The sequence below is a fragment of the Coturnix japonica genome, chromosome 2, assembly GCF_001577835.2.
Source record: "Coturnix japonica isolate 7356 chromosome 2, Coturnix japonica 2.1, whole genome shotgun sequence".
NCBI lineage: Eukaryota > Metazoa > Chordata > Aves > Galliformes > Phasianidae > Coturnix > Coturnix japonica.
This window is the reverse complement of record NC_029517.1, coordinates 111,122,625-111,183,778: the sequence shown is the minus strand read 5'-3', so window position 1 is coordinate 111,183,778 and position 61,154 is coordinate 111,122,625. Positions and strand designations below refer to the sequence as shown.

General features: G+C 40.1%; 2 protein-coding genes across 5 annotated transcripts; both read right to left on the bottom strand.

Annotated features, from left to right (window-relative positions):
• Nucleotides 1-1,708: 1,708 nt before the first annotated feature.
• CA3 (carbonic anhydrase 3) lies at nucleotides 1,709-42,886 on the bottom strand. Of its 3 annotated transcripts, none has more exons than XM_015855895.2 (7): nucleotides 42,759-42,886; nucleotides 13,585-13,782; nucleotides 9,814-9,932; nucleotides 8,599-8,691; nucleotides 7,440-7,505; nucleotides 5,607-5,762; nucleotides 1,709-4,529 (listed from the first exon to the last, which is right to left on the bottom strand). In XM_015855895.2, the coding sequence occupies exons 2-7, from the start codon at nucleotides 13,751-13,753 to the stop codon at nucleotides 4,410-4,412; spliced, it is 723 nt and encodes a 240-aa protein (XP_015711381.1). In that variant the 5' UTR covers nucleotides 13,754-13,782; nucleotides 42,759-42,886; the 3' UTR covers nucleotides 1,709-4,409. The 3 variants fall into 3 exon arrangements, with proteins under 3 accessions (XP_015711381.1, XP_015711380.1, XP_015711382.1); XM_015855894.2 differs by lacking the exon at nucleotides 42,759-42,886 and adding an exon at nucleotides 13,954-14,142; XM_015855896.2 differs by lacking the exons at nucleotides 9,814-9,932; nucleotides 42,759-42,886 and having other exon boundaries at nucleotides 13,585-13,707.
• Nucleotides 42,887-46,359: 3,473 nt separating this feature from the next.
• On the bottom strand, nucleotides 46,360-60,865 carry LOC107310307 (carbonic anhydrase 13-like). 2 transcript variants are annotated; one of them, XR_001553554.1, is made up of 8 exons: nucleotides 60,734-60,865; nucleotides 56,149-56,346; nucleotides 52,834-52,952; nucleotides 49,703-49,798; nucleotides 49,347-49,409; nucleotides 48,903-49,058; nucleotides 48,104-48,304; nucleotides 46,360-46,860 (listed from the first exon to the last, which is right to left on the bottom strand). XR_001553554.1 is itself a non-coding variant. In XM_015855819.1 (7 exons), the coding sequence occupies exons 1-7, from the start codon at nucleotides 60,762-60,764 to the stop codon at nucleotides 48,191-48,193; spliced, it is 777 nt and encodes a 258-aa protein (XP_015711305.1). In that variant the 5' UTR covers nucleotides 60,765-60,865; the 3' UTR covers nucleotides 46,360-48,190. The 2 variants fall into 2 exon arrangements, 1 of the variants encoding a protein (XP_015711305.1); XM_015855819.1 differs by having other exon boundaries at nucleotides 46,360-48,304.
• Between the last annotated feature and the right edge of the window lie 289 nt (nucleotides 60,866-61,154).

Below are 61,154 nucleotides of genomic sequence, written 5' to 3'. Positions count from 1 at the left end.
AAAGAAGAGTAACACGTGAAGCATGAAGCCTGGGCCTAGGATGAAACACGAGAAAGAAGGACTGAAGATGTATTGATTAATCACGAGAAATGAATAACATAAATGATGTAATGTTTACCTAATCATATAAATATAGGACGTTTGTAAAGCTTAAGGGTCATTCACTAGGAGTGACCCAAGCTCTGTATGCATGTTTCACCTGAGCACTGAGCTTGTTAATAAAATCAACCCTGGAGTACCCACGAGTTCGAGTCTCGACCTGGTTCCTTTCTGCAACAACAATAAGTACCAAGATTCCCAGAGTCCTCCCACAGCATTGGTATTCACTTCTGAGTTTCTCAGCACTGTTGTAATGACTCTTTTCACATAACTTCTGGATCTTCTCTGGTGGGTTGTTTGCAGGCAGAAAGACTGTGTGTTTCACTTGCTCCAGCTGATCTACGATGTCTGCAGGTGGAAGAGACAATACTGCTCTACCTGACAGCAAGTTCTGTCCTAGGAAACATTCAAAGGACCTGCAGCATCCAGGTGGCCTGCTCTGCAGAAGGCATCAGGCATGACAAAGGGAAGGAGCTTCCAGGGGAGTAGCATGGGGCTGTGTAACATTTATGGCAACTTACTGTATAACACAGACATTCCTGGTGAACCTGAAGGAAAATACCTTCCTAACAGAACAGGGACACTGTTTTAATTTGATATACTTGCATTTCTGTTCTGCCTTTAGTAATAGAGTATCATTTTGTAAATTTTAAGACTTTTTAATTTTTTCTAACTTATAAGCCTCACTTTGGGGGTTCAGAGTTTTTCAGTGGTGATTATAATGGAAAAGAGAGAGAGGAGACCTTCCTTTTTCCAGTTTCCAGCATCTTGGTTGCTCACCTCCAAGGTAGGTCCTGTAGTGCTGAGCATGCAGTAAAAAAGTATCAGAAGCTGGAGGCTTCACAAGAACGTTCCTATGAACTGGTTACAGCAGACAGGCTTTCCTGTTCTGCAATGATTTTATAACTCAATTCTTTTTCATAGGAAATGTAAGCATGCAAATTACTGTGCTAAGGAATAAACCTGTATATAAGTGCTCATTGCAGAGTGGCTTATATTAAATAGATGGTTACCCAAACCTGTGTGCAACCTCTCTCCTCATGGAAGGTAGTTTACCTGCTTTCATGTGCACTACAGGGATCTGAATAAACGCAGAAGAAAGGCAGACACATGAAGTGGAACACACACTGCATGGCTTCACTTGTTGGGGACAAAAGGCCTCAGGAAGAAACAGATTTTATTTTGCTAATACTGACAAAATTAACGTTTTTAAGCTCTAATTACTCAAATGACAAACAGCAGCAAGAATGTGTAGGAATCTCTTCTTGAGATTCAGTAAAAACAATCCATATTTTTTTAATTTTGTAGTGGAAACATATAACCATAACTGCCTGTACACCGAGGGTCACAGCAGGAATTTACAGCTCACTTATGAACAACTGACTAAAAAAAACAATCGCAGCTAGTGGGAAATTACTTCAGTCTATAACAAAAAGCTCTGAAATGGTAGGAATAAGCTTCTAATTCTCTAGTATTCGCTTATGTGAGGTGTGAGAAGGGTTTCATCTGTCAAAACCTGAGATGGTAATTTATTTAAATAATTTCACTTCCCTGCTGAAACTAATATATGCGTTACATGCAATGGAGGATTTAGTGCACCACACTGATCAGAAGAATTTTTACAATTTATTTAACTCATCAGTGCCAAGGGGTGTTTTTCCTCTGTTTAAGATAGGTGAGGTAGCAGCACCAGAGTCCACAAAACACAGTACTAATTTGTTACCAAGGTTATCAGTACCAATACTGGATATCAAAGCAAGAAATGCAATGGAACAAAACTACGAATGCTTTACACTACAAAGTCTAAAGCACATTTGCAATGATGTTGACAGTCTTCAGTAGTAACAGATAGAAGCCAGAATGGAATAAGAACAGATCTATGGGAGAATAATATAAATTTCAGGTGATTTTCCTTTTTGTTGATATACAAAGTACGTGTTTGCCATTTGAACCACAGTTGCTGTGTCAATAGTTGACGCATCTCTATCCTGTCAGTCAAAAAGCAGCAGAGGCAACATGCAAATAAAGGGCATCCAACATGTGGGTTAGCAACTGCATGGTATCAGGGCAATTAAGACATCATTTCATCTTAGAAGTTTTACTTTGCATACTTAAGAAAGTACTTAAGAAAATACAGATGAATCGGGAAATTCCAAGATGATATAAATATTCAGCTCATTCATTAACGTATTTGCAAGAATGTACAGTTAAAATTCAAGCTAGTGATATTCTTACATTGATTTATGATCCTGGGGAAGATATGACAATATTCGTGTACAGGCAAGAAAAATAACTCTTTTTTGTACCTGAAAACATAGAACGAGTGATTTTGCTCTGAGGTAAAATGCATTTTACTTCATGTCTCATGTTTTTGAGAATCTGATTGATTGGGTCTACAGAAGTCATGTGGAGAAATTAAAACTAATTGCAACAGATGAAAAGGCAGTCGCTAGGATGTCTGTTCGTCCTTATAATGCAAGCATATGTTTCAAAGAAAAGAGTAGCAGGGCTTTCTAATAAGTTTTTGTTACTTTCCGTCATCATTCACCATTAGAAATAAAGCAAAAAAAAATAAAAATATCAGTTTCTTGTGTAAGTCAGTTTATTGGTTCTCTGAAGACACAAAAGCTATTATTTGGAGTGTGGACAATCAGTCCTGTCTTACTGCTCCAATAACAAGAAATCAAAACATCACAGTTAACAGCTTTTAAGGTAGAAAGGCTCAAATTCTCATCTCTGTTATTTGCGTAGAAATTTTCTGAACACTAAGATCAGCTGCATATGGATATGAGAAAAAAGATTTACATGTAAGACACAGCGCAGTAGAAAATAAAGTTTCTTATGAGCTTTCTGTAGAAACCTTTTGCATTGAGATGTACAGTTCAAAGACCTAAGATTCTCTTAAAATTAATGCTGTTCCAAGTGTTGCACACCTAAAATCAAAAACTGACCTGACAAATGGCAGAACATTTGTAAACCGGATTCAATCAATATGTTAGTTCTGCTAGCTTGGCTTTTAACATAAAAATGCTTTATACTAAGCAAAGTAAGATTCTAATAAACTGAAATATTAGTTCTCAATGGGAATTCAGCAATTCCTTGAAAAATTCTAAATACAAAGGATCAAACTCCACATCCAGTTTCATTCCTGAATTCTTACCGAATTGTGCTGGTAATAATTGAATTTGGCCTATGTTGCCTATTCATTACTTCACTGTTGGAGAACCTTTTTTTCTAGCAAACATGAAAAGTAAAATAGTGAAGGATAATTGGGAAATTCTCACTTTAGCCACTTGTATCCCTGCTTCATTTCAAAGATAGACATATTCCTTATGTAAACGTATTCCTTATGTGAACATGTTTATTACAGGATCTCCAGAAGAACTCCCTCTGCTACCTATTGATGAGTTAGAGGAAAACAAAGAATCCAGAAGCTTCATACGTGCCAGCTGAACTGTCTCCCCAGAAAGCGAGCAATCTAAAGCAAAGGTACAGTAAACTAACATTTAGGTGATGTTTCAGTAGTAGGGAAGACAAATGACACGAGTCATCAGCAAAGACTCTCACCATATGCAATAAAACCCCTAAAAGGTAAAATCATTAATACGTAAACTAAGGTGCCAAAAAACAAAAAAACAGGCAGAGCATCAAAGGCAATACTGCATCATCTGGACATGTACCAGCAAAGCAGCAGCAGTAAGGCTCTTTCCTCTTAGCAAACCTAATGTTGCTATACTAGTTGCATTCCTGGAATATTAATCCTGGATAACACACTATGAACAAGAGAGGGAAGGAAAAAATGTTGTATGTTAAAGAGAAATTTATTCTTTGGATGTTCACACTGGAGATGGGATATCTGAGAAAGATCTCTACAGTGGATGTCGTAGGTAGTGGGCATTTTACCACCTGTCCATGTACTGTTTGACCCAGCCGCTACTTCTGCTTTCCTAAACTGCTGGTTCATTTTTTTTATTATTTATTTATTTATTTATTGCCTCTGTGACATTTCCTTGGAAATTCATTTTAAATACTGATACTGAGCCCATGTTTTTCCAAGACCACATGGCAGAGAAGTGACGCTATCACAAATGCTAAAGCACTTGTGGTCATGGAACACGTGCATCTCACATTTCCTCCACAAGGTTAGTAATTGCATTTGCCTTGAATATTTTTTCTGATTTAAGAGACAGATTCAGTTTTACCACTCGGAATTTTAAGCTGAGAATTACAGATCTTTATCCAGTAGAGGACAAAAACTAACTATGCTGCTTTAGGATGAAGGGATTTTCTCACTCAGGTTCCACAGAGCTTTACTTGAACGAGGCTCTCACTATCCTGCCCTTCACAGGCTGAACTGGGCGCCAGTTATCAACCAGTGGGCATAAGGGCTCGTTCTCACCATTCTTGGAAAGGCTACGGAGCCTCGCCATCTGCAAGAAAGAAAAGTTACAGCAGCCATGTAAATTCATCTGGAAACTGCACCTCGATGCCTAGAACAAAGTGAAGCAGAAGATGATTTGTTTTAATACAGTCATTCAAATTAGTGGTAAAGATTATTGACAGAGATCTCTGCAGCCCAACAGCTAGCATGGTTTCTGTGGATCTTTACAGTCTTCACTCACAGATCTGCAGAACAATGGATCATTTGATCCTTACATGGGCTTCTTTGGATTTCCCTGAGTCACACAGTGTAAAACAAGAGTAGGGGCTTCCTGTAGCCCTACTGGAGCTGAACTTCAGTCAAGATCACTTCTGGAAATACAGCCATCCATGAAGGAGGATGCAATAGCTGTCCTGTAGAAGTTGTTTTTTGGGGGGAAGGGCAGAGAAATGTATGCCATATGGATTATTAATCTGAAATTTCAGGCTTACTACATATTTTATTCACAAAATAGGAAAGTGTAGAACATGTTGCATCTGTGTGAGGAAATCAGAATGCTTTAAATATTTTGTTATTTGTATTCTCAGCAGACAAACTCTCTCACAGTAGCACCTAGAGGAATCTGAGTCTTACTACCTTAACAGTCACACCAACTCCTGAGGCCAATCTAGAATCCAGATAGCAGGGTTCTTGAATAACAAATAGTCTTAAACATCATCAGTTTTCACAACTGTTGAATCAAACAAATAGCTAGACTGAATATATCTGACAGATCAGTACAAGAGCTACCTTTTCATTATTCCACCTTTACAAACAAAATATTCCAAAATACAAACAAATAATTCAGCCTGCAAATCTGAATGGCCTCAAATTAAAGGATAAGATGCTTGCAGAAGAGTAATCTTTTAAATGTTTACTTATTTTTTTTTAGCATGCCCTTCTTATTCTCAAGGTCAGCTTCACAGTTTGATTCAGCTCAACTCTTTTAGCAGGAAATTCCTTACAGCCTTCAGCTAAAGCCTACTTGTCAAAAAAATGTAAGGTAACATATGGCTTGCAAACCATCACACTGACATGGTTTGAGACTACTGAGAAAAAGGGGTTAGCAGAACTAGATGGAATTTACCTGGTCTGGGCTGACTTCAATGGGCTCCCTCAAGAGAATCCAGGTGATGCACTCCTCACAGGGGGGCGTCGTGAATGAACCATGATACGTCCAGTAATCCCGAGATTTAGGGAAAAGAATTGATGGATCAAAGTGCTGAAAAGGAGCCTCTTTCCCCTTACAGAAAGGAAAAAGAAATCTTTGCAGTAACTTTGGGGATATACATACTAAAAAAACAAAACACACCTGCAGTGATGTTATTCAGGAGGTAATTAAATATCAAGATTAATGAAAGAGACCAACCTTTTCTTCTTGTCAAATATCTGTAGTGAAATTAGTAACAACTGTTTTTTTTGTTTGTTTGTTTGTTTTGGTTGTTTTTTTTACTTCATTAATAAATTAAGAGAAATTACAATCTGAATTGTGCAGGACCAAAATATATCCAGTCTTCTCTGGATAAACACGAAGAGTTATCAAACAAAATACAGTAAAATGAGCTGAAATCTTTTCCACACATCCTTGCACAAGATACTGGCAGAAGGAATAGTATCAAGACTCCAAATGTGTCTTCCTGACAAATTCAATATGAGTTTGCAAATAACTTCACAATATATATTGTGCATTTCAGTAAATATAGCACAGTGTCCAAGAAACTCCTCTGCCTGTAATGTATTGTAGCAATTGAGACTCCATGCAAGATAAATACACCGATGATACCATCTGCTAATCCATCCTGAAAAATAGCAGTCTTGGTAAAATATGTTACAACAGGGAAAGAACATTAAGAAATAAAATGCAAGATGTGAGTGATTGTAGGTGCACCCGTCTTCCTCTGCTATTCTTGGAGTGCTGCTTTTTCCAGAACATATAATATCTGTAGGATACATGTTTTTCTTTTAGAAGTCATAAATCCTTCCTGATTGGCAGTCTTGGATAAAATGTAAGGGAGTATTTATCACTACGACCGTGTTATAACTACATGATACAGGGCTTCAAAGGGTAGTTTATGAACTTCTTATCACCTGTGGCATATAAGTCTTCTGCATGTAAATGGCCAAAAAATGACACAGGAGTTGTATGAGGAAGCTGAAACTATAATAAGACTGATCTTGTAGACAAAGTAGGAGGAGCAAAGGGTAGGATAAAAGGGTCACCTTCTATTCTCCAGGAGAAATAAATGAACTGTATATGAAGACTAAGAAAAGATTGAAAAATTAAAACTAATAAGCCTGAGTTGGTAAATAACAGATTTCAGACTCAGATCCTCACATGTTTTCCACACATCCATACCATGTACATGCTTAAAGTAAATGTAAGAAATTATTCTAAATTTGGAAGAAAATGCATGAAATTTTTATAAAATTGAGTCCTAGTGAACTGGTGCTATATTCAGCATCAGATAAAATAAGAGTTTGGTTTTTAGCACCGCTGGAATCATGAAGGTCATCATGAAGGACAACGCTAACGTGTACTGAAGAGTTAGGTTTATAGCATATAATAATGTTAAATAACAATAGAAATAGTAATGATCTTTCTCTGCGAAGAACTCTCTTCTGCAGTTTTACATATGTAATAGGTATGGACTGCTGTCCTTAGGTATGCATCTATTTATGCTGGATCAGCAGTGCCTGCAAAGACTGAAAACCATCCTCTACAATAACAGGAATAATAACAGAAGAAAAAAATTACATGATTACTGAAGTAAAAGAAAGTGCCTTACTTCCCAGTCCAGTCTATCGCCTCTAGTGCTAATGTTAGGTACCAGAACAATGCAAAAAAGAGTAAATATCAATTTCTAATTTCTGCTTCTGCTGCTTTCCAATTGCATTATAATACAACATATTATTTTGATACCTTGGTCTTTATATTATCAATTTCTTCAAGAATTCTCTTCATTTCTGGTTTGGGAGTTTTTCCAACCTGCAATGCAAAGCAGAAGTACTGTATTTTTTCATCACATTCCACAGTATTTAAAAGAAGTTCATTACAACACATCTTTTAAGTTAGCTAAAGCGACAGAGCACCAGGTAAAGGCAGACAGAGGTACAAAGTCACGTATTTTAAAAGGACATCCAGAAGAGCAGACTCGAGTAACTGGCCTTGTAATTCAAAAACATGCTGTAAGACTCTACTGGGCATATTTTGCTGTCTAAGCAATAAACTGTGCACCCAAACAGTGTCAGCCAGAACCCACTGGGCTCAGCTCCAGGCTCCTGATTTGAAAGCAAGCAACCATTGTGAGATGTATGGTGTTCAGTGAAGTGGTGGTAGTCTGAAGAGTAGACTGTTTTTACAGACACAATATTCCATAGCACATCTGCAGTCACATCAGACTTAATGTAAGACTAATCTTGGGGTCAGTATTGCTTATGCTCATAACATTCCACACCTCCAAAAGAATTGATGTGGCTCTGCATCTAAGAAGAATGAAGATGGTATGCAAAAGACATGATTTTATTTCCACGTCTTGTTCCAAAAGCAGATAAAATTTGGTTGTTCAGGAGATAATTTCCTTCCTTCCTCTATCTTCCTTCCAAGTTTATAAATAAAGTCAATTATAAAACATCTGTATTATATTAGTTTTATTAACCTGCTGAATTTCATGGTTAAAATACTCAATGAGCTCCTTTTACCATCACTTCTTTCAATTACCTGGTCTTCTGGATCACTCCCAACTCATGCAGGGACCAGCAGGAGACCAAGGAAGTGTCAACATAATCTTGCTCACTTGTGCTCCTCACCCAGTACAAATCAGAGCACAGAGCTGAGCAGCTATCAGGGACAAAGTCAGCAAGTGCCCAAAGAAGTTGTGCATACCTCAGTCTGAATGCTACCTGAAGTTTGCTCTGAATGTAAGAGGGCATAGAATCTGAAGGGCCCAAGGGCATTTCATGACTTCAGTCTGTGCATCACTTAGAATGTTTTCCTCTTAAAATAATATAGTCCAAGGAAAAAGAATAGTAAAAGATAAAAAATACAGAAAATATACAGAAACTTAACATTTGTCACTTACTTTCAGAAAAACACCCACAACGGCCACTCCATCAGGTTGTTTCAAAGCTCCAGCAAAATTACCATGTTTTGGATTCCAGTGTACCAGATGTAACTAAAAATCAATAACACGTTAGTTGTAAATGCAAAAAAATTGCTAACAAAGTAGTCTTGCATTAATTAACCTTACATTATATTAAGAAAAGTTTCCAATACATGGTATGTAAAGGAAGGGATATGAAGTATGCTCCTATTCTTCCATATGCTCACACTTCCTATAAACATTTGAAGCATAAAGAAAAGGAAATACCTTTAGAAAACTCATCAGACAAACAGTTCAATCCAAGCAGCATGTGACATGCACACATGCAGTGTATAAAACACCTACTGACGAGCACTTTGCACAGGCAGCTTTTTAGACCTTCAGGTTATGCAGATATCACCTCAAGGATTTACACTGAGCTTTATCCAGTACATTTGCTATTGCTTTGCATCTCTTACTACTCTCCACACATCATACTGAAGAGCAGTAGAGATTCTAACTTGGCATTTCTTTCTCATTTCTACTTTCAGCAATGCTGTATTTTCATCATTCACCTCATGTTTTATCACAAAAAGCAGTGTCTGGAACATAACGTCATACAAACCAGTCAGAATTTGCTGCATATCCTGAATGCAAATCTCATCTCTTTTTGAGGAACTTTTTAAAGAGTTTTCAGCAAACAGAAGGTACTTTACCAGTCCAAATCACCTTTAAAGTAGATCTCATTTTAAACATCGTCTTATCAAATGCACTTTTAGCCAGTTTTTCTGGTCATCAGTAATGCCTCCTGAAACTAACTAAGTAGTTTGAATTATGCTAGAAGTTACTAACAGCCAAAACAACATCAGTAGAAAACAGAGCTTTTTATTTGGAAATAATGTATCATTTTGCCTCAGATACTTTTGAAACCTCCTACAGAAAGAAAAAAATATAAACACAAAACCTCTTTTTGGGGGAATCAAATGTCATGTTAGTATGTATTTGCAAAGATGTATTTGTTGGTAGATACAACATATCCCACTGCACAGTGATGAATATTCATGAGTTTCATGGACAAATTATAAGTAAAGCTGATGTTAGAGAAAAAAGTTAAAGGTTAGTTGTGTAAGGGAGAATGGTTAACCTGTAAATTCATTCAGGTGCACAATTGAATTCCAGTTAGTGCTGAACACTACTATTAAAAGTAACTCCTACCTCTGCTGCATATTTTACCCCATCTATAACATGCTCAGAGCCGTGGTCATCAGCAGAACCCCAGTGCAAGTGCAGCTGTCGCAGCCTGTAGGCTCCTGTGAGCGGCCCGCCTCTCAGCACTGCAAGTGATAACCTGCATCAGTGCTTGCCTATAACACGGGGACACGCACATTTACCAAATGGGGACCTGTACCTTATGCGTTTGTAGCACCTCTTGTAAATCCAGCTGGTTGCAGCAGAAGCCACCATACTCACCACCTGAGTTCTGTATAACTCAAAATGAGTACTATTTGTATTGAGAACTGTACAAGCTGCCTTTCAACAAGCACAGAACCAAATCTCAGCTGCCCAACAACCCCCTTTCCCCTTACAAGTGGACATCTTACAGTTCTTGCTGTGGAGAGAGAAGGATGATATTCACAGCTGCTTATAGGATAAACTCTCAAATGTATTTTTCCTTCATTACCTAAGACAGGAATGTAATGTGTTTCCTTGCATAGAAAGCTGATAATGATGCCACTCACACCAGCGATGCCAGAAGACCTTGTTTAAATTGCATTCAAGTTTGAACTTCTAACAATAGCTCTGAAGTTCAAAGTTAACATATTTTAAACTCCTGTATCCAATGGTGCCAAATTTATCTTTGATATCATATGTGTTGGAACACCTACAGATGTGCTAAGCACAAAGCTAAAGGTTTAACTTCACAGTTTCTCTTTGTAGTTGGCATGTGTCACAGCTACTGACAGGGTGTGGAGGACAGAAACAACTGCCTCGAGTTCCAGGCACTCGCTCCTCTTATATTTTGAGTTTGTTAATACATAAATTATTGTAATTTAGAAATTATTGTAAAGAACCTTCAGTGGAAGATTGTAATATATCACGAGATATTCTTCTTGCTTTGCTTTTGAATGTAGGAAAAAACATTTAGGCTTAGACTCCACAGGCTAAATTCTTAAAAGTAGTTGCTTGCCATTTTACACTGGAATCAATGCAAGGCAGGAATTCTCTTTGGGTGGTAGACCTACACTTACAAGCTAAACTAATACCAGAGTTAGAAACTCATTTAACTGTGGCTTCTTAGAAATGGCTCTTTCCAGAGCTTCGATACTGCGCAGCACATGGAAAAGGCACGTCATGATGGTCAGCAGATTATTCTGTCATAAATGTTTGCAACATGCAAGATTTTTCCATTAGATTAGACAAAAATAAAACTATTAAACTCGTGCCTGCTGAGCTCAGCTGTTGCCATCATGGAGTCAATAAAAGAGGATAATACGTGTTTGTGAAATCACTTTTCCTGCGGTTCTTTAGAGCTATCAAACACTGTATTCAATTCCAAATAGATAAACCTCCAGGAAACAGAAGCAGGAAGTGAACGTGTGCATTGAGTGTCCAGATTGAAACAAAGATAACTGGGAAGGAAGGGAATGGAGGGAAAAAGATTTACAGGACAGGCAGGAAGGACTATGCCAAGGGCTGGACCCTTCATGACCAAATAAGGATCTATCTCCAAAACAGAGTTCCCTGGGCAGACACTTTCTTGAACAGCCTCCTAAATATTTCAGCTTTTAGAAATCTACAAAGACAGAATGGAATCATCCATAAAGGTTCATAATCAATATACCTTATCACAGGCTTTGAGCTGTGGTATTGATTTTATACAATCATTGTGATAAAGTATTCTATTTTATAACAAAAGTGTATTTTATTATTTGCCTGAAGTCTCTGTATGGAAACATCAGTAATGGACATTAACACACTACAAAAATACACGACAAAGAGATGGTCCGTGTCCTAGATAGTTTGGATTCTATCCATCCGTGAGATGTGGTGCAATAACAGGTAGCTGTAATGGTAAACAGAGGAGTCCAGGAAACAATGAGCTCATCAGAACAAACAACAGTGATTGTAACCTTTCAAAATACTGCAGATGTATTTCATTAATTATATAGCTTACTAACAACGGGTTTCCAATACAAATGCAGTCAAAGCTGATGCTGAAAAAAATACAATGGAAAGTAACTCTGTTTTCCATTAGTATGATTGTTTTTCTTCTTGCTGGAGGCCTAATCAATACTGCATTCTCTTGAGATGTCTTCAAATTATATGGCACTATGCATTTATTTTTCACTTAGTTCTGAATACAAAACAGGCAGCAACAGTCTATGTATTGATATAGCTCTGGAATCTAGTCTAACTTAAGAGATGGAAGGCTGATCTCTCAATCAAATAACAATGCCACGTCATAGCTTTTCGGACTTCTGCAAAGTACAGGGAAAAGAATCAAATCAAATATCAGAGTTTCAGTTAAAAGAATCCGAACACTTCCAGAACTTGTTGAACAGTTTTGGAATTGCCATTCAAAGTAGATGATTGTGATCATTAAGCTATGTAGTTTACGTGCAGCATACTTGGGCTCTGTTCATCTGCTTTGTTCTATGAAAAAATAACACTGCTGTACCTACTTTCAGATTATATTATTCTCATTCATGCAGTTTACATATACTGCAAACACAGCATTCTATATAGTATATAGAAATATGCAATATTAAGCCTTCCCTGATGTTGTTACTGCATTAGATCCAAAACTTTTGCACTGAAGTTTCTTTACAGACTGAAAAGGCTGAATTTGAAGAGTTTAGCTTGAAGGTTTACAAGCACTCACTGTCTTGAAAAGTGTAAACTCTGAGCTCAGGACTTTTGATACAGGAAGAGGCAGCATAGAATGGCCTGGGTTGAAAAGGACCAGAAAGATCATCTGGTTTCAACCCCCTGCCACAGGCAGGGTCACCAGCCACAAGACCAGGCTGCCTAGAGCCACATCTAGCCTGGATGGACACATGAGACAGGGACAGAATTGTTTGCACACACTGTGCAACAACAATAAGTGATAGAAAGAGTAGACCAACGAGAAAAGGCTATAAACAGCAAGGGATGCTATAAGAAGTTGGTTCCTTCCTTTTGCATTCAAGCAAATACCTCTCTGCAGATTCTTATAGGTAATGGTAACTGCTTTTGTGATTTAGCCACACCCATTTCTCCTGTCTGGAATAGTCAGTAAAACTTCAGTTTTGGGTAGATGCTCAGACCAAAATGGTGTGGGTGACTTTTGCCAAGGTAAATTCCAGATTAAAAGTCTGACTTTTGTGATTTCATGGTAAAATAGTAGAGATGCAGAAAAGATAGCCAGAGGAAGCTGAAGATGAGGTCAGGCATGTAGAAGGACATGGATATAAATGGGATATTTTCCCAGGAAAGAATAAACAGTGTCCAAGTGCTCAGACACACTGGGATTCTGAAAATCTCAGAATATGAAATAACCACTTGGCTGAACAGAGCAATCATCAACCTGACTGCAAGGGTTTGAATCAAACAGAAGAAATCGAAGTCTATGGCAGTGTATGAGTTTTTTTGTTTACAAAGTGTCTAAGACAGTGCACAAAATGCTTCTGGATGAAATTCTCTCATTTTACACAACACCTGGGGACTTGGTGTCCATGCTGAAGGTTACATGAGGAAGTGCCAGCAGTACTGCTGGCTGCAGTTAAGAGTCTACCCCACTGGATCTGCTTAGAGTCTACAGCCTCCTGCCCAACCTGTTTTCAACATAAAAATGGCAGGTTGCACCAAAATAAGTGCTGGGTCCACCTCCCTTACCTACACAAAAGTCTTCATTTGTGTAGGCTAGCTGTTATGGGATGCTTTGATTCCGAGCACTTTGCAAGCCTTCATTCCTAATAACCCCCCAAAGGCAAAACAGAAGCTGACCTGATCTATCAAAAGTGTCATCAAAGACAACCCTGCAGGTCCGCCCGTTGTTCAGGATGGTTTTAGCCGCCCCGGGATCGTAACTGGCATGCCAAGCAGAAAGAGAAGAGTCGTGCTGCACATCTTTGCTGTTGATCTCAATGGGCGACTGTTTGTCTCCTTTGGCCATGGGGTAGTTCTCATGCCAGTGCTCAGGTCCTGGTGGAAACGCAAAGGATGGTCACCAACATCCCTCCGGCCGGGCTGTGAGCCCCCCCAGCCTTCCCCCCACTTCCACCCGGGCATTTCACTCTGAAGGATGACAGCAGACCCCGAGCCCTGCCCACCGCAAAGCCAGCCCGGGCTGCGCCGCCCCGCGCTTCCTCTCACCGTTCTCGCTGTCGTATCCCCACACGGACTGAGCCATGATGCCTCAGACCCCCGGGACTCCGGCGACACGACGCTGCAGACCCTCCCTCCCCAGAGCCTTTTTATAGCCCGTCGCCGCCCCACGTCCCGCCCTGAAGAGATGAGCCGGGGTGGGCGGAGGGCGGTGGGAAGCAGCCAGGAGGGCAGGGCTGGGGGCGGACAGGGGTGACTCGGCTCTCCCGGGGCTGTTCCCTTCCTCTCGCAGCTCCGGGCAGAAGGATGGATGTGGAACGCGGCCTTTTGTCCCTCTCCCTCACAGCGTGCCCTGCCATGAGGAATATTTTCCCCTGTTTGTGGGCAGCACCAGTGATTGGAAATGCACGTGGATGAGGCTGGGCAAGCTCCCAGCATGGACACACTTCAGAGTTCAGTCTCACGTGGTAATTGCAAATGCTTCTCTGTTAATGACTATAAAAGACTCTGTATCTGTCTGAAACGATATCTTGGAATGCAAAACCATGTTGCTATACAAAGTCAGCCTCTGTTGCCTACAAAGTCCTTTCCTTCCTGTTTGGTCAAACCCCAATTTGCTTTTGTCCACTTGCTTCCCATGTACAAAAGACAAAAAACCTTACTGCTTGCTGGCCACTCATCCTGCAGTGGTGAAGGCTTGTGGGTGTGTGGAGTCTGCCATGGGCTGCGGCCCACAACGTGGATCCACAACATGGTTGAGTCCACAAAGGCCACCTTTGCTACAATTTCCCATGAATTTGGCAGTCCATGTCATCACGACTGCAATCATTATCTACCTCAAGCTAAATGCTACCTCAAATTACGTTCCTCAAGCTAAATGTTTGAGGGTCTGCCAAGAGGTCTTGCAAACCATGGAGATTCCCAGCAATAACTGCAATTAGATTGATCATGTGCCCATCCGTACTGGAAAGTAGATTGAACTTAAAACTGCTCCTTAGAGACAGCACAAGTTGAAAACTACTTGTATTAATGGGAAAAGAAAGTTATTTGGAAACAATGGTGTGAAAAAAAAATTATATCTTTTCACTTCAAAAGGAAAGAAAAGAACTTTGGAGTTCTGGAAAATAGGATCTTTTACTCTGTCATCAGTCAAATGGGTAATGCCACATTGTTTGCAAGGACAGGCATGTAAAGTTGACACCTGTTGCAATTTTAATTCAGAAAGCTTAGGCTTTAATCCTTTTCAAATGGTTTATACTTTATCTTGGTAGAGAGAAACATTTGTGAGCTCATGAAATTCTAATTGGAGCAGCTTATTTTCTTTCTGTATAAAGAGGCTTTTTTAGTAGGCTTGATTATTACAGGCTCAGATATAATTTTGGTCAACTTCATGCACACACAAGGAGTGCTTATTAAAGCCATTTATAGAAGTATGACACAAAAAGGGGTATGTCAGTGCTTCCCTAGTGTTTCATTTCTTTGTCTTACATGAGATGTTACAAAATCTTCTCTGTTATAGAAACCTATGACAGCAGCAAAAGTCTTCACATTTAAGTTTTCCAGTGAGCTAGTCCTGTTGTGTCCACAAGAGCAGCTCTTCTGTCATCTTCAGCACACGTCAGATGCTGACTTAAATGTGTAATAGTAGGATCAGCAGTGTGGGTACTTTGAGTCAGCCCCAGATGCTGAGTTGTATCATAGTGTTTCATTGACTCTGTGCTGTTACTCTTTTCCTTTAACTTTCATAGTCAAAGGTAGAACAAAAAGAAACTGTAGTAGCTTTATCTCTGTTAAAAGGTAATCACAATAAAATGTTTTTTGCATCCCTTAGGGCCTACTTTTGTATTTATCCAATATCGACACAGAAATTCATTATCATCTAACTGGCTTAACATCATTTTCTCTGGGAAGTAAATGATTCTGTCACATAAGGCCCCTATAATTAAGAGAAGCCCACAATATTAAACATGCAAGAAGAGCTGTAGTTCCTAATGCATTCAAACCTACATTGAAGTAATTTGTTTCTTTCTTCGATCTTTTTGCTTTGATCAGTAGTTGTAGATGCTCTTGTTTGAAGCTGATACCCAGTCACGGGACCACGGTTTACATTGAAACTTGTCAGATTAAATAAACCATATTTGTCCTGTTTATATTTGAGAAAGCAGGCACTGTTCATCCAGAAGAAGATTTGCCTCCTAAATGAAATACTGAAGTAGAGGACCAGTACTAATTAACATGCTTTAGCAATAGGGCACTTTCTGAGGGATATGCGATTCGAATGTAGTGTCTGCTTCTGCCCAGCAAACAAAAACATAATCGAGTTCATTTCACATATGGAAATACCTGTCCTGAAGCCAAAGGCACTTTGAGTAAGGAAAGGAAGAATAAGCAGAGTCTGGAAAACAGCTCAGATTCTGGAACGCAGCTTTACTCAGGGCAAAGAAAGCATACATAGGAGAAAAGTTAATTACTTTCTTCAGCTCTGGATCTCACTAACTGTGGCTAGATTGGCCAATACTTTGACATAACTAGAACAACCAAAGTGCTGTCCCACCACACAATACCACCCACTTTCCAGCAGTATCCAGAGGCCAGACTGACAGCTAGAACTGGCTGACTGTAAGGTGTCGCACGCAAGTGAATATGCCAGCAGGATGTAATTCAAGTGTTCCCCTGCTAGAAGATAAGCTTTCCTGGTTCCACCATGCTTAGGGCTATTTCCTGTGGGTGATTTCATGCAAAGGGCTTTACCAGAAGGAGCACAGAGCGTGCCTGTGATGAGCACATTGTTAAATAAGCAAAAGCATTTACGAAGTCCCCGTGGCCAATCTAAATATAAAATATCTTCCATTATATTTAATAGCTTGTGGAAGAAAACAATACAACATAAAGGAATCTGGTAATACAAAATAGGGAAGGGGCAGCAGTATTTTTTGACATATTGCACATTGCATGCCCGGCAGCGCAAGAAAGGCATGTCACTCAGTGCTTTTGATTGAGGGATGCCATGCTGGCATGCTGCAGCCAGAAAGCCAAATTGTCATATGCCTTCTACTTCACTGAGATGCCATGCTATGGAAAACATTGTAAGCATGAATGGAAACCCCTATTAACAGCCAGACCTATGCAGGAAAATCTGCCAAAGGAAAAAGAGAAGGATATTGGGTCAATTTTGTTGTTTTTTTACATGAGCTATTTAGCTACATTTAGGTTATTTGATGAAAAGCAGGATCCAGCACATCTAGGCAAGCATATTTACATTTCAGGAGACATGGAGTTAGTTCTACAGTCTCCAGTTCAGACTCTTACGAGTTTGCTTGCAAAATCCCATCATTCTCCTTCTATGGTTCAGAACCTGTGTTACCATTTGTAGAACTTAGTGTTTAGTCCACGTGAGGCAATAAATGTGAAAGCAGCGAAACAGAATCCACACTTGGCAAAAGGAACTTAAACAAGTTTTCCTTGTGGCAGTCAATTAAAATGAATGGAGACTTCAAGCCTGTAGCAAGTAAATGAATACATAAATTGGTGAATTTATTAAATAATGCATACAGATCTGACACAAGAAAGATATACTGCCTTTTTAAGATATTTTCCAGGTTTGAAAAATTAAACTCTGCAGGGAGATGACTCTTCCATGTTGGTTTGTTGGTTTTTTTTTCCCTCATAGGAATTTACTTGTATGGTATTCACACTGAAATCCAAATCTGAGCTGGGCTGTCTACTTTTATACACACTGGCACAGTCTGACTTGAAATAATCCAAGTATGAGAATCTGACCTATACTGTTTGCTTTTATAAACTGTGGACGTGTCTGTTCAGAAATTCCATCAGATTGGCAACTCTTCTATGTCAAGGTAGAGTTTTATGCATGACCTTCATCTTGTATGATACTCTGGCAGTAACATCTACCTGAGAATAGTCTGAACCAGACCACAGAAATGCTAAAAGGAGGATGGAGGAGTTCAGAAGAGCTTTACAAAAGACATCTCGATGATATATGTCACATAGTTAATGATGTAGCAAAACAGAAATACTTCAGACATGTTTTCCAGTGAGACACATCTTCCTAAAAGAGAATTTTATAATGAAATATATGGTTGGATATGTTTTCAACCTTTGAAATAAGCATCTGCAGACTGCAGATTTCAACTCTTAATCATCTTCCATAAATCCCTTGATAGATCCATGTCTCCTAAGAGACCTAAGAAGGTTACTGCATAAGAAACCATATCATTTATGCACTTCTAAAGGTCAGAGCATAGCATCCCATTTCTGTTAACACCCATGCTTCACTTCAGTGGAGTCAAGATTTCACTCTGAGACCAGGAAACAACTTTGAAACTTTGAAAGCTATGTTAGTAGGTCTAAAAAAGATGGCTTAGTGCATAGGAGATATAAACATCTATATGCATACAGCAAGTGTAATTAACAGATAATTATAGAAAAGTCAGTTTAAGGAACGCCTTGCTTGTCAAGTACATGAATGTCAGAATCTGTACATTATGGATTTTGGAAAAAAAATCAATTATTTGTCTCCTGAATCAATGTCAAGACTTCATTCTTGGTTTTGATGATTGATGCTAGACATATTTTTTGCGATTCAATCAAGCTCTGTCATGATGATCCCATGTAGTCATTTTAATGACACTACTCACATACCCGCAAGTAGTGTGGAGTACAGAAATATGTTTGAGATACAGAGCCCAAGTACTCAGAACCTTTCAGAACTAAGACTTTACTCTTGACCTTAAAGATGCTTTAGTGCTACCGGTAGAAGCATTGACATTACCAGTATAATAGCTCTTCCATAGTCTAGTGGAGGATTTCTATTTATTTATTTATTTTTGTAAATATTTTATGTCATTGTGAAATTAACTTTTGGACAAGGACAGAGTATTTTATGACACAAACGCCCCCTATCTTCCTGGATTTTCTGCAAGTAATACTATTAAGGGCCTTGCTGTGTTAAACTGGATAGATTCAAATAGGGAAATAATGCTTCATGCTTACAATGAATACAGCGCTTCCTGTATTTTTGAGCCGCGCTTCACGCCTTTTGGAAGCAATAATATCATACCAAAAAGACACACTGAGAGATGCCCACTGGTATTTGCTGCCTCTGCCACAACAGTGATGGTTATGGCTTATCATCAACATATAGACAGCTCAGTAGTAGTGAGAACTGATGCTCTCACTGCTCTCCCATCTTGGGAGGTATGGAGCAGGCACAAGCTGTCCTGTAGGAGATGCATGAGCCATTTGGACCTAGAAACTTTGGGCTGACCAACAGCAGTGTTTGTGCGTCTTCCTCAGTCCTAATCACTGTCCTAATCACTGTCATCAGGAAAGATCGTCTTTTTGGCTGTAAAAAGCAAACCAGAACAGAAACAACTCTATTTGACTCTTCGTGTTTGCCAGGTGCTTGGTGTATTTCCCTCAGTATGAGGGATTTCAAGCTCTCAGATCCACAGAGCCAAACATTCTAGGCTCAAGGAATGCTTTTTGTTTGCTTGGCTGTGATCAGTGAAGCTTCTATATTCAGAATACATGCTGAGGTGCATGTTCTGAACATATGAATAGTGCATAGGTCCACTACTGTCTGCAAAATGTAACCTATTTAATTCTGTAGGAGATCTGATTTGCTGCTTTGAATAAATATATGGTGGACAAATATAGAAGTAAAGATTAAATATATGAAAATGCAGATAAGGATAACCATCAGAAATCCCAAACCATAACTATCAGAAATCCCAAACCAATCAATACTATCAGTTTACATAACCAGGAAATATATGTGGATTTCTCTAATATCCCATGGAGAGAAAGAAAAGATTTTCCAGCTATTCAGAATGGAAATTCATCCACTGCAGCACTAGTGTAGAGGAAGACGTGTCCACTGTAGTGGACAAGAAATGAGAATCCATTAAATCTGGCCCAATCTCTAACAGTAATATCATATGAGGATCTGTGCTGCAATTTGTGTTAGTATGTCCAGGTTTGCTTTCCTAAATATTAGTGTTTGTAGCTGTTTTCACTATTCATTCTGCTTCTTCTGTGTGCCTCTTGCTGGGCATTTTCCAGCTTAAACTACGTGCTCGTCACAAAGGTTCTCTATAGAAATTATAGCAAAGTATTTTAAGGCATTAGGCATGGAAAATATTTTTCTAACCTTGCATCACTATACCTTTCTTAACAAAGGCACTGAACCCAGTGTTTCAATTATAGGTCTTACACAAACAATTGGGCAACAAGCCAACAATTTTCATCTCTATATTCCAGGACCAGCAGCATTTGTTTAGCTATAAATTCAAAGGTGATGTATGTTATGATGTTCTGTTGTGACTAGGAGGGTAACTGCCATGATTAAACTCTTTCTCGTATTAGTTTAATTAAATTTATCACTTTCCAGAGACAAAACAAACAAACCAAACAAACAAACAAACAAAAAAAAAGCAACATGACCAAAAGAAATAAAATCAGATATTTCTCATGGGAGATGCTACTCTACTGACTTTTTTTCTTCCACTTCAGCATCATTGTCTCACATTTTACCTCTGTGCAAAATAAAAGGTACAGATTACATGAGGGTTGTGTCAGTCATGCAATGTCTGTCTTCTTCCTCTCTCACCTGGAGTGTTTAGTGGGGTTGTTCTTCTCCCTTTTCTGTTCTAATGTGGTCACAAAGCATGGAAAAATTAAGAGGGAAAAAATAACATTTCATAATACTCTTTCATTAATTCTGCATGTAATATCCCTGTCATTTTCTCTTTAGGCACATTGCATTTGATGGCTTGTCATCACATGGAAAAGTAACCTTAAGTTGCATTTTTAAAACTGTCTACTATCAAAATAATTTAAAAGCAGGTTTTCTTGGGAACTGTGCATCTTTATGGCTGGATAAAAGTCTCTCAGGAATTTGCCAGAATTCCAGTAATCTGGTTTTTGCAAGCTTCTTTCCAAAGAAACCTCACTTGAGGTAGACAGCTACTTGAGGTAGATTATTTGGCTAACAGTGGTCCAGAAATGCATGGTTAGCATTTATGCAGAGACAGATAAATAATCCTTTTTTAACTGCAAAATCCAGTGTCTTGTTTTCATTTGCATTCATCTATGGTGTTCTGGGAGGGAAAGACAAGTAAGATTTTTTTCTCTACCAGCCAGACAGTAATTACTTTCTCATTTTTTTACTGTTTCTAAGGATTTATTTATTTATTTATTTATTTCTAGGAGGTCATGTTTGAAAATGGGTCAAAAGGAATAAAATTTGATCTTCTCTTTCAGTCAGATGAAAGGAAACAGTACAGTCGGTACAACTTAAAGCTGGTATAACTGCAAACAGTCCCTGCACATGCTTTCATGGAGCGCTGCTGGTAGTTTCCTAAAAGCATGTCTCACAGAGGCTGAAGGAAAAGGAAATGGTAAACAAATGGTATCTTGGGTTCCATCAAGAGAGGGGTGGCCAGCAGGGATAGGGAGGTGATTGTCCATCTCTTCTCTGCTCTTGTGAAGTCCCATCTGGAGTACTGTGTCCAGGTGTGGAGCCCTCAGTACAAGAAAGATGGAGATCTGTTGGAAAGGGTCCAGAGGAGGGTCATGAAGATGATCAGGGGGATGGAGAACTTGCCCTACAAAGGCAGGCTGAGGGAGCTGGGCTTGTTCAGCCTGGAGAAAAGAAGACTGCGGGGTAAACTCATTGCAGCTTTTCAGCACCTGAAGGAAACCTATAATCAGGAGGGGAGCAAACTCTTTGAAAGGGCTGATAGTATCAGGACAAGTTCTGCTTTCTCTTCCTATGAAGTTTCCAGCAGGGCCCTTCCCTACTAGAAGGAAGCCGCACTCTTGACTGTGGGTGTCTTCTGTTATAACTATAAGGAATTAAGGAGACTTGAGAGCTACACTCTGCCACAGGGTTTTAAGTTGAAAGAGGGAAGATTTAGGTTGGATGTTAGGGGGAAGTTCTTTACTAGGAGAGTGGTGATGTCCTGGAACAGGCTGCCCACGGAGGTTGTAGATGGTCCTTGTCCTTGGAGGTGTCCAAGACCAGGTTGGACGGGGCCCTGGGCAACCTGATCTAGTAAATGTGTATGTTTGGTGGCCCTGCCAGGCAGGGGGGTTGGAACTACATGATCCTTGAGGTCCCTTCCAACCCGGGTCATTCTGTGATTCTGTGAAGAAAATTCACAGCCTGTAGCACTGCTCTTCTTTTCCAAAAGTTTATAAGTTTGCATAGAATGAGAGCCCAAGATAGAAAGAAGTGACAGCAAATGGTTTAATGCAATCAATAGAAAATTTGATGCCCAGATAAGGCTGCAGACTATTAAATAATGTTTTTTTTTTCAAAACAATAGACAGTTGTGATATATTTTAATGCTAATATTTTATTCATTAATTTCAACCAACTGAGCTCCCCATTATGAAAAGATAATACACCAGGAGTGATAAAAGTTATGTTGTCAGAAAGAAGTGAAATGATTAAACTCATCTCACATCTTTTCTTCAACAGCCCTGGACCTTGTGTTGATGACAAGAATTGAGGGACTGTAAACACGACTACCAAAAAATTGCCTGCTGCTGGGAGCAATGGGAAAGACCATGTTTTTCAGCTTTACTCAGCTGTTTGCTGTAATGCTCCAGATTACCCTGTGATAAATGGTGAAAAAGTTTAAGATAATGCTATCATCTGAGTCTTTATTTCTTTTCTGTAATCAAAGTCTATGTGTAACTACATCCTTCAGCATAACCAATTAAGAAATCATTATCAGGAGAAACTGTATTTATTATAGCAAAATTACAGTCAATCTATCCAAACCATACAAGAAATTATAAACAAATCCATGTAAATATGATAGACGAGAAAGAAAACAAGAGTTACATGTACCACTGAGACACTGTCATAAAAATAGGTTTGTGCTAAGGAGGACAAGATGCTTGCAAGATATTTTCAGCCATTTCTCTGCCCCCAAAGGATTGCTGCTGTGCACATAAGCCACCTAGCACACAGACTTAGCCTAGCAGAGAGTTTAAGCACATGCAAGCCTTGAAGTTTTTGACCAGTTCTTTTGATGCTCACACTTTAAAGGTGCTTACACAGATAAACACAGTTCAGGTGAGTAACAGTTGTTGTTGTTGTTGTCACAGATATTGGAGTTTTGTTCTAATTAACAGCACTTTTTTCCACATAAAATTTTAGTTTGGAGGGAGCTATGATTATGATTATTATTATTTCTTTAAATTAACATAGTTTGAATTTGTTACAGATGTAGCTTACCAGTTTGGGCAGGTGTGATGAGGTGCACTTGAGAGAATGAGACCTATGCTTCCATATTTAGTAAAAGCCTCAGCAAACCACTTTATTTTTCTTCCGTCATTCCAGCAGACAGTACAAACCACCTGCCTTCTGTAAGACAGTGTTTGCCACACACTCCTGAAATGCCTTCACGTTGCCAGTCATCCTGCTTCTTCTGTGATGCTTCCCGCCATTACCTACAAGTTTAGTGCAAAGGTCAAGCAGCATTTGCTGGTGCTTTATAAGAGCAGGGATCTTGGCTTATTCTCTGTCAGGATTTGAAGTGTTGCATATTTCTGTAATTTGAAAACTCCCTGGGGACAGAATGTGATCCATGCAGAGCAGACACAGCCATCCTTCATCAGGTTATTGTGTTAAATACCACGTATATTAAATAAAAAAGTAATGAGACCACTTCTGAGAAGAGTAAATTTGTTTTTATGAGACTGGGGATTCTATTCACTCCAGCAATCCATCGGCTTTCTTAATAATTTACAACACAGATTAGAGATTAAAGAAGAGTTATCTGTAGACATGTAAATAAAATCAGTGCAAATTGGTGACAATTAATGGTGATGTTCTTATTATGTTCCGATATAGTGAGTAAACACTTCAGAAATCACAGCATCATTAACAGAAAGTATCTGTTTCACAGAGCTTACAAGTCTGTCCTGAAATAATGCCAGATCTTATGTTCATAAGATCTGTTTTTCTGTCTGCACTTGCTATGTGACACTTGATCCCACTGTGGTATTGCACTTCGGAATGGAAAAAACCCAACAGTTTAGTTAGGCTTTTAGGAAGCATTAGCTAATTATAGTTTTTATAATCTTCATTTGGAACTGGTCTCCTTCTTGTAATAGCTGAGATCATCCCCCTCTTGAAGCATCCCACATGTTCATTAACTGGATACCCTGTTTTACCCACAGATGTGCATCTCTGATCTCTTAATTCTTTTAGTCTATCTTAAGTGAAGTAGTAGATTCTGAACTACTTGCTGTTTTATTTTTCCCATGATTGATTTCATTACAGCTTAAAAATTCAGAGACAAAAAAAAATCAACCATTTTTCCTCTCAGCTTTTCTGTGTACATCTTAATCCAAACGTTATGAGTTCTAAAAATCACTGCACAACAACGTTCAAAATTCCCTAAGTGATGCCCACATCTCTGACTCATTCTTCTTGTCTTTAACTCTGGATGTATTCTCCACACAGTAAGTTTCTGTATCTGATCATAAAAAAATAAAGAGAATAAACAAGTTTTGCTGAAACTCAATATAGTTCTTATCTAGTGTTCCAACATTTTTGATTCTGATTTACAGAGCCATAAGAACATTTGGGTTGGAAGGAAGCTCAGTCATCTAGGCTAGCTTCCATAACAAATATCAACCCCAAAATATCTCCTATATCCTTCAGAACATGTCTTAGAATGACATCACATATTAATTTCACCTAGATTATGATCTGTCAGGAAAGTTGATTCCTTAAGATGTCTCATTTCATTTGATTTACTGATACAAATGTTGGAAAGAAGTATAACCAGTGGTCTCAGTAGCCTCTGGATGGGATGAAAATGCTTCCTGCATGGTATGTCAATGTAGAAGAAATATCCAGCTGTATCATATGCTGATGGAGGATAATACTGAAACCATAAGGGAGAGTAAGACATTTGAAGTCCTAAATTTTACATTAGGTGAGATTAACATTTCTACAAGAAAGCTGGGTTTCAGTGCAAAGGCAACCACAGTGTTACATGACCAATTAAGGAAGCATCCAGATGACTATGTAATAAAAACAGCGAGTAGACTCTGTGGATGTTGTGACACAGACACAAAGATCAGAAAAAGAAAGACCTATCTTCAGTTGACATGAGTATCTTCACTGATGTACAGTATGGCTATTATGAAGGACATAATTATTTCATTGCTAATATCAAGCAGTACTAAGATAATGTTGTTATGTCTGATTTAGAGATAGTGGAGGAGTGGAGGTCAGGGAGCCACAGGCCACAACTCCTGCTCAGATAGTTTCTCCTGCACCTATTTCCTATTCATCTTCCAGTTTCAGTCTGCCCCCATTTTTCATTATGCACATCTCACAGTCCTTTTCTGCATCCCTTCCAGTGCAAACCATTCTGTGGTTCTGTGATTCTTCACATCCACGTCCTCCTTTTCCTGCTGGCATCTTACAGCCTCCTCTCCAGGCTCTTCACAATTTTTTGTTCAGATTCTAGAATACAGAACCCAAAATACCTTTATTTAGAACTGTTTTCTTGTCACCTCAGAAGCTGCCAGAGAATTCTGCTTATCAGTATCGCGTAAGGGGTTTTTATCTGTCACTGGAAAATACAGGAGACTATAGTCACGTTGAATAAAAGCAACCATTTTTTTAAGACGCTTCTACTGGGAAGTGTGAAATTAGGAACTGCAAAGAAACAGAATTTGAATTCTTACTAGAAGTGATAATTCAGATTTTTTATTGTCGTGCCAGGTAAAGATATTTTTCTACCCTTAAGTGACTCTTCTGGGGCCTCCTGTATCCCTGTTCTGTCCGCGTGCAGAGTGATGGGAAAGTCCAGAGAGGTGGTAAGGGATGTGGAGACCTTTTCAGGATTTCTTTTTGACTCCTCCAAGGAAGTCAGTGTAAATGTGCGAGTGAGCTGCCATTCACCTCTCCCTTCACTAACACCCCTTCTTTCTATCTGTTGTCAAGCTGAGATCACTTCGCTGGCAACTTTCTCTCAGTCTTTAAATCATTTCAGGTTTTCAAGGCCATCTCTGCACAGAAGGGGGCTGGAACACTTTTCTGTTTTTAAACTGTGAGGTGACCCACAGCTTGTTCTGTTGATTCGGTACTCACAGTTTTCTCTGATCTGTTGCCTGTACACTGGAGTTATTGGGCTTTGGTTTTTTTGGTACTTGAGAGGAGTAACTAGGCTGTACAGAATGTTATGGGAGACAGGTCTGGTAGAGACAGGGCCAGCACATCCTGATTTTGACATTTTGTATTGGAAGAGACCTTTAAGATCATTAGTTCCAACCTCTATGCATGATATTTTCAAGCACAGAAGACTTTTAGAGAAATTTGAGAAAGCTGATCCTCATTTCACAGTGGAAAATATGCAATGACTTCTCATTAAAAGAAAACCACTTCCCCTAAGCCCCAGTCAGCACCATGGAACTCATCTGCATCAGTGGAACTTCTGGTAGTGAAGGTGATTCTGGACTAACTATATGTATTTGCTTGCAGATATCTTGCTCAATTTCTGTATAATCTCTTGATTAAATCTTGATCATTAATCACATTCCTGTACTCCCAGTTTACATACTGACATGACACAATTGGGATGCTGTTTGCTTCACTTCAGAAAGAACTGTACACAGGGCTCAGGCAAATGCCAACATGCAATTTTCTGAAGTGCAAATGCACAAATGGAATGGCTGCAGGTGGCGGAGTTGGTCCAATGGTCATGGTGTACCCAAGAATATTGTGGAATTCCTGAAGATATTTCTGTTTAACTAATGAGATTCTTAGATTACAACAGTTATGTAGGTTTTGAACATGCCCTGAAAATAAGGACAATAAAGAAAAAATGAGATTTTGCAGCAGCCGTGCTTCTCAGCTGCCGTCAAACCTCTGAGTACGTTTGGGTACACCTACAAATTGCATTATGCTTGTGGAGTTTAACGGGGAGCAAAAAGAAAGAGAATGCCGCTAACAAAATAACATCTTTTCAGTGAAATTCAGTGAAACTTCATCAATGGTATGAATGTATACACAGGTACAGGTCTGCGTGTTACACTTGTAATGGCATTGCATTTGTTACTGTAGCGGTGCTTTTTCAGTATTTCAAATGGTTTCAAGCTGCAGCAGGGAAGATTCAGGCTGGACATTAGGAAATATTGCTTCTCAGAAAGGGTGGTCAGGCACTGGAATGGATTCACTGACCCTGGGTGTGCTCAAGGAATGACTGGATGTTGTGTTGAGGGACATGGTTTAGTGGGAGCTATTGGTAATAGGTGAACAGTCGGACTGGATGATCTTTTAGGTCTTTTCCAACCTTGGTGATTCTATGATTCAGTAGCACAGAAGAGAAATACTTGCATAGAAGTGCTGACACTGAAATTGTTTTCTTTCTCCTATCCACTTTTTTTTTTTTTTTTAATTAAAAGAGCACTTTATGTAAATTTGAGAAACTGTATTAGAGCCATTGCATCCCTCGCAGGCTCACAGAGATTGTTTTGCATGACTATTGACAATGTGAACAATAATATTAAATGACATGCCAAATCAAACTCAGAATATCCAGCCAGAAATACATCCAGATACAACCTTGAATGAAGTTTTAAGCAGTATTTAGTGAAAAAGATGTTTAATAATGATGAAAAGAAACAGCTTTCAGTCAGTATAAGCCAGGGCAGCTCACAGTAAAACATAAATTAACACTTTCAGTAGCACTTTTACAAACATTCTCGTGTCAGAAATTGTTCTCAGACAATAAGCTCACCCTCTAAAAACAACTATTCTAAAAGATGTCAGTGAATTGCCCCATGTATCAGGTCAAAGGTATACAGGATCACACATTTCCTACTGCTGTTTCTTCACTGTGCCCAAGCAAGCAGCAGAGGGCACAGCTCGCACAGAGCAGATCTGTGGCCATACCTCCTTCTGCGTCAAACGTCTTCTGAATGTAGGAAGTGATGTTTCATTGAAACACTAAAGATTCCACAGCTGGGAAGATCTCTGGAAGATGTTTATATTGCATCATTTATCCAACAGTAAATTGTGTACAAAGTTGCAGGCTTGAGTGTGCCTAATGTAATTCCCAGAATACAGGAAATATCATGGATCACTGGGGTATTTATTTACTTACCACACTGTGCAAACTCCAGAAAACAGAATACACTTGAAACATAAAAAACTCTTTGGACAAACATCCGCTCCATACATGCAGCTCAAATTTGTTCCCAAGCCATAGCAGTGGCATTAGGCAGAGCTATGTTGAAACTGATCAGCAGCTCCCACTGGGGTGTCTGAAGCCAGACAATTTATTGTACAGGTAACAATTTTCAGCATGTTTCTAGCACAGAAGTCTGTGGATTCTTCTCAAGGTGAAAGACAAAAGAGAAAAGCAAGCCTCATTGCAGTACGCTTTGATTTGGTGTGTGTTTCTTTATTTTTCTGGTAAATAGTTAAGTATTCAACAATCAAAAGTTTGAAAATATTCAATGTAGGGCATTTAAAATGTGCTATCATGACATATTATTTCATATATCTATAAGACAGATTAATTCTGTATGCTTTCTTTCCATATTAATGGACAAAGCTAAAAGGAACAAAAACAACCACAGCACTACTCCATCATTTCTAATGTAGCTTGTTTTGTGTATCAGTATAGCTATAGATAAAGTGTGTGTATTTACTACCAGCAAATCTCTGCTGTGTGAGGTTTTTTTGTTGTTTTTTTTCTCCCTACAATTTTTCCTCACATCAAGGGATTCACGATGGCTTGGAAGCGAACTCATTCTACTTAACTCCAAAGCCTTCATAACCTGCCAACTATCCTACCACGAGAGTGTGTACAATACCGATAAGGTAAGATCATCTAGGATGTCCTATTTAGTACTGACTGCAGCATTACAGAAACAATGGTATCTTAGTTGGACCTGATGATCTTCAGAGGTCCCTTCCAACCCCTACAGTTCTGTGATTCGTTGTGATTCTCTGCATACAATAACTAAAAATCAGTGCTGTAAAAGCCAGGAAAAACTTTTTGAAACTTTAATTATTTTGTAGGGCTTTTTTCACACCCATAAATAAGGTCAACAGGCATCTTGCTTGAAATAAGTTAAACACATATATATCCATTTGCAGATTCGGAGCTCTAGACATTAAAATTTGCCTGCATTGCTTTGAAAGCCAGGGATTCACTTCTATTTATACTGTAAAGGTTTTGCCAAGGAGATCACATTTCTTTAAACCCACTTTCCTGGAAAGGTGCTAACAGTCTCCCTGTGGAGTGTAGATAGCCTAAAATGTGAAGGCAATAATCAGTGCTTGATGGAATACAGGCTTGTGTTTTAAAAAGCTTGATACCATTCATGCTCGTTAGCTCAGCCTCCTTTATATCCTTTGCTTCTGTGACATTTTTTGTGGTTACTGCTACAGCATTTTATTCCCAGAGTTCTAATGCTTTAGTCTGATTTGACAGTGCCTAGACCACAAGTAATCTGGAGGATTGCACAAAAGCCACAAATAAACGATCAGATGGTTTAAATCATATTATTTTGTTTGCATTTGTAGGTATCGTACTTCAATCCCTATTGCAATTTGTAGAAGTGTTTTACTTTAGAAAAAAGTTTAGTGCTCTTTGAGTTCAGATGTCTTGCTGTCATTATATGATGGAAACCCTCACAATGGTTTTTTTTGTTAGAAGGAAAGGAGACTGCAAAGTGCTGTGCAACAACATGCAATGCCGTGACATCAGCCATCCTTCCTAAGATGTATCATTTTACCTCCTGAGATTTAGCTGCTTGTAGAAAAGCTAATTGTGCAGCCACATTGGAATGTCAGAAATTAAAACAAGCGGTAAGTATTTGTTCAAAGAGATACTTACTTCTTTTCCTTTACATTCTGATTCTGGAAAAGAGTTCATCATATTACTGCTTTATCAATATTCATACAGCAAAATATGATATTGTTTTTAATAGTTTTTAAGTTAAAATTGTAAGAACCAAGAGCTTACACTTTAATTAAAGAACACAAATAAATAATTTAACAGCAGTGGTAGAGTCATAGTTAAAACTGAGGTGCACTTAGGGAGTATAAAAAGGTGTTAGGGAAGGAATCATAAGCCAGTTGTGTTGGGTTTCAAGAAGCAATCCAGTTGTCCTGTCAGTCACCCACAGTGTGCTGCACTGAAATCAGAGATATAGAATTACTTTTGAGCCTGGCTGATGAGATGGTAAAAAGGTCATAACTCTGAAATCTGGCTCCTCTTCCAAGAGATCACTTTACTGAATCTCTGCCATGCTCACCTCGCGCAGAAAGAATATTTTTCATAGTCAGAAAATTGACGTTGATTATCTGATCAAGCAAAAGATACTGTGGCAGTTTTTCCACAATATATTCCCATTGCATCTATCCAACAAGACAAGATTTATATTCCAATTCCAGTCATTCTTAAAACTTCATTTATCTCTTTCTTAGTAAATACAAAATAATCTCACTCTAGTGTGCTATATTGTTTTTTACTGATTTATTTTATTTTATTTTGCATCATATTATTCCCATGTCATGCTAGAATGCACCGTCTCTTTCACTCCCACCATGCAGTTTCAGATCTCTCTGATTTAGTCTCGTCTACTTGGTCACTTTTTCTTTGTTTCCACGGGTAGTTCTTGATCACTGACAAGAAGATCTTTGCTATTGTTTATATATTTCTAACTCTCTTTGACTACTACTACAAATAACCAACAGCAGACAAGGAATTTGCTCTTCCACTCTAGTATTAGTGAGACTATTTGCAGTTGTTTTCCTGCTTTGGCTATCACAGGATTGAAGGAGTTTTCCTGCATTGTTTCAAAGAAACAGTGGTAACTGAAGTTAGATCTGGTTAAAATTCAATATTTCTATTCTGCAAACTTTATAGATTTTACTCTTGGCTGCTAATTTTCCCATGAAATGCATTCAAATGTGTTTTGATTCATGAAATGAGAAACTCTTGAGCCTTAACAACTATGCTCAAATTCTTCAGGCTTAGATGTCCCTCCAGGATCCCTAGCAGTCCTAGGAGTCAGTCAGGTAGGGACACATATAAGCCACTAATAACCTTCAACTCAGGGCTCAAGCCCCAAATCTTCTCCTGCACTAGGAGAGGAACTGCTAGTCCCAAGTGCCCAGTATGAAGGTAGCCATTTTGGGCCTCCTGCCTTCCTTAGAGTTGCAGATACGTGGGCTGAATCTTTTTACTATGTTCATGCCACATTTAGTTTCCAGAGCTTCAAAGCTTGGTCTCTGACAGCAACCCAGGTCTGTTTTGATACTGAATATGGTAGTGATTTAGCACAGACACTCTAGAAGGTAGCAATCAAGGCTCCAGCTTCCCCTCACCCCAGCAGGGTGCTTTGGCCTTGCGGCAGGTCCTGTTACTGAGCTTTCCAGCTCCCTCCAAGTCAAAGCCTGGCCAGACTCAGTCTACCTAATACTTCAGATTGATCTGCCAATTTTGCTATTTTCATTTCTCACATAGTTTACATAACAAGGTTTTCCAAGGACTGTAAGTTGTGTGCTTTTCACATCAAGAAGAAATATGGTGGTGGAGTGCATCACTGAAATCTGGCTAGGAATCTTTGTAATTTGACTGGGAAATTGGATAGGGACTGGGCAGGTGAAGCTGTGTCTCTTTCAGCAGAGGTCTACAGTGGTTATTTTCCTTTGATGTTTTCCATTCTTATAAAACATAATTTCAAACAACAAAAAAATTACCAGAAAATTGTTGTTCAGCTGTGACTGAGGTTCACCTAAAAGCTATTATATTTCTAGGCATCGATGCCACAAGTTCATCGGGTTATATAGTGTTATTTGCACAATGGTATCTGTAAACCCTGACGTCAGCTGTGGACATCTGCAAAGGCAGATATCAGTAGTTTTCTATTACTGAGAATGGTCTGTAAGAAAAACAGGAAAATACCATCAGGTTCCATTCTTGCAACTCAGGATGACAAGGCAATGCTTACATAAACTTTGTTTTATAGAGAAATAATTGTTCTCTTTGCTTAGTTCAGATGGTTACATATAGAGATAATAACACATCTGCTTAACTGTGCTGCAGTATTTGTCAAGCATATGCTCCTAAAAATACAATCACACTTTCAAGTGTGTATGAAAGAGAGTTTAAGCCAGACAAAATCCCATATGTATTAGTAGAACTTAGCTTTAAAACAGAGTCAGAATGTCATATCTTACTACTGATGACAGAGGTGTTTGTATGTGAATGTTCTTGAACTGCAAAGTAGGACCTACTTCAGGAGAAAACTTTGGAAGTTGGACTTCACTCATGCATTTAATCAGGTATTGATCCTCAAGAAATGTTGAAGATTCCCAGCAGAACAAAACTGGCTTGAGACCATTCTCCAAACTCCTGAAGCAGGTGGGACTGATAGGTTTTGGATGACCTATTTTATTAATCAAAGCATTATTAGTGATGTTGATTTACGTAGCTTAAAGTAGAAATCTTCATTTGTATGTTTGTTTCTCCGATGACCCAATCAGCAGCACAAGTTATAACTTATTGCCAATGGAGACCATCAGTCTCCTAGTGATACTAAGACCAAGGAAGTAAAAGAAGATGCACCTCTGGGACTTCTCCAGATTTTCTGGAAACCTTCTATATGCAAAGAGATTGTCAATGATGGACACTCATTCCATGTGAATTCTGAAGAAAAATAATCAGGTTAGTAAAAGGGGGATCTGAAAAGAAGCACTAGAGACATTTTCCTTACATTCTCTTATTTTTCTATTTTTTGTTGAAAACAAGATTAGATACCCTTCAGGAGTATTTGTAAAGCTTAGGGAATGCTTTCTAACTTTATGTCAGTTGGCAACAGCAAGAAGTGTCACAGAACATCCAAATTATGTCCCATAAATGTAGGACTTGTTGGCAAGTGTACTTGTAGTTTATGGCAAAATAGTGACCGATAATTTCCCAATAGAAAACATCCAGAATAATAACTCTTTTGGGGAGTAGAAGGCAGAAAAAGAGTTTCTAAACATAAACATTCAATTGCTTTTTGGTTTTTAAATCACCTTGATGAGGGAGTTATACATACATAAAAGTTAATCACAACATACCTTCCTATGAATTCACTCTGACCTAAATTATTAGTAGGACTATTCTGAAATTACTAAAATACAGCCAGTGTTCCTGGCAAACCACTGCTTTTCTGTATGCTTTACTGTATGATTTGAATGTCACAAAGTCTTTATTGATTGATGTCTTTACTGAATTCTATGCATTTGCAGTGCCAGCTGGTGGATATGCTGCTGGAACCTACAGACTGTGGCAGTTTCATTTGTATTGGGGTCAAACTGATGAGCAAGGCTCAGAGCACACGAGGGATGGAAAGAAATATGCCTCAGAAGTAGAGTCAATGAAAGAATAGCCAAAGTCATGTTTCCAAACCTCGGATGCATCCATCAGCACCAAGGGGAGGGGAGGAAGAAGTAAGCATAGGTAGATTGCATTGCATTGATAATAATTCTATTTTGCAAAAGCAATAGTATCTCTGCATGTAGAAAGTTGACTTCACCAAAAATAATTAGGGTTTTATGGTCAGCACTTATTAAGCTAAATTCATCTCACTTGTATTAAAGTAATGAAGCAGGGCTGAAAAAAGCAGATACAAAAGTAACACCAGCTAAAGGTTGAAAATTTCAGATGTGCAAACTCGTTACTAAATCAGCTGTGTTGTAGAGAGTCTGATCACCCAAAGCCCTGCTATAGTTGCAGCTGGAGGTCCTCACAGACAGAAGCATTCTGATTAATGTAATCTGGGCTTTGTCCTGCTAACAGTTATCAGCATTTCAAACAAACAATTCATGCTCAATCCACACAACGTTATCTTTGGCAGGTTTTAGATTTTAGGAGTATTGCATACAACATGACAACCTAATGAAACAGATAATTTGTTCTTAATTTAGGCACGAGGAGCACACAGCCAGAAGCATGTTCATGACAGGAGATTTTCTGCTATAGAGAATGCTAGAGCTATCTCATTTGATACAGACAAGATAAGAAAGGGGTGTCCTTCTGGAGTTGCATCCTGCCATAAAGAGATAGTGCGCTCAAGCAGTGTTGAAGCAGCATTATTGTTTATTAGTTTGCCTTGAGGCAATGGTCTAAATGATTTTTAAACAGTAAAAATAGGTTGAAAAAACTTGTTCCACTTTAAAATACATATAATATATATATATAATGGTATATATGGTATATATAATATATATACCAAAGTTTAAAATTCTAAGCAGTATGTGATAACTTCCATGTTCTGACTCTTAGTGGCAGAATTTCCTCTTGCAATAGAAGTAGTTTAGGCACTTTTCTGGCCATGTTGCTTGAAACACAATACACATTGTTCTGTTCTACAAATTGCCACAGAGTTACGTAGTTGGTAAAGAATTCTGAAGCATATTAATGGGTGCGAAGGTAAATAATTAAAGATACTATGATTTCCACATTATTTAAGTTTTGGAAATGTATATTTCACACAAAAACAGCACAAGAGATAACAAGAAACATCCTAGATTTAATAAAAGTTTCTTAAAATGATACTAAAATACTACCAAATACTGAGAAGTTGTAGACATATTCATGTTGAATGCAAACCACCCAGTGTCATTACACTCATGATCATCAATGTTTTGCAGTAAGTGAGGCTGTTGTGTATAAATATTGCAGTATGTGTAATAATGTGAATACACTCCTCAAAGTGCTGTTTAATCTACTACATTTTTAAACATATGGAAGAGAAGACATACACTGGGGACTTTAGCAGCAGGCTTATAAAAAACCTTTTAAGTAAGTTGTGATTTTCCACTTCTTTATGTGTTTACCCCTAAATTGCTCTTGGGAACATTTGTAGTTCTGCCCACTTGAAGATAAGGGCTGGATATGGGGTCCGACACTGCCTGAGCAATTCAGCAGAATGCCATAAATAAGCCAGTGTTTGTAAGCTGGTTCTGAATTTCATTATCAGACCCTGAGAGTGCAGAGTGGCATTTCTAACTATTGTACTCAAATTCCAGCATATCTTCGTGATAGAACCAGCAAAAATGATCCTTTTCAATTGCTTTTCAGCTTCATCTCATTAACTTGAATGCAGAGAAGTATTCAGATCTAGCAGGGGCTTTCTGTAAGTCGGATGACTTGGCAAGTCTGACTGTCTTCCTGAAGGTCAATTAATGACATACTAATAACATATGCATCTCTCTTATCAATTCTGCACTCAGAGATGAGCACTAGAAACAGCATATGTTTTGTGTTATATCAGTAGAGAAGTCTGTCATCCCAACTTAGACAATATTGCCAACTTTAATATCATAAAAGAATATATTATTATATACACCAAAATAGAATTACTCATAGTCCACATTGTAGAAAAATACCAGCAAAATCATCTTTCTGAATGCTTCCTAAGTGAATCTGAAGAATAAACACAACTCTTGTAAAACAAAGCCGCCATATACTTCTGAATTACGTATTAGTACTTCTATTACTCTTTGCGTCACGCTACAGAAGCAAAACTTCTTGTTATTTTCACACAGTTCTGAATTTATCTCACTCACAGTGGGTTTGCAAAGCTGATCTTATCAAAACGTTCAATATTTTTTTGGCTACACCATGAAAACAACCACAGATACCCTTTCCCTGATTCCTCAGTTCTATATCTACTTAAAATTACCTTTGGTGCCCATCACCAGCACAGCCTTGTAAATGAAGTTGAGAGGGGGAGAAAAGGGAGAAGAGATAACAGCAGAACTGTATGTTTCCTAAACTGTCTTGAAAATCCAGGGCGGTTTCTGCTTAACCTTTCATATCAGTACAAAATAGTCTGAGACGCAATCTGAATATATGAATTTTAGTGAGGCACATTAAAAACACAGTATAACATCTCCCACAGGATTTTAAAAGTGAATGTAGACTTTGCCTCTGGACATGCAAATGTGAAACCTTCCATTAACCACAGTGCACAGATGAAGATAAATTATATACGGAAGTGTTTCATTTGTTTCACTTCCTTAGGAGCACAAGGTTTACCACCCTGAAAAAACAAACCCTTTAGTCAGTGATGACTAAACCAACTCTCTGGTAGCTGATAGGATTGGGGATGTAGAGGAAAGTGGTTTTTTGTTTGCTTGTTTTTTGTTTTGTTTTGTTTGTTTATTTTAAAGTAATATTGCTCATTATTGTTGTTTCCTGTTTGTGTCACCAGGACAAGTGATTCACCACTTATGCTACGAGAAAACAATAGTGTTTTGAAATAACTTCAACTGATTTAGGAATATAACACACTGTAGTCTGAAATTTTAAGTAAACGAAATCTTCATCTTGGTTTTCATTAAGACAGCGTATCATTTACAGGGTAAACAAGCTCCATTTTCTGATTTTGATCTTTCAAGTCTACTGCCCACATCTTTGGACCTGCAATGGCTCCCTGACTCATCCTCCCCTCCATGAAAGTGTTATCTAGATTATCTTCAAAGAACCATACTTTCCTTAAATGTCATCCCAAACCTGTCTGAACAAGGGATTTTGTGGTGTGCCAAAACAGCAAATGGCCACAGTACATTACTTAGCCCATTAAGTGTTATCATATGGAGCTGCACTGACTGCTTATCATTTTATAACACTGTCTGTAGGACAGGCTAAAAATCCAGTCCCTCACCAGCCTTATCAAGAAGAGTACTCATTCTGCTCTAAACTCTTATGGACCTGTCTTTTATTGTAAGTGAAATTAATCAGTACACAGCTTCTTTCAAGGAGAGTGTACACATCTAGACGAGATGTCTGTTGATTTTTGCAATTAAACTGCTTATGTTAATTGAAATTACTGATGGCTATTGTTTTAACTAATAAAAATGGTTTCTTTTTCTAGTTCACCTGATGTATATTGAATTGAAAATAAACCAGTAAGAAAAGAACCTTGAAATGAAACAGTATTGTAACAGTGTTTTCAGAGAAACTGTGCTATAATTACTGTTTTATTTCACCTGCAGGATCTAACGAAGAATATATGCACTGATATGTGGCTATGCAAAAATAAAATATGTAGGTCTGGTTGCATCAGATTCACTGATTCTCAAGCAAAGCAGTGCTCAGCTTTACAAATGGCTCCAGCAGTGACAACTGAATTATTTGGTAGCCAGCAGTGGCAAGGTCTAGACAAGATAAGTTAGACTCCACAGGGTACATCATGAATCGCTAGAAGAGAAAATAGATTTCAGGTGACCCCATTATGTGATTTGAAAGTTGTTTATGTGACACAATGGAGTACCTTCGTTATGTGATTTGCACACCTTTGGATCTACAACAGTGCTGTAAATATTTGCAGTTCCTCACACTTCTTCCATTAAGCACAGAAAGCTTTCAAATCTGTTTTCCCAACATGTCCAAAAGCTGAATTGCTTAAATGTGAATTATTACCTCTAATGCATTCAGCTATGTTCAGCTGGACCTATTCCTTGGACCACTTCTCTTTCCAGCTAACCAGCATGTGCAGCCAGCAACTAAAGCAACAAAGCCTTGGCCTGTGACTAGCCACCCTAGTTTAGTGGCAGCAATTATCACAGTAGAACATGTGAAATCAATATATCAATCACTTGTCCCAGTCACTGTGCCCTGGACCTGGCTTCTACATATTCACTGACTTGTACCAAATTAGCCTGTTAAGGACAATGTTAGAATTCAAAACTCAAACTTAATTCCATACAATGCATTTGTAAAAGATACAGTATGGATATACCATACCATCTTTATTCAGTTCCTAAGCAGGTAGCTCTGCTGTGTTTAACTTTGCTTATGAAACAGCTACATAACACTAGCCCTTATATATGTATACTTACAAAAAGCAGAGATTATTTAATCTTATTCTCCTAGCTCTGAACTAAATGAAGACTTATTAAACTGAAATGCAGAAAAGTGAGCACAGAGAGCAGATAACACACAGCAGTTAAAACAATCTTTCAGCTCAGTCTTAAGACCTTCAGCTTCAGGAATGAGAATCTCCCTTTTTTCAGAAAAGCTGATTTTCTTCATGCTGAGTCAGATATAAAATGGGAGCTTATTTATAAGTATGGGAGTGTGGAGCTCGGGGTTCAAAGACAGCCTCCACTCCTGTGCTAATTAAAAAACAGAGAAATCAACTCTCAACTGGATAAACATGCCTTGCTCTGCAGCAACACCTATTCCAATTACCTTATTCACGAGAACTAGTGAAATATGTCTGTCTGCAGCTTTATGAAAAGAATTACCAAGAGGCCAATAATTCCCTCTGGTAATTTATACCTTCTTAATGAGCAATGAGGAAACCACAATGCTTGTTTCTTCCTTAGTAGAGCGACTGCATCAGAATCATAGAATGAATCATAGAATCATAGAGTGACCTGGGTTGAAAAGGACCCCAATAATCATCTACTTTCAACCCCCTAGCTTTGTGCAGGGTTGCCAACCAGTAGACCAGGCTGCCCAGAGCCACATCCAGCCTGGCCTTGAATTTCTCCAGGGAACTTAGATTGCTTGGTGCCTCCAGAACTTAAATTGCTGTGAAAATCAAATGGATGTATTTATGGCAACCAAGAAAATGAACAAGCAACTCATAGTCTAGGAAGATGTAAGGCAAAGGAAATGTCCTTGTCTTGATCAAGGAAAGACAAATTCATTTCACAGTGTCTCTAAACTTTGGCTAGCAGTGATGTGGACATGGCTTATCTTTATAACAGAGAAAGATAGCGAAATGAAAACTGCATTTTATTTTAAGACATAAAACTATCACTATATTGACATCTACTGGCCACATAAAAGAGAGTGAGAAGAAAATTACCTAGTGCGGCCCTTTGAATGGTTGAGTGGCAGAGACTTGAGAAAATTACACAGAAAAACATAACTATTTTAAGTCTTATTTTAAGAATACAATTTTCTGCCTTTTACATTAAAATTAATCTTTTTTTTTTCTTCTTTTTTTGTTTTTTTTTTTTTTTGGTTGGAGTTTGACGTTCTATCCATACATAAAAATACCAGTACCTGTGTACTGTGCATCAGTAGCCAAACCACACAGTAAATCATAGAATCATAGAATTACCCAGGTTGGAAAAGACCTCGAAGATCATCAAGTCCAACTGCAGCCTAACCATAGTATCCTAACTCTAACAACCCTCTGCTAAATCATATCCCTGAGCACCACATCCAAATGGCTCTTAAACACATCCAGGAATGGTGACTCAACCACCTCCCTGGGGAGCCTATTTCAGTACTTGACTATTCTTTCTGTAAAGAAGAAAATCTCTCACAGTTCCAAATGTAGACAAATGCATGCTACCACTTAGACAGATCTTCTGGAGAACTGCTGCAAAATTTCTCATTCTGCCAAGAGTCACAAAATAAAGTAAATGTGCTGAAATATAGTTCCCTCATAGCTCCACATTTGTCTAAGTGTAGCTCCACTTAACATATAGCATCTCATCGGCAGATCAAACATCAGGTTCCAGCAGCACCTTCCATCTTCAGCACTGTCAGACTCAATAAAGAAGAGTCATTTGTGGTGCTTATGGGATAAAATTGGATTGGTTACTGTTCCACCTTCATTTCTTCTTTAGAAATTTCTTCCTAATTCAACTTCTCATTCATGTTGAGGGAAACAGTATTGTTAGAACTACACAGATGTCAATCAATGTGCGTGCTTTGAGAACTCCCAGAAAAAAGCACTGTAGATGAGATAGCTCAAGGCAATATAGGCAATGGTTGATGATACAGATTAGGAATTTTATCATACATTCTATAGTTGCCTTGAAAAAGAGAAGACCTTGTCTTACTGCACAGCTCTGATCACCTTTATATCAAGCACAGCAATACAGGGAATGAAGAGCTGATCAAGCCTGGCAGTTCAGAACAAGAAACAGAGTGTGAAGGCTGCTAACAACAGTGCTGGGCAGTAGAAGAGAAACCTGAGAGTTGAAGTCACTCACAGTAGATCATTAAGAAAACAGTCAGATATAATACTACATCTTGAAGCTCTAAAAAGTAGCTTTCAAACCAAACCACTTGTCAAAATCAGGGTACTCACTGTTCTTATTGTTTTGATGGCATTATTTATCAGATAAAAGAAAAGATTTGATGAAAAAATCCAACCAAGATTGATAGTATATAGCTATCTATGCAAAGCAAATGCAGTATAGCTTCACTGCATGCTTTTCTTGGATTTTTCTGCGTTATCATAGTGCTCAGATAAAACACACATTTTTTGACGGCTTAATCCATAGCTATTAAGTCCCATAAACACTTAAATTAGCCCCACACACACTTAAAAATCAACAAACTGAATTGGACCACAGAGTTCACCACACCATATCAAGAGTTAAGTCAGCTAGAACAGTGTAGCTGCAGGAACAAGACACCAATGGGTGGTGATCATGCCAGCACAGTGTACTGTGACTAATGCAAGTGCTATTGGTTACAGCACCAAGCCAGCATCAGGCATGAGGTTCCCCAGGGAGGGTGCTAAAGGAGCCTGTGTGACAGTGGTGTGGCTGCTGTCCCAAGGGAGCCCCCTGTTCCCAAGGCGTTCCCAGCAGGAATGTGGGTGGTGGTGCTGCTGTGGGGCTCCCATGTCCCATGGGGCCTGGGGACACCAGTGCTGCTGCAAGACTAGCAACAGCCACAGCATGTTCAGTGCCTGCATCCTGAAACAGGCACTTCTCTCACTATGAAACTATCTCCACCTGATCCCTTCTTTATGCCTGTTGCATTCACTTCCTATTTTGTCTGTGGAGAAACATAGCCGGCATTTGGATAAATCCAGGAAATTGAGTGGCTGGAATCTCCAAACAATGTTTACCCCTCTCTGGGAGACCCATGAGCTGTGGCCAATACTGCTAAAGCAGGAGAAACCTGAGGATGGTGGAGAGGCATCTGAGAGTGTCACAAGGCCTGGCGGCTCTCGGTGCGTCTCCCAGCAGGGTGACGGCTGCTGGAGTGTCCTGGATCTGTAACAGGACACAGCGGGGACAGCATGGTTCATGCAAAATGGGGCCACTGAGCATGGTCTGAGGGTCAGACTGGCAGCTCAGCTGGCCTAAATTTAGTCCAGGCTGAGGCTGCTGAATGGTGGGCTAACCCCCATGTAGTTGAGCGCTAAGCAAGGCAGTTTCCTAAAGAGTCTTTTTTACCTTTTGGTAACAAAACCACCAGGCAATATCCTTTCGAGGTATGGTGCAAAAGAGTCATTGTGTGAAAACACAAAAATGCATAAGAAATGCCCAAAATGTTCACTCTCCTTCAACAACTCAAGAGTATTTTCAACCCTTAAAAGAGCCCTGTAGGATTAACATCAGACAGGACTTCACAAGGCTGACAGCAAACAGTGTTGCATTTTGCACACCCATTACATGTCCTGCAGCAAGGTTTATAACTTGGATTCTTCTGTAATTTCATCAAGGGAGAAAAGGGCTCCAGGGAAAGCCTCCAGACAGCTTTAGATCATTATTGCAATGGAAAGCTCAGCCAAGACCTACAGGATTGTTTCCTATTTCACTCACTGTACCCTGTTTCTGGCCTCCTAGGTTTCCCTGCTATGAGCATTGCTGGCCTATCTCTGATCTCTTAGCTTTTCTTCCAAGTATTTGTTGTATGTGTATTTCTTCAAGTGACATTTTAACTCATTCGTGCATATCTGATTGATGAGAGGGAGGTGGTAAACACATGTTTGGCTCAAGGGACCAGGCATTTATATACAGAAGAATAAACTGTAGGCCAGACAGAAATCTCGTTTCTGTAACACAACACCAGGTTGGAATAATTGTGAAAAGACTGAATTCAAATACATGACTCTACAAAACAACACTGAGTGAGTACAATTACATTATTGTCTAGTTGTGCTTACAGCTGTGGCAAATATGGCATTCATGATCTGTAGATTTCCAAGCATAATGGGATCTAGTCATTCCATTAGTATGCTTAGACTAACGATAAGATTAAGCAACTTTGTTCCCAAAGCTTATGCTTTGAAATCAGTAGGCATCCAAAAGGAGGGATCCTTATTGCCACGGGGCTGGAGCTGTCATTAACTGCATTTCTGAGGTAGTCAATATATCAAGGAAATTAAGAGATTCTTTTAAGAGGCTTAACAAAGAGTTAAGCACCAGTCTGAAAATACCAACTTGATGTGACTAGTTCAAGGCCATGAAGAAAAACGGTGTGAAGTTAGGAACAGAACAGAGGTTATGCCCAGAGCTCCCATGCCTGATGAGGATCAGCCATAGGGCAGACCTGGCATTAAAACACACCTTTCCAAAAACACCTTCCACCGCCCTTCATGAGGCAGATATGTGACTTGCCCCTGGCCTGAAGTCACCTCCTTCTACAAATCCAGATTCCCAGGCCTTCGGTGAGCTAGAAGATACCTCACCTCTTTCCTCAGAAAGGAGGGGGTGCCCAATTTCTAGTTGCTCCCAACCTCCTTAATCTCACCTGTGTGCTCCTAAAGTTGACCACAGGACCACAGGTTTTTGTCTGACCATATATGCTACAAAAACTGTGGCTGTTTCCATAGTTAAATCAGCATTCCACTCATTATGTGGCTTATGTGACATGAAAGCCACAAAAATCTTAACTTTTTTGCTGAAAGAAAACAGAATTATGAGCATAAACAAGCATTAGCACACATGTTTCACAGATAAGGAGCAGACCTGGAAAGACTTGTAGTAGTGTTCTGTAGATGTATTTTGGCATCTAAAATGAAACCTGGGCTGACTGCCAGTGTCTAACAAGAACTCAAAAACGTCATATGCCTACCTCATTTACAAGACATCTAAATACCACCAGTGTGCAGGAATACCATGTGTAGTGGTGCCCATGCAGCAGTCAGCTGATAGAGATGTAGGAGTCCAGTCTGAGTGGATGCCTACAGATGTCACACAGGTGTTCCATTATGACTTCAAAAGGACAGAGGCTCTGGTTGGTTGTACAGCTTAACAAGGGATTCCTAGTACTCACAAGAATCATAGAATCAGAGAATGGTTTGGGTTGGAAGAGGCCTTTAAGATCATGTAGTTCCAACCCCCTGCTATAAGCAGGGACGCCTACCTCTAGGCCAGGTTGCTCAAAGCCACATCCAGCCAGGCCTTGAACACCTCCAGAGAGGGGGCATCCACAATCCCTTTGAGCAACTTCTTCCAGTGTCTCACCGCCCTCACATTGAAGAATATGTCTTTCTAATATCTAGTCTAAATCTACCCTCTTCTATTCTAAAGCCATTTCATTTCATCCTGTCACTACCTGCCCTTATAAAAAGTTTTTCCCCAGCTTTCCTGTAGACCCCCTTCAGGTACTGGAATGCTGCTATAAGGTCTCCTCAGAGCCTTCTCCAGGCTGAAGAGTCCCAACTCTCTCAGCCTGTCCCCATAGGGGAGGTGCCCTCTGATCATCTTCGTAGTTCTCCTCTGGACCTGCTCCAAGAGCTCAATGTCCTACTTGTGCTGGGGGCCCAGAATTTGGCACAGTACTCAGGTGGAGTCTCTACCTGGAGGAGTGTTAGCTGTGTCCATATGAGCAGCTAGAGAGGGGCAGGATTTCAGTGTGGTCAGCTATTGCTGGGAATCTTCCCCAAATGCTTTTGATAAATGCTAGCTAGGGGTCTCTGTGAGATGCAGTGAAATTGTTGTACCCAATAGCCTATTGGCCTGTGATTCTATGATTCTATGTGGAGAGGGATACCCTGGAAAGTTTGTTTGTACATGTCCCAAGGACAGTAACTGGGCCCTGCCTTGTTTTACTTAACATGAAAACTGCAAAACACATCAGGCATGCTGAATTTCTCTCTGGAAGAGCAAGCAGGCTTTGAACAAGTCCATCAGGAGATTTCTGCTATGCAGGTTTTTAATGTGAATACTTTCGTAATTGGATAGTACTTTCACTGTGGGTGTGATATTGTGCCTGTCTGTAAACTCAGAAAATAGAAGTGACATCAACAAGAATATGCAAAAAACCAACTTCTTTTTAGCTATCTATCCATTTATTTGGTTTATGGTTTTATACTTTGATTGGAGCTTATCCTCTGACGAACAAGAAAAGTAACTCTCCGCCAGTAAGAAGCATTAGGTAATGTTTGTATAGTGCCTACCAAACCAAGAGTGCTAAATGCTAGGAGTGAAGCACATCTTAGTCCTCAAACATGTTAAATAGTTGACCCAGTGCACAGACTGGGACAACTGCAGACTCCAAAGAAGCTGAAGATAGCCTTAAGCCATAAGAAAAAAGGAGCCTAGAGCAGCTCTCTAAGTAACACCATTTAAAACACAACTAAACAGCAATAAACGCTCTTTAGAAAAACAGGAGCAAGCTTTCTTTTTTTTTTCAGTTCAAAGCAGTTCAGTCAGTCTCTCTTTATTCTTGCATGAATTACCATATGCAAAGTGAAAGGGAAAATTCTCAACTTTAATCTTTAATCTTTCTTAATCTCAACCCACTTTAGCAGGAGCTTAGTGCAAGTGACTGCACAGCATTCAGGGAGTTGTTTTGTTTTAAGCTACAAACACCCCCTGGACACACTGCTGTGCTGCAACACACCCTCAGTAGTAACTAGGGAAGCACAATCATAAGTCTTCTGCATTACTTAAGCAATATCACCTACAGGCAGAGCGTATACTCGAGTGCTGTTCCATTCTGATATGCTGGGTGTTCCCTCTCCACGTGGCAGGGCTAGATTGCTAGATGGCAATGGGGGCTCTGGACGTTGTCAATACCGTTAATGTACTGCCACTGTGGGTGAAATCCAGATCAGGGGTAAAAACACCAGATATCCAATAAATAATACTGATAATGATAACCTGACAGAAAGGAATTTGGTAGTGTATTGTTCTGTTCACCATCAAAGTTTCATATTTCTGTAACCACATGGATCTATTTCCACCCACCGCGCATTTGAGTTTTGCTTATAGGAATTAAGAAGCTTGACTTAGGCTGAGACTGAACACATGGTTGAATAGAGCACTACTGTGACTCTTACACTGTGTAGTTTGATGATAGAATGCAGTGAGACGTTGCTCTTGGTTATAACTGTATTTATAACTAACAGAAGTACTGTTTAAATCATCTTCAGCAGTTTTTGGATTGCTGATGCCACCTACAGACCTGGGTACACAGCATTCTTTTGACTGCCCACGGCTTGGTACCTGCTTTCTGCATTACTACGAGTGTTTTAAAATAATTTGGAAATATAAGTTTGAATGCTTAATCACCAGAGAACACTGGTGATTTCCAGTTAAACTGCTTATTTGTGAAATCACAGAAAACATAAATGGCCTCAAAATGACCAAAGAGAGCATCACATTGCAAATGTGGCTGGTGCAGGCTGTGAACACAGCAGAGTGCATTGCTTCCCTCCTGTGCCCAAAAGACCAGAGCTGACCCCAGGGATTTTGGGCAACTTGTTTAATTCTAAGAATAAGTGTATGGGTGACCAGTCATCCAGCTGTATACAGCTCTTGACAGATATTCTTTTCAACAAATGCCCCGTGCATTTGTTTTGGTCATTGAGCATTTCATTCTTCTCATGAAAGCTCCAAGTGTGTCAGAGGGTAACCTCTGATCAAAGAGACCTGCAGCTGGGGCAGAGAGACAGACAGTTTAGCCTCATCTGCTCCAGAGTGATGTCAGCATAGCACAGAGCCCACACTCATTGCTGAACTCCCTGGGAGCACCCTGCAGGCAATATGGTAAAGCTCGAGGCAGCCGAGCACTCAGTAAGGCCATGACCGAGGACACAGCCCAGTCCAAGGATGTAGTGCTGGAACTGGTCCATGCTGAGAGATACAACAGAGGAAGAACTGGAGAATCTGTTTCTGAGGGATTTCAGTCAACTGAGCATTTCTTCCCTTTTTCAAGTGCCATCAGCTTTCAGCCCAGACACAGGATGTTAGAATTACTGTGAATCATGTCTTCTTCTAAAAGTTACTTGCAAACCTTATACAGTCCAGAAGAGCTATCAGAAACTCTAAGTACAATTGATCAAATTCTTTGCTGCTGCCAAAGTTGGTTTATTTGGGACATACAAAAGGTCATAGAATCATGGATTGGTTTGGGTGGGAATGGGACCTGAAGGATTCCCTAGTTCCAAACCCTTGCTACCAGCAGGGTTGCAAACCACTACATCAGGTACCACATCAGGTTGATCAGGGTCCCATCTAACCTGGCCTCAAACACCTCCAGGGATGGGGCATCCGCTGCCTCCTTGGGCAACCTCTCCCAGCAACTCTCTACCCAATATCTAATGCCAGACTACCTGTTGATGGATTTCAAAGGAGGGATGACTATTTTCCAGTGCAAGAGTTCCAGTAATAAGACTGCAGGCTGCTCTGTAAAACTTTCATCGTTTTGATAGAAAATACAAGACACAGTCGTAAATCAATTTTTTATTTTGATAAAACCCTCATCAATATCAAAGCAATGGATCAACTTCACTATTTTCAATACATAAAAACATGTACAAGTTTGTTTCTGATATGAAGCCTTACTACTTTCTCTCATCAGCAAGAAAGTTGTATAAGTTTTATGTGATTCGTTAACATTTTGTTCATATTCTGCAGCTACTTACATGGCCAAAAAATGTATCAGATCCAATGCTAAATCTAACAGAGGGTGTGAAAACACACAACACACTCGCGTTCTCTCCGCACACACCTTGCAAACATCCGCACTCAGGAAGAAGCAGACTGATGTCTTTTCAGCTGCATTCTTCTTCCAGTGCCGAAAACAGAAAGTGCCGGCAGGTTTTTCCTCTTTGGGTAGTATTTGTACCTGCTGCTGCCAAATGCCTTATATTTATCCCATGGCCTATATGTGTTCATTCCTTCCAAAAACTCTCAGAAGGCATTGAGAGGCCTTGCAGCAGTAGCACCTACATTATGAGGGGGGAGAAGATAAAAAAATAATAAAATACATCTGTCTCAGACTAAGCTAAAATATCTATGACTCTACGTCTATTTTATTCAGTTAAAGAAGGCATATAAAGCCAATCCTGTTTGTGATTTCCCTCATATTTGCCCACCTAAGATAAAAAGACCTGTTGAGGTAAGAGGCACAGTATATAAAACCTACAAAAAAACCCCAATCTTATAGAGAGTAGTTGTAGAAGATGAGGTCAGAGGTACTACAGAGGCAGTTGCTGCCCATGAAATCTTTAGCTGCCTCACTCCAGTACTACTGGTTTTCACTATCTAGTTCTCACAGTTTTAAGGTAATCTACCTATGCAAGCTACATCCTATGGCAAATTCATTATTATTGAAAATAACAAAAATTAAATTGGTTTACAACAAACAATGATATTCAAATAATAATAATAATAATAATAATAAAAAGCTCCTGAGAGTAATGCAGGCTCAGTTCAGTTCACTAAAGACAGACATTTCAAGACATTGCTACCATGAACATACTGGATATTGATTTGATTCAGATTTCTTTAGCTTAAGGACTATCTTTGGTCTTTGAATACAGTGCAGTGGCTTGAGTTCATCTACAACAGGGGAGCTTCAGCATGCACCTAGGAGATATTCCATTCCTGAGCAATGCTGTATGTATCGTATGAACCAGCCTAAAGCAAGGGCTGTCTCTGCCTCTTGAAGACTATTTCATGTGGTAGGATTCTGATGCTACATGGACATGGTATTCAGTCCTTATTGTTCACCAGATGCAACAGACTTGATTTAGGCATGAACTCACAGATCCCTTTGTGACTGTGCAGTTTTCAAGGCTTGGGACAATTTCATCACTCTATGTGGCAGAACTCAGGAATACCTGATCCACCTGAAGCGATCCTAACATACATGAAATCTTTACTAAGTTAAATGTTACATTAAAAACAGGAGAAATAAGTCCAGAACATCCTGTGCTGCCATTAATACCAGGGATCCTGTTCAGTACTTTGGTGACAATTTCTGGACAACGCCTTCACCACACCAAATCCTTCTGATAACACTCTGTACATGTAACACCTGCATCTCAATGGTCCCACACCAGCGCACACAAACACACCAACCTGTTAACAACAGTGATGAAACTACCAAAGCTCAGGACGTGTCTGCGAGAAATGACTGCATAGTAACCAGTAATTCAACAACACCCGTCTGTTATAACAACTCACCAAAAAGTACAAATAAAATCACAAAGTATATTAGCAATGACAATGGGGCCTTTGGTGTCAGAGGTGGCCTGTTCTCGCTTTACACCTTTAATTCCTTCTGACTTCTCTGCCCTTTAGGGGCTGTGGAGGGCGGTAGTTCCGCAGCAGGCAGCAGGCCGCCTCATCCTCCGCCGTGCTCAGGAGACTGCGGAATTGGGCGAGCTGCAATCAGGAGATACAGAGCATTCAGCAGGAAACCCTCACGCTCACACAAACAAAAAAACATGTTGTAAATACTGAATATATAATTCTGATCTGAAGTTTAATACTTGGCCTAATTTCCTAATTTCTAATATTTCCAACATTTCTTATTTCTATGCATCAACTTCCTTCCTTCCTAGGCTAAGCAAGTGGCCCAGTGTATCAAATCTTACTGAAGTATTTGAAATATACCAGCCATGAATTAGACAAGCAAAAACTCTTGAGATTTACAGCAAGACAACAGTATTAGTAACATATCATAAGTGACGTACTTGCAAACTTCCAGTATTAAAAGCTTTAATCTGATACACTTTGGTGTCTCTGCTGTAAAAACACTATATACCAAATGATCAGCCCACTGGGTGTCACTGTTGCAACATGAAAATATAGTGCGAAGCTTAATTTAACGACAAGGAAGTAGACTAGTTTTTTGTGTATTTTTTTTAATTTAATAAGGTATGCAGTGTCAGAGTCTGCAAAAATTTACCCTTTTCGGTGGCATTCACATTGAAACCTCACAAAAGCCTTATTTGTACAGCAGTGAAAAATCAAGATGTACCTGTTCAGAACAAACACTTATAGGCTCTCTCAGGACAATCCAGATAACACTTTCAAGAAGAGGTGGAACAGTGAGAGAGCCAAAGTAAGTCCAGTAGTCCAGGGATTTGGGAAGCAGGCAGCTAGGATCAAAGTTGGTGAATAACGCTCTCTTACCCTGAAAATTGAAACAAAGCACGTTGTGGTCATAAGAAATAATAAGACATTGCTTCTTGTACAAGTGCATTGATGCCTTACATCTATTAAATTATTTATTTATTTACATGCAGCATTATTTAAAAGCAAGAGACAGGGGAAATCACGTTTCATTATAGCACAGACTGGCAGCATCCTGGATGAGAACAGCAGGGACCATGAAGGTAAGAGGAGTAGCAGCCAGATTACCAGAAACAAAACAGTGAAAGCAGCCACTGATATCAGGAGTGTTTTAGAAGCATTTGTTCACCTTGATTCTGATGGTGTCCAAGCGGTCGGTGATCTTCTTCAGCTGAGGGTTGCATTCACCTATCTATTAAACAAGAGAAAGAAAAATGTAATACTTGAGCTCTGGAGAAAATATGTCAAAAAAGATAAAGATCTGAAAGCAAACACATGCTGAATCTGCTTCATACAGCTTTAGTTAAGTGACCATAAGTAACTTAAGAGTGCTAAGAAAGACAGCGAATCTTCCTGAGTCATTACAATGTGAAATGGAAAGTGAGGGCTCCTGTAGCACAAGCACCTCTTCTACACCAGCACTGTTAATAACTTTGGGCTCATAATGCAGATTTATTGGTGGGGGCCAAAGCATTCTTTTCTTACCTTCAGAAACACAGCCATGACTGCCAGTCCATCTGACTGACGAGCTGCCTCGACAAAACTGGAATATTTTTCAGCATTCCAGTGAACTACATGAAGCTGAAAAGCAAAAAACACAGACAGCATCAACTCTCGCTGAACTGAAAGAGTTGCAAATTAATACTAGAACTTTACTGGCATCAATATTCTACTTCACCTATTTGCATTCCAAGCCACTTAGTTTTCTCACCGCAATATTTATTGAAATTGGCAAACACACAGATCACACAAACGGCAGCAAGCATTGCCAGTGGCTGGCCATTACCTAGCAGCAATCAGCATGGCACAGTGCCTGGCAAACCACTCTCAAGTCCCATATTTTGAGGCTAAGGCAAGATATCCCCTGGTTATGTAACTAAAGCTAAGGCCTTGGGTACAGCTGATTTGAATGAGTGATTGAAAATCACAGGGATGTCATTAGCGCTTTGTTCCTCTTTTTCCTAATCAAGCTTTCAGTAAATCAGCCACAAGCAGAAAATGGGGCATTAAACTTGCACTGACCTCTTTTCCCTTCTTAAGATTAAGCTGAATGTCAAAATTTGATCTTTGATGCATTCCAAATGTCATTTTCTATGATTACTAGCAGTTAGGAACTTAAAAGTGGCTTGATGATCTCAGGTTTGAGCATTTGAATTTCAAGAGGTACTATTCTGCAACTGTCCTATGGTAGTTGCTTAAGAACTTGAAGACACCCACAAGGGTGAGGACCCTTGCTATCTGCCTCCTGGAAACAGGAAAAGCCCATAGTGTCTACCCCTACACCACTTCAGTCCCTCCTGCTAAGACAGGATTCCTAAATCCTGCCCAGGCTCAGCAGTGGGAGCTCCCGGCTCCCCAGAACACCTGCATTGAGCAAACATCTGACTGCCAAACTGCAGAGGGAACAGACACACTGCACTCAGGACCAAGTACCTCACAAATGTTAATTCCTTCCACAAATCCTCAGTGGATTACTGCATCTTATCTCCCACAATTTTTAGATAAGAGAGGCTCAGAAGCAGGGCAGGAGATAGCCTTTTCTAAAATTGGTGAGCATCTTCTCAGACTTTGAACTTGACTCCATAGGAGTGCTGAAAAACAGCTCCACTGAATGACTTGAACGGGGATGATCCCCTGAATATGGGGCTTCTCTTTGAAATGCAACACATTAAGATCCCCAGAACAATTTGGGAATGCTGGGACTGACTTTAAAGGATTTATATGAGAAGCAGCACAGGAATGTATTTCAGCATTGATGAAATACAGATCTAGGAAAGTGAAGATTTTGACTCCACACCTCAGTCATTGCCTAGCCTCTATGAGCTTCAATTTTCTTTATCTGTGATAGAGAGATGTTACTAGTTGTTACAGGATGTAATTAACATTTGCTGATCGCTTGGGTTCTAAATGGCTAAAACATAACATTCAGCAAGTAAGGAATCCTACTGAAATCAATAATGACACACATGCTCACAATGAAAGACATGCTGGCTCACAGTTTCAGGATCCTTAAAGGAAAGTTGCTTACAAATGCTATTAATTAAACCAAGAGCAGAACAGAGTCCATCAAACCACTCTGAGGTGAAATAATATCCTGGAGTTCATGTTGCCTGCGCCGCTCATGATTAGAGGTTCAAAGAAGCTACGTTGAATGATTTTTAAACAATTACATTTTTGACATACGCAAAAAGGAAACAGAAACTCTCAGTCAAAATTGACTTTTATTGTGGATTTTAAAAAAAGGAAAAAAACAACAAAGAACAAAAAGCAAAATTCTCATAACTAAATAAGACTCCATCAGAATTTTGCCAGAAGAACCCGAAACCAACCCCCCAAAAAATCAAAACTCCCAAACAAACAGAGCTGGGAAACACTTCTAGTACAGCCCCTGTCTCAAAGGCTTGTGACTTCTCTTTTAAGGAATATATACCGTCTTACCACCACTGTGTCATTGCAGCTTGTGAGAAGACCTTGGTCAGACCATATGTTGCCACAAAGAATGGAGTCATGGATGTCTTCTGCTTCTGCTTTGGGTTAGGGGGCTGAGCCTTCCAGTCTTTTTTACCTGTACACTACTTCTTTCTTCAGCACAGTTGATTCTTTTTCTTGAAATCTTGCACATCTTCCCCGTGGACATAAGCACGGAAAACATCTTCATTTTTCCTTTTGATGTATTTTCTTTTGAGTGAGCAGTGCTCAGAAGCCTTGGTCTGAATTCTGGGTTTCTTATCATAGCCAATATGACATCTAGAGAGCTTCTTGTGGAGGGTTACCCAACCAACAGGCAACGGAAAGCTTTTTAGACTGGCTAGAAATTCAGATATTTTCTCCTTCCATTTGGTTTCTTAGATGGGATACACATTTCTATTTTCTCAGCTAGAAATTTTGTTTTGGCACTGAATGGTTTTAAAGCACCTCTATTAATTCTTTATATTCCATCCCACCTGGTTCCTGTGGAAAACATAAGCCTTTAAACACTGCAAATGTCACTTTTCCCCATTAGTGTTAGAAAAATGATTTTTTTTTCCCTGACCACTGTCTCTTAAAGAATTTCCAGCAAAATCTGATAACACCACCGTGCATATATTTCAACTTTTTATTCTTCTTTAGTATTACAAAACTTTTATTTTTTTCACTAGCATTTATACAATTTACTTCTTTTCAACCCCACAAAACTCTTCACTGTCCGAACTATTGCTGATAAAGATCCCAGTCCCATCAAAACACTCCACATTACTTCCATTTGCAATGAGGAATCAGTCACTGTCAGACTGAGCACTCTCGATGGTGGATTACTCCAACAGACCAAAGAAGACAGAGCAGGAGAAGGCTCTCCATGCCACAGCAGGGGACAGTGCACCTGTCCCCTGTGGCAACGTCAGGTCAGAGCTGCCTGATGTAGACCTTAGGGTGCAGTTTTCAAGCAAACAGTTTCTCCTTTTAGAATGGACCAAGCATGAAACACTTCAGGAAGACTGCTTAAACACTTCAGGAAGACTATTTGTCTTTGGATATAATGGAGAAGGAAAAGTGGGGAGTTGAGGGGCAAAATTATTCTCAAAATGGAACACTAGTCACAGGTTTAGAGGAACAAATGACTCTGTGCCAAGCCTTACCTCTGCTGCATACTTCATCCCATCCACAGCGTGCTCAGAGCCAGCCTCGTCATTGGAGCCCCAGTGGAAGTGGATCTGGCGCAGCCTGTAGGTCCCACAGAGTGGCCCCCCAGTCAGCACTACAAACCAAAACAGAGGAGAGGGCTTAACTGAAGGAATAGGAGCTCTAGAGGCTATTGGTGTGAGTTTAAACTCAAAGCTTCAAGTCTCTGGACATTACCCTACTTCTCAAAAGCTCTTATATGGGTTCCCCTTTCTTTGATGTGTTATAAAGGAATCTTTGTCCAGAACGTGACTATCTAAACTGTGTTGATGTACAGATTAGTGGGTTATTGCCCAGTGAAGGGTTACCACCAGGTGTGTCTTGCTAGAGCCTGGGTATTTCTCAGAAGACGGGAAAACAGAAAAGTGTTTCTGTTTGGCAAGTAGTATCCTGTCTTGAATGTATTTGAAAGACTAACTGAGAAATTAAGTTTAAAATAGATTTCACAAGTAAAGGGAAGGATCAGAAAAATAAAATGTGAATAGATTTTTTTTTCTTCTGTTTGAAGTTCAGAGGAAAGTAGGTGGAACATAAAAAAACATCAAGGCTCTTTCTTGCTTCTGCAGCCAGATCCAATTACAGCTGACAGAAGTCTGAGAAACAGGAAGGAGCAGATGCTAACACAAATAGATGCACGTTGTACAAGTGCAATATTACTGCCATTTAATTTGCCATTTAGTTCAGCTAATACCAATATGGGTAGACTTCCATTGTTTTCCTTCTGGACTCAAATCTACACAGACACCTGAACACTAATCACATTCAGAAAATCTCCTTACTTACTGCAGAGCAAATCACTCCACCCTCTCTGCTCCATCCATGTCTCCTTGGAGGCTATGGGGAGTGGTCTGAGATGCATTACTGGCTCATTGTAGAGACTTTAAAGAGATAAGATGGAGGTATCAGGGAGATGATTTTTAAATTAAGAGCACTGGGGAAGACAATAGTCACTTATTTCTTTTTCCAGTTTTAATCCAAAACATAAACCTTGTTGGGAGTAAAATGCCACCAAGTAATTGTAAGAGAAGTATTTATTAGCTTGCCTATCTGCTAACACAAGTAGGCTGGAGAGTGAAAAGAAACTGGAACTGTTTATCTGTCAGCAAAAATATTTAATCGTCTTAAAACTTCAACTCAAGAACTTACTTTTACAGAGTCTATAAACCTAGCGAACAAAGGGGATGGGAGTGGCACTCCTAAAACAAATTCCTTCTTTTGAGGACTGAGAACCTGTTGGCAAACAAAGCCAAAAATGTGTAAAGATCAGTGTTATACTGGCTGAGGAAAAACAGCTACATAGGCTCTCCAGGGAGGTGGTTGAGTCACTGTCCCTGGATGTGTTTAAGAGCCGTTTGGATGTGATGCTCAGAGATTTGATTTAGCAGAGGATTGTTAGAGTTTGGGTACTATGGTTAGGTTGTGGTTGTATTTGATGATAGTCGAGGTCTTTTCCAATCTGGTTAATTCTATGATTCAATACTTCTGAAAAAATGTGGAAAATGGCCTGATGATGTATTTGTGTCCATCGTACAGTGATGGTAAAAATCTTCCATTCAAACAGCCACAAAGCAAGAAAGTACTCTAAAATGATTTAAAGAAAATACCAGTATTGCAGTGTTTGAAAGAGTAAGAAAAAGAGGTGTTTGAAACATCAGTGAAGTAATTCCAGGGAATAGAGACAGCGTAGTACCAAAGAGGATAAACAAAACTACACCATCACAAACTTGACAGCCCAACTTCTGTGCTGGCTGAAGTAAAGAAATAGGTCACATGGAATTAAAAGATCCCGGTGTATTTAGTATCAATTAGTCAGAAGTTTCTCAAGAAAACACCATAGAGGAGGAGTGTTTATTCCACAAAGGTGCCATAGAGGCCACATTTTGGCCCTAGAAAATTTGATAGTTTTTCTGATTGATGGTCTGAAAGAAAACGAAAACATTACTGCTGGTTTATCAGTAACAAACACCAGGGAAAATAGTGAAAAAGTCAGTTTACAGATACAGAAAGAGTTGATTTTTTTTTAAATAAGTAATGTGTGAAAATGGCTGAAATGTAAAGCCATGCACGTATGAATAAAGAATGTGTCTCATACTTAGAAGACAGAGTTCTGAAAGTGACTGAGGATTACACTTGTAAATTATCTAATCAACAGCTGTCAGTGCTCTGTTCTGACTTGGGCTGTATCCTTGGATTTATGGCCTGAGGAAAGCTGTAGGAAGAGAATTATATTACCCCTGCTTTCCCACCAGTGTAAGCCTCCAGAAATATGAGGCTGAGGTCTTGTCACTTCATGGGTGGAATTAGAAAGTGGAAGAGGCTCTTGGTTCACTTCTTTTTTAATTTATTGTTTAAAGAAAAGAAATTTAAACACTGAGTTGCTCTGACTCACACCAGAAATAATTTGTGATCTTGACTTTTTAACTGTGAGAATAATGATCAACTAGAACTACCAGAAGCAGTGGAAGATTTGTTGTTGCTGGAAATTTTTAAAGCAGATGATTGAATGCTTTTGTAAGAGATGTGCTTTAGTTCACCCACAGCTACTAGAGCTGAAGCAGAGATTAATCCTGGGAAGTCCAGTGGCCTCTGACACGGACAAGGCAGGACCAGATTTCTGCCAACCAGCTGGTGGCTTTCAGGCAATATCCAGAATTGCACAGACTGACAGAAGATTCAGTCTAAGACTGTTCAGGAAAGTCAAGATGTTGCCTCCACCTCTGTCTGTCCTTGTTGCCACTATCAGCCAGCAAGTCCTCGTAATGAGGGGCAGGGTGATCACTAATTAGTCCCCCTCTGGCTTTGATCCTCAGCCAAGCCTCATGCATCCACATGAGGACTTTACTGCTTCAAGAAACTGCACTCCTGCAGTTTCAGAGGAGGGGTAGCAGCAAGCCTGCCATCCAAGAGAAGCCTCTAATGATGCAGGCATTCACATTACAGAGGCTGCACTAAACCAGAGAACTTCTAAATAAGAATTATTGCTTGCAAAAAGGGAAGCTACACACTCCTCTAAAAGACTGGGACAATGACACTTTTCAGAGAAGAAAAGGGATCCATTGGGATGTTTTTCATTTGTTCTGCATTGATTCTTTCCTGACATAAGAAGTCCAAGCATGGGTCATGAAAAGGAAAAGGATATACAGCCAAACCTGCAACTAAAGTCAGGTAAGAGATTTGAGCAATTTGGTTGGAATGAACCATAGATATGCCCAGGTTGCGCTCCATTTAGGAGACAGAGGAAGAAAACACAGCGCAATAAGAAAGGAACAAACCTGATTTGTTCACAGTGTCATCAAACTCAACACTGGTGGAGTGCCCGTTGTTCAGGATGATTTTAGCAGAAGCTGGATCGTAATTGGGATTTAGAGGACGGAGAGAGGGGTCATACTTGGTTTCCTCAGTTTTGATGTCAATAGGTGACTGGCGGTCTCCATTGGCAACAGGAAAAACCTCCTTCCAGTGGGCAGGCCCTGTGAGGCATTGGAGGAGAAGCTTTGTAAGGTGAAAGGACCTCTGCCTGAATTTTTCTTTCTTGCATTATATTAAATTCAAAATGAGTTCAACAGAAAACACAGTTCAAATTATTCAGTTACTCTTGTTGCATTGTGTCACGACAGCAGCTCTTGGGATCCCTTCAAATACCTTCCTTAATGCCTGCAGGGATGCGGCTTCCACCACCTCCTTGGGCAACCAGTTCCAGTGCTTCACCACCTTAATTGTAAAAAACTTCTCACTTATAGCCAATCTAAACCTCCCCACTTTTAGTTTGAAACCATTTCCCCTTGTCCTATCACAGTAGATTCTGCTAACAAGTCTGCTCCCTTCTTTCTTATAGCACCCTTTTAGATACCTAGAGGCCACTTGCAGAGCTAATGATCTATCAGAATTATAAAGGGCATAGCACTTCCCCCACTTCCCCCTGCCCCCAGGCCTAGTATGGGTATGAAGAATAATAATTCACTTAACTAAGAGAGAACAGATCTTACAGAAACTTAAATACAAGCACCAGAAACTCAACTGGTAAAATCTGCATGACTGGAAACCATTAAATCCCTATTCTGAAGGTAACTGATTTCATCCTAAAACCCAACCTTCTGTTTTGGATCTCTGTACATCTCAGCACTTCAATGAAAAGAAAAAATGGCAGAAAAAACAGCTTAGGTTGTAGTGCACTATGATTAATAGCCTCACATCAAAAGGATAGTTTTCTGTCCTGGACTACAATAGCAGAGAACATAGCTCAGAAATCTGCAGGTGCTGGGATAGCCCCAGCATGCAGCAGTGAATTGGGGAGGGGGGAGGGAGACACCTGGGCTCACTGCTCCAAGCAGCACCCAGAGATGTGAGAGCTGAGGGGTGTCCTGCGCAGAGCAGCCACGGCTCAGGCTTCAAGAAGAACAAAGGCCTCTAGTCTTGAATTTGTTACCAAGTAATTTTGCTAATGACTTAACTAACCCATTAGGCAAACCACTCCTGGACTGAAATACAAAGCTATTACAATTTAATTCTTCTCATTTCACAAATGGTGGTCAAAGCCATTCAATATGTTGATTTACTACAGTTCAGCATACAATATGGTTTTAGTTGTGCTTGGATGCTAGTACCCTGCAGTTAGACACGCACTGCACAGATTTAGTCACTGAGGAAGCATTGCTCTGTCAGTCATACCTAATTCTCCATTTTAGGGTGCTTAGAAAAAGCATATCGCTACTTAATTTTAACACTTATATTTTACCTCAGTATATCCTATGTTTAACCACCAGAATGTATATATATTGACATGAATTTAGTCATGGAGCTGCCAAGAGGGCCAATGGCATCCTGGCTTGTATCAGGAATGGTGTGGTGAGCAGGACTAGGGAAGTCATCCTGCCCCTGTACTTGCCATTGGTGAGGCCTCACCTCAAGTACTGTGTTCAGTTTTGGGCACCTCAGCACAGAAAAGACATGGAGGTACTGGAGCAGGTCCAGAGAAGGGCAATGAGGCTCATGAAGGGCTTGGAGAATCAGCCCTATGAGGAGAGGCTGAGGAAGCTGGGGCTGTTTAGTCTGGGGAAAAGGAGGCTGAGGGGAGACCTTATCGCCCTCTTCCAGTACCTGAAAGGTGCTTACAGTGAGAGTGGGGCAGGTCTCTTCTCACTGGTGACAAGTGACAGGATGAGGGGAAATGGCCTCAAGTTGCGCCAGGGCAAGTTTAGGTTGGATGTTAGGAAGAACTTCTTTACAGAAAGGGTAGTTAAACACTGGAATAGGCTCCCCAGGGAGGTGGTTGAATCACCATCCCTGGAGTGTTTAAGAGCCATTTGGATGTGGTGCTCAGGGATATGATTTAGCAGAGGGTTTTTAGAGTTAGGGTACTATGGTTAGGCTGCAGTTGGACTTGATGATCTTCAAGGTCTTTTCCAATCTGGGTAATTCTATGATTCTATGATTTACCATGGGTTGGAGTGAGGGACAGGTTCTGCACCAGAGGGTGGTGGGCATGGAACAGGCTGCCCAGGGCAGTAGGTACGGCCCTATGGTAATGGATGTCAAGGAGCACTTGGACAGCATTCTCAGGCATCGGATTTGGATTTTGAGTGGTGCTGTGTGGAGCTGGGCATTGGACTCAGTGATCCTTGTGGGCTCCTTCTGAGCCAGGATATTCTGTGATTCTATGATTCTATGTTACATGCAAAATGCTTGCAAGTCATCCAGTTACATATTCATCTCCAGTAATATTAGCTCTACTTAAAACAACTGAAATTCATAATGGGAAAAAATAATAATGGACAAAATGTAGTGCTGTTTTTTTTTTGGTGGTTTTTTTTGTTTGTTTTTTGGTTTTTTTTAACTACAGATATATAAGCAATGTCATTAATCTTCAAATCCCTTTTTATTTGCAGAACACCTCAGTGTGAGGATTGGAACAGACACAGTGACGTGTCTGCAGTAAAACGCAATATATATGTAATACTTTCCATTCCACATAAGTTATCAGGCAAGGAGTAAACTTAAGGCAGTAGATTCTCACTTGGTGTCCTAACTAAAGTGGGAATTTCTGCCCTGCTCTGCAGCCAGTGCCCAAGATCTCAGTGCTGCACCTCTGTGTGTAAGCACTGCCAGAACTGTGAGGTAAGGAGAACAGCAAGGAAACAAAGGCCGAGGTTTGCATGGAAATAAAATAGTGCCTCTTAGCATTTCAGAAATACTTGCATCAAAGCAGTGAGGAAGATTTCATTCTCTGCATACCAGTCAGCCTTATTACATAGATACACCATAAACGCAGACAGGGATCTGTAATATTGGATGGTTTATGCACAAAGTGATTTAAGCAGCACTTATTGCTAAGGGGCAAATGAGTTTTTTCCCCAGCTGAAAAAGAAACAGCGCTTTTATCCCTGCGAGTTACAAATGCTGAGATCAGAGTGAATGCAGACGGCTCCTCCGCTCTTCAGGAAGTCAACTTTAAAATACAACTTCATCAAATTTAATTAACTTCACTCTGCAGCTACCTCCTGAGTAGCAAAAGCAGATCTCAGTTTCAGAGAAGCTATTCAGGGCCATGAAGGCAAAAATACAGTGCAAGTGGCACAGCAATCTCATGCTTCCACTGTTCGGCTGAACAACAGGCAAAATCAATGCAATAAATATATGGAAAGGAGTTAAGAAATGGAGCTGATGCTAGGGAAGGGCAGTCAAGTGTTGGACACCCAACCTCTCTCCTTTACTCTCCTGTGGGCTCGAGGGGCAGGGAGTGTAGTGCTGGGGTGCAGCCCACCTCACAGTGGCCAGGAGCTGAGTGGGGAGAGACAGCCAAACTCCACCCAAACATGTTATCAGCCAGTAAACAGAGCCTGGTGGGGAAGAGGGGCCTCAGGAGGGTCCAGGGCCAAGCCGATAGAAATTCTGTTGCCCTCCCCTTCCTAGAAGCCAGCAGGAGAGCCAGGATAAGAGAGGGAAAGGGGCTGCTTATCTGTGCTCTGCAGGTGAAGTTTACAGCACCCTTGGAAAACACAGGGAGAAACACAAGGGGAAAAAATAAAAACAGCAACAACAACAACAAGAGCAATCATGGGGATGAGGAAAGGCACAGAACAGCAGACAGCACTCAGTCGCTGTGGAATTGTGGCCATCCACTGCCACCCAGTTCTTTGGAAACAGCACACCCATCCCAGAGGAGAGGGAAACTAATGTGACTCCATCCTCTGAGCAGGACCACTGCTGTGTGCACTGGTGTGTAGAATCACAATGACAGAACATCCCGAGTTGGAAGGAAGCCACAAGGATCACTGAGTGCAACTCCTGGCTCCACACAGAACCACCCCAAAATGTCTAAGCACGCTATCCAAACTCTCCCTGAACTCCGGCACTCACGGCCGTGTCCACTGTCCTACTGTCCTGGGCAGCCTGTTCCATGCCCACCACCCTCTGCTGCAGACCCTGTCCCTCACCCCCACTCATGGGGTTATGGCAGCTCTATGACATAAATTCGTGTCAATATATATACGTACTTTTTTTTCTTTTTGTTGTCTCAGTGCCCTATTGCCCTGTGCAGTAACACAGGACAAATTGCCCTATTTGTGTGATCCCAGCCGGCTGCAGCATTCCCATTCCCACCTGCACGCACTGGAGCACAGCACAAGAGCAGAGACCATACGGATCAGCGCAGAGCAGAGGCACCTCAGCGATTCTAAGTGAGTAGAGATGAAGAGAAGCACGAAACAACCCAGACCCCAAAGCATCTCCCCGCGGGTGTGAAACGACGGACCCCGATCCCGACACCACGCAACCCCGCACCGCGGTGCCGCACAGAGACGCCGCCACCCCCGGGCTACCCCGGACAGCTCCGGGAGTACCCGGTCCCGACGTCCGTACCGTTGTGTTCGTCGTATCCCCAGTGCAGCATGGCTCCGGGCTCGGGACGCGACGCGATGCGATGGGACAAGACGAGACGAGACACACGAGAAGCGGCCCCGCCGCCCCCTCTGCCCTCTTTGAAGGCGCCGTGCGGCGACGCCCCGCCGCGATAAGCGCCCGCCCGGCCCGGCCCGGCCCTGCCCCGCGGCGCGGCCCCTCGGGGCCACCCCCACCCCCACAGAGCGGCGGGGCGGCTCCCGGTGCCCCATCGTCCCGCGGCCCCCACAGAATCACAGAATGACCCGGGTTGGAAGGGACCTCAAGGATCATGTAGTTCCAACCCCCTGCCTGGCAGGGCCACCAAACATACACCTTTACTAGATCAGGTTGCCCAGGGCCCCGTCCAACCTGGTCTTGAACACCTCCAAGGACGGGGCAT

Excerpts from the sequence above, each read along its gene's own strand:
- CA3 (XM_015855894.2), bottom strand. The coding sequence starts at position 13,990 with ATGGCTCAGTCCGTGTGGGGATACGACAGCGAGAACG. Across the intron at positions 13,783-13,953 it reads GGGATACGACAGCGAGAACG|GACCTGAGCACTGGCATGAG; the intron begins GTGAGAGGAAGC and ends CGTTTCCACCAG. Across the intron at positions 7,506-8,598 it reads TTGTGGGTGTTTTTCTGAAA|GTTGGAAAAACTCCCAAACC; the intron begins GTAAGTGACAAA and ends TTTGCATTGCAG.
- LOC107310307 (XM_015855819.1), bottom strand. The coding sequence starts at position 60,764 with ATGCTGCACTGGGGATACGACGAACACAACG. Across the intron at positions 56,347-60,733 it reads GGGATACGACGAACACAACG|GGCCTGCCCACTGGAAGGAG; the intron begins GTACGGACGTCG and ends AATGCCTCACAG. Across the intron at positions 52,953-56,148 it reads TGACACTGTGAACAAATCAG|TGCTGACTGGGGGGCCACTC; the intron begins GTTTGTTCCTTT and ends TTTGGTTTGTAG.